Source organism: Malurus melanocephalus, unplaced genomic scaffold (genome assembly GCF_030028575.1).
Source record: "Malurus melanocephalus ecotype Western Australia unplaced genomic scaffold, MMel_1.1 scaffold_474, whole genome shotgun sequence".
In the NCBI taxonomy this organism is placed as follows: Eukaryota; Metazoa; Chordata; class Aves; order Passeriformes; family Maluridae; genus Malurus; species Malurus melanocephalus.
The window spans coordinates 27,426-96,675 of NW_026623706.1; the positions used below are offsets into that span (position 1 = coordinate 27,426).

The window sequence follows — 69,250 nt, forward strand, 5'->3', positions numbered from 1 at the left end:
CTGCGCCGTCACCTGCCGGCTCTGCCCCGCTGCTGCCGCCAGCTTATTCATTTCACGGGCACCGCTGCAGATAAAAGCCATTATTTACAGTCAGTTACATATTTCCGTTGGCAAACCTCCTCCCTCAAGAGCGGGTTTGAAAACATCCCGCTCAGCAAACCGAAGCCAAGACCACTCTCGCACAGGGGAACGATCCYCCTCTGCCCACCCCGTGCCCCGTGGGGCTGTGCTGGTGTCACCCCRGGATTGTTGTGGTTTGGGGGGCAGGGACAGCCTGGATGGCCCGTGAATGTCTTTTTCCCTAAAGGTTTTTTTCAGTAGGCACACAGGGAGTGCTGCGGGGTGGGATGATCTCTCCTTCCCTGAGCAATGTGTGTTGTTCCCACATTCTCTTCCATGCAGAGAGACGCATTAACACCCCCTGAACACTCAGCACAGCCCAGGTCTGACCCTTAGAGCCATCCCCCATGGGGCAGARGTGRTTTTGGMCAMACTGCCCAGGACTCTGCAGGGACAGGAACCTGCTGRRCTGCTTGGGGGACCTTGGGTGGRCAGCAGGGATGAGGGTGAAGGGCARCAGRCACAAGGGGGATAATCCCTCTCCGGGGAAAATCTAATTTTGATTTTCCCACCTTTTCARTTTATCTCATGCCCCAAAGCAGGAGGGTCTGACTCCCTCCGAAACCCCTGAGTCTGAAGTTTCTTTGGAGACGGGAGTTTTTTGAGTTGTTTTCTCAATTCAATGGACCAGTCCAGCTCTGGAGTTCATGTTTTCAACAGCCAGCCAAGGCTGTGCCCTTGCAGCCACCCTGCACAGGGCCAGGCACCTGCTCCGCTCCCAATTTGTTTTTTCCAGGCACGGAGTTAGGGATTTCASTGAAAAACAGGAACTTTGCCGGACAGCAGCTGCTCCGAGGCGGTGAATCAGCTCGTCCCGCTGACGCCCAGCGGAGCCATGCCAGCGCCGCACTCCCACGTCCAGTGCCCGCTTGTTTGGGGTCCCAACGTGTCCCCAGCAGTGTCCAGGGACGTGGCCAGTGGCTGTGACCACCCAGGTGGCAGCAGCGAGGGGTCTGTGGCTGCTGCCCCAGCCCCGCCACCTGCACAGAGGTCAGCGGCCACGGCCAGGCGCGGACAGCTAATGCCTTTTGTCCCAGCCTGACTTTTCCCCTCCCAGCAGGATTAGGATGGGATGACCGGGCAAGGAGGCCCCTAATCCCATTAGGGATCYTGGCGCAGCCCCGTCGGGCAGCCCTGGGAACCGGGGAAGGAGCGGGTGAGGAAGGAGCCTGCAACACCCTGTGCTGCCACCATCCCGCTCGGCCCCATCTCCAAAGGTTTTCCCAAATCCACTTTGCTCAGAGCGCTGAGCACAATGCCCGGGAATGCACGGGCAGAATGAGGTACACAGATGCCCACAACCCGCTGGCAGGGTTCAGCCCCCCACAGCCACCCACCCAAGAACATTTAGAACAGGTGGCCCCAAGCCCTTTTGGACCATTTGGCCCATTTGGCTCATATATTTCCCCACGGGGCTGCAGCTGAGCGGGCAGCAAACCTTCTCCCGCCTGGAGAGAGAGTTGTTTTTGTCCCCGACAGTTGCGAGGAGCCGTGTTTGTCTTTCTGTCCCTTCCTGTTTACTCGCCGCCATCAGGACACGCTTTGATGTGTTTGTGCTGCTGGACGTCCGTGGGAGCATCGTCCGGAGGGCGACTGCAGCTCCAGGGGCAGGGCCGTGGCTCTGTCCAGGCTTTGGCAGGGCCGTGGCTCYGTCCAGGMGTTGGCAGAGCCCCCRTRCCACGGGGCAAGGTGCCCGAGCAGGAGGGAGCAGGACACCACCACCCTCGGCAACTTCTGCGCTCCAAAGTCCAGGTGACAGCGCCAGCCCAGCCCGGCCGTGCCAGGAGCAGACATTGGCACAGAATTGGCATCCAAAGGGGCAGAATCCTGCCAGGAGTGGGGAGATGGTGGTGGCACACGGGTCCCACCACACAGCGTCACCTTGTTGGGGCAGAGGGTCGGTCCCGTCCATCCCGCGGGTCCAGGTGTGTGCGGCGCTTTCTCTGTCGCAGTCCCCGCTTCCTCCCTGCCTGGGAGTGTCCCCGCCCCGTGCGGGAGCTGCTGCATTTGAAAGGTCACCGGGCTTTGAAGTCGGCGGCTCGGGGCGGCAGAGGAGGGATCGCACCTTGCTGGCATCTCCTGGCGGGCCGGTTCCCAGCTCGCCACCCGCGCCGGCCCGTGCCGGGGGTGGAACGGGGCACGGCCCGGCCCGTGTCACCGATGTCACCGTCCCTGTGCCCGCACCGTGTCACCGATGTGCCCACACCGTGTCACCAGCCCTGTGCCCACACCGTGCCGCGGCAGCAGCCACACCATCCCCTAGATGGGCGAGCAGCCGGGGCACCCCGATAGTCCCCGTCCCGCTGAGAGACGCAGCAGCTGTCACCAAACCTCTCCCCGTGAAGGCTAGATGAAGGATTGTGGCATCACAGGGATTTGTTGGTAATTTATTTTTCCAACCTAAATTTAAAGAAAAAGTAGTTGATCTAAGAAAGCGGTAAATTAACAATTGTGAACTTCAGCAACGCTTTTCACACCATCTCTCACAGCATCTTGTAGAGGATCAGGAAYTGAACTCCACAATCCTGATGGGTCCCTTCCAACTCAGCATATTCCATGATTCTGTGAACACCCACAGTGATTTTCTGGTAAAGAAATAACTCACGTACAGCAGCCCAAACTTTTTTTAACCGGCTGTGGCCCTACCAAAGCCCCCGGGCACAGCTATTGCCGTGGGACCGCGGTGACCCAGGGGGTGCACCGGGCACGACGGAGCTTTCCCGGAGCTCCTGGGTGCACCAAGAAGGGTTTGCAGGGTCCTGGATCCCTGCCGGGCACGGAGCCCGCCGTGATGGGACAGCCGGTGATAGCACAGGCGGCTCCGGTGCCCCGCAGCCGCTCCTCTCCGAGCGGAAACGGCATCTTTGAGCCCATTTCTCCTGGTTCCCGTCTTCGTGTGCCTGGCTTTGATTCGCGGCCGAGCCCTGTGATAATGTGGCTGCCTGGGAAGGAAGGGAGTAGAAGGAACTGGCTATTATGTTTGGCCCCTCTCCAGGAGGTGTTTTTACTGGGAGGCACCAAGGTCAGAGCTGGGTGGGAAGCGTTCCCCGAGAGCAGCCCTCACACATGTGCCCGGGGTGTGGGGACAAAGGAGCCCCCCAAGCACCCCGGCATGGGGCTGCCATCCCGGTGAAACAGCCCAGCACACCCTGAATTAGTGCAGAAGATGCGTGSTCCTCTCCGTGCGTGTTTCGGGGGGAAGGGGCTGCTTTGCAGCCGCTCTGGAAAGTGAAACATGTCCCAATCTTCCCGTTTCCATGCGGAAGGAAAGAGGGGGCGGAGGGTGGGAGCGCCCGTGAGAGGAGCACCAGCAAAGGCTGGGGTGCAGAAAGCTCTTTTTTTACTCTCTTTTTGTAATCGCTGAAGAATTTCAGCTGGCTTCATCCCGGCACAGGAGTCCCAAATCCCAGAGCTGTGAGAACACAGCTGGCACTGAGCTGCCCCTGAAACTCTCTGCTGGTATCAGTGGCATCCCGGGACCCTGCAACCCAAAATCCCCCCGGGGCCAGCACGGCGAGAAGGGGCACGCCCAGATCTCCGGGAGCGATGTCTCCCAGAAAACCTGCCCGAAACCTGTGCGCAGCGAGTGTCCACACGGTTTTTCTTGAGCGTGTGCCCTGGGAGAGGCAAATCCCAGCAGCGCAGAGCCGGGTGAAACTGCGGGGATGCCAGCGTGACTTGGATGAGCTCGGCGGTCCAGAAATCCAGTATCAGGTTCATGCCCGGGCTTGTTCCCGGAGAATCACTCTTGGGTTTCCACCGCTGTGAGCGATGGGTTTTGATTATTTAATGGAGATATCAGAGGAGGTTTGAYCCTGACCCCTCCACACACTCCGGTGAGCGATTTATTTGCCGAGATGATGGAAAAGGAGGAATGGAGAAAAAGCAAAGAATGGATGGCTTTGAGAGAAGATGCACATGAAACATAAACGTGTCCCACATGTCCCCARGGCTGGGGTCTGCACTCCGGGGAGTTGGGATCACCCCCTGCATCTCCTCCGCTGGTGCAGAGCTGCTCCCAACCCTAAGCTGAGTGTCTGTGGCACCCTGAGGAATCACCCTGGTGACAGAGGGCACAGGGAACACGCAGGGTCTGCAGCACCAGGGTGCAGAGAAAGGCATGAACAGGAAGGGAAGAACAGGGACACGCACCATAGGGCAGGAGGAACTGCATCTGCGGGCTTGGGGACAAGCACATTGTCACTCGCAGCTCCATAAAMCCCCCCAGGCTCTGTTTACACAACACAGAATGTTTCAGTTGTTTTATGGAGGTGGATAGGAACAGCACAGGGACCAGCGACGCCTGCCCAGCACCTGCTCTCCGCTCGGAGCCCATAAAGACATTTTATTTTAAACGTGACACAGATTTTATAGCGCAATTTCGCAGCAGCACCTTTCACCCAGGTACAAACCGTGCGGGCAAATCTGCTCCTCCGGGACATCTTCCCGCCTGTCACTAATCCCTGGGTGAGAGTTCCTGAGCTGACTTTGCACACTGAGAAATGATGGCCAGGAGCAACCCTGCAATTAAAACCAGTTTCAGCAGCCCGTGAGGAGGGAAACTCCGCGRGTGCCAAGCCTGATGCAGCAGCCGTGCCAGGGCGGGGGCACACATGGCACCAGCCTCTGCCCAGGGCAGCAAGGACTGTCCTCTGTCCCATCCCGACCCCGGACACCCTGATGGGACCAAATCCCACTGCACTGACAGGAGGAAAGTTGTCCTCCATGGGCACGTGCTGCCAGAGGCGCTGCCATGATGGGATGGCACCATCGGTGTGATTTATCCTGTGGATGCCCAGGCACAATCTTCCACTCAGCTATTTAAGAAAAATTAGATTAAAAAAAAAAAATCAGGATTTAAAGCATTCTTGCAAATCCAGCCTCTTTTCTCTGGTGCCCTGAAGAATCATAGTTTAATCCCATATGGAGCAGTTTGGCATCATTTTACCTCACAGACTCCATGACCAGTGCATTTTTATCTGCTCAGACTTTCCAGGATGCTCTACCTGCTTTGATTCACGCTTAATTACTAAAAATTAGTTTTTTTCAGAGCGTAAGGGAGGGTGGGGGTGCATGTACCAGCATGAGGAGGGCTAACCCTCCACGCTGCTCCAAAATCCAGGCAGCAGAGAGAGCAATGCCAAGCCAAGCACGGTGGGGAAAGCAGGAGAGATCCAGTTTGATGTCTGCCTTATCAGTTTTTTTTTTTTTATTGTGCTGAAGGTAGAAGAGCAAAATATTGATTGTGATGATAAAGAGATGAAAGTGTCAAGAAGGAATAGGCACACAAGTTACTCAGGCGATTGGAAGCCAAGTTGGTTGTATTTAACAGGCATTTGCCATTAAAAAAAAAAAAAACGCCTGTTTTTATTTAAATAGCCTCGGGCAAATTTCTCACTAAACCAACTTTCCCACGCCAGCCCAGTGCTCTAACTCTGGTTTTTGGCAAATTTTTTCCTGAGCTGTCAAGGCAAAATATATATAAGAATGCTGGTCTCACTTAGGTTTTTTTCCAGCCCCTGGAGACATGAAAATAATTTACAGATGTGCATTACCTGTTTATATTTGTATTAAGTTTTGCTTAACGGACATAATTTTCTTAGCTCGCAGTAACAAAAAAATATTCCCAGAGTTTCACTCATTTAATTTTAACTTATTAAAACTTTTAAACATGTGTGGAGGTTTCATGTTTTTAAATCACTAATCACATGGACGGTTGCCAAGGTTTCTATTAAAGCCTTTTACAAACACTATTTTTAAAAGGACCTAAAATCCCATTATTTTTAACCCCTGAAGACCACTCAAAACCAAAAGTTTCTTTGGATTTATGTCCTATTCACCTCTTATTGCAAAAAGATTTATGCTGAGGGCTGAGTTCTGCTTTCCTCCCTTCTTTACTTTTGCTGGTAGGAGTCTCTGGAGGAGGYGTCTGGGAGAAGGAAACTCGAGGAGTCTTTCCCAGATCTTGCAGCAGATCCCCYTGTACCAGGGGAAGGATGGAACCAGATTAAAACAGCAGGACGTGGCTGGAGGAGCCATCCTCTTGTCTGGACTTTTGTGGGAAACCACAGAGGACCCTTTCACCTCCCTCGCAGCAAAGCCCTTTCCCCGAGCAGAGCCCCMGAGCGGCCCAGCCCCGGGGTGATGGCAATAAATGGATGTATTTGACCTTCTGCGCTCGGGGGATGAGGCGGCGCGGCTGCGCGGCCGCACGCCCGGCTCTGTCTGTGTTTATCCACAGCAGACCCTTCAGCCACGGAGGAAAGGCAGGGCCAGGGCTCGCTCCTGGCTTTTCTTGTGCCCTCTCAGCCCAGCAGCTCCCGAGCAGCCTGGCACACACGGTTACCCGGTGTCTCCACCAGCCGGTCTACCATGCCACGCTGCACATCCTTTAGTGTCACCACCTCTGTCACAGCTGGCACAGGCGTGGCACCCCGACAGCCCCATGTCCCCGTGATGGTCCAGAGGGGCACGGGGGTCTCTCATCTCTGCCAAGGCTCAGGGTTCAAGCCCCAAAGCGCAGCTGAGCTGAACGCACGGCGCTTTTTGCACCGGGGGAACAAGCCCGGGCAAAGCCGCGGTCGGTATTTCCAGGCAGAGCTGAGATGCTCCCTGYTCCATGGGMTCTKSCGGRGAKRGGGAAAGGGGAAAGAGCACAAGGTSTYCATCTCCAAGGATGCCCAGGGGAGAAACCTCAGGCTGTTCTCGCACCTCCAGATGAGGCTGAGGATGGTGACAGGGTCTTGGTGGCACTGCCAGGGTCACATCCCACTGCCCTGCTGTTGTCACCTTACTCGTGTCTTCAGGGAGGATGGAACGCACATTCTGGAATTGTTCAAAGCTGCCAGCGGCACCCGGACCCTGAGTTGCTCCACACAGAGTCCTGGCTCCCCAGCCCCAGTCAGGGCACTGCTTTAGAGCCCAGAGCAGGGAAGGCAGGAGGAGCAGGGAAGGAGGGAGCCGCGGGAGCGAGGTACCGCTGCAGGGCTCACGCCTTTGATCTGGTGAGCAGACTCTGCCCTTCGGTTTRTTTAATTGTTTCACACTTGCTCTGGAAATAGTTTACAACAGGAAGCAGTGGGATAACAGCAGGGCTGGCATGGCATGGGATGAGCCCCGGGGGCTGATGGAGAGGTACCCTGTGATGAGAGACACAGATGACCACAGTGTCACCTCCTTCCCATTAACCCATTGCCGACTCTCCTTGCTCCTGCTCTTTCCCAAGCTTTCAGGCAGAGCCTGGCAGCCATCCCTCTGTGTCCCCATGTTTGGGAGCTGTAAAAGAGACATCAGGTAACCTCCAGTAGCTCAGGAGAGACCCACGAGTCTGAAGTGATTTGGATACCAATGTCCGTGGGGCAGCTGCTTTCCTAAATTCTCCATGCTCAGTTTTTGTTCCCCACATTTGCAGGCACTGAGGCCTCTCTGAGCAGGGCTGCCCCCCAAAACCCCATGAGGAAACACCGTTTTTAAGCACCTTCACACAGGCTGTTTCCATCAGCAGCGGGTAAAGCCCTGAGCACCCCCAGGCAGCCACAGCTCACAGGAGACACCCACAAACACCAGGCTGAGGGTTTCAACCTGTCCTGGGCTCCGGGCCTGCAGGGATTTCAGGTGGGGCATTCCCATGCTCTGGGATAAATTGGTTTTGCAGGCTTGACTGTGGCACAGTGACAGCTGGGACAGGRGCAGGRATGTGGGGACAGAGGGATGAGGGCACAGGGACCCCAACAGGACACCTGCACACACGTGGGATTTGTGGGGCTGCCTCTGGGTTTGGCTTCCCCGCTTTTCAAACACAAAAATTGTTTGTTTATTTGTGGATGCGGCGCACGGGGCTGGCCGGGCTCTGCCTGGGAGTTCATGAGTTCAGAGCACAAAACAAACAACATCCGACCCAGCTCTGTGCGAGCTGCCTGCACCCACGGGGAGCTGCACCCACGGGAAATGGCCCAGCGTACCTGGGCACACCTGAACCCCGCTGTGGGTCAGAAGGGGAATCCCACTCTGCACTTCCCAGACTCCCAGGGGATGGTCAGTCCCCGGTAAAACCATCCGTGTGTGCCATGGACACAGCGTGGTGTCTTCTGTGGTCACTTAGTGGGTGCTGTGACCCCAAGGGCTGGGGGGGCTTTACTGGGGAAGCACTGGGACCATGAGAGAGCTGCACTGGGGTGATGCAGGGTGTGCATGAGGGGTCTGCTCTAAGGCTGGGGTGGCGGCTGGACTGGGGCTGTCCGGAACTGCCCGGGGGAAATGTGGGGCTGCTGGTGGGAGGCTGCACGGAGGGGTCCGGGGCTTGGCAGGGGCTGCGTGTGAGAGCTGCCCAGGGCATGGGGGGCTGCACAGCGGGGGTGTGGGGGCTGCACCGGGGCGTCCGGTGGCTGCACGGAGGAAGCGCTGCCCCCGGGCTGCCCGTGGGGTCTGTGCGGACCCTACAGCCCCACTCGCGTCCCACTCAGAGACCCTCTGTGGCGGGCAGGGGGTTCCCAGCGGCGGCCCCCCGGGCTGGGCAGGGAGGAGCGTCTCGCCCGTCCCGTCCCATCCCCTCCCGTCCCGTGGCTCCCGGCCCGCCCCGCACCGTCCCGTCCCGCCCCCCGCCGCCCGGCCCGGCCCGCCGGGGCTGAGCAGCCGCGGGAGGCGCCGCGTTCGGAGTCGCTGCTCTCGGGCGCGCTGTGTTTGGGGCTCCCGGCGGGGCGGCGCGGACCCGCACAGGCACCGGCACCGGCACCGGCTCGGCTCGGCCGAGACCCCGCGGATCTATGCGGCTGTGAGCGGCGGGAGCAGAGCGGGATGGAGCGGCTCCTGGCGCCCGGCCTCCTGGTGCTCYTGCTGCCCGCCCTGACGCGAGGTGAGGGCCGCCGCCACGGGCCCCGCACCGGCCGCCCCGCAGGAAGTTTGCCGGGAGCGGGGCCGGGCGCGGCGGGCACCGGAGCCCAGCGGGGCTCGGCGGGCACCGGAGCCCGGGCCCGTCGGGGGGTCCGGGCCGGGAGGTTCCCGTGGGAACCGGGATTCGGCTCCTGCGGCAGCACCGGAGCGCGGCGCCCTCGGGGGGTCCTGGTGGGAACCGGCGCTCGGTGCCGCGGGATGCGCGGGGACTGGCTCGGCTCCTGCGGGAGCACCGGAGCTCGCCGCTGCCAGGAGAACCGGGAACGGAACCGTGTAGGGAGAGCGGGGCTGAGCCCGCGGGGCTGGCCGGAGCTCGGGGGAGCCGGGGTCGGAACGGGGCGGGGGAACGCGGCTGAGCCCCGCGGCGGGACCGGGGCTCGGTGCCCCAAAGGAGGCGCTCGGAGCCGCCGGGAACCGGCGCTCGGTGCCGGGGACTGCCGCGGGGAGCGGCGCTCGCTGCCGTCGGGGGCAGCGGAGCTCGGTGCTGGGGGCACCCGGGGAGCCGGGGCTCGACCCGAGGGCGGCCGCGCTCCTGTTGCTGTTCTGCGAGAGCTTTTGACCGTTTTGCAAATTTTTCTCGGTTTCCTGTTTCTTGAAAGTCGGGGCCTCCGGGCCCCCCCCGCGGGGCGGATCCGGGAGCTTCGCCGCAAAGCGCTGCTCGACCGTCGGGGGCAGCGGGTCGGGGCCGGGGAAAAGAGCCCCAAAAGCGACCGGGGGTGTGGGACCGAGTGGGGTCAGCCCGTCCCGGCGGGTCGGGACCTTTTAATACCCCTCTGTCCCGAGGGCGAGTTAGCAGCCTCCTCCGGAGAGCCCGGGGTGGGTTTCTGATACCGAAGGCAGCGGGGCTGGGAGCCCTCGCAGGCAAAGTTTGCAGAAAGTTGTGCCTGACCGGAGCGGTCCCCAGCGCCCCGCTGGAGCGATCCCCGGCACCCCTCTCCGTCTGCCGCGGAACACTGAGCCCCTGCGGGCTGTCCCGAGGGTGCGTGGGCTTGGCACCGATCCAGGGCAGGATTTGGGTTGTGGCGGTGGCGGTGCGAGGCTGCAGTCGCTCAATGTGAAACTGCCCCGGCTGCACACGCGTGTCGCAGAAGCAGTTACCGTGAAGAGCGAGCGGGCAGAGAAGGGGAAGAGCGAGCCGGGGTGGAAATCGGAAGCGGTTCTGGTACTTTGAGCGAGTTGCTGTGGTAACTCTGCACAATTCGGCTCTGAGGGCCAGACAATGAAACCTTTACTCATAGCAAGTTATGACGGGCGACTCATTTCGTTACCSAGCTTATGGTAACTAATGGGCCCCGGGGTGGATGGTTTTTCCCAAATGGCATTTGTCAATCAAGAGCTTGATCTGGGGTTTCTCTCTGTCAGTCCTCCTGCTGCAGGAGCAGGCACAGCCTACCCTCAAACCCAGCCTGGGTTTATTTTTAGGCGAGCCTCTCAGCGCAGGGGCCGCGCAGTCCCTGCCCCCTCTGTCACCCTGTGGGTGGGGGCTGCCGGCTGCTACGCCCCCACCTCACCAGGCTGTGCAGGCACAGGGGGTCTGGGGGTCTCAGCGAGCCTGTCCCCAGCCCGGGTGACACTCTGAGCTGTGGCTAACACTGTCCCTCTGTTTGCAGGTTTACGGTGCTCRCAGCTTGCCGAATCCTGCCTCAACGGGGGCAAGTGTGAAACTTTTCCCAACGGGACGGAGGTGTGCCAGTAAGTATGGAGCAGCCAGAGGATTTTCATCTCCCCCGACCAAAGTTATTGACATGCATGTTGACTTTGCTTTGAAGGCTCTGGATTTAATAGGGCAAGATGCGTTTTCTTTCCTTGAGTGGCAAGAATAACCTGCTTGTGTAGGAGTCACCACGAGTTTGGCAGGATCGGGCTTTGTTCCTGGCTGGGTGGAAAAACATGGGCAAAGGGCCATGTTTTGCTGGTGTTAGCCTATGCAGACTGCCCTGCTGATGGAGCAGGAGGTAGGGCCAGCCCACAGCGCTCCCTGGACCGTCGGGCAGGGAGGGAAGCTGTCTGTCTGTCTGTCTTCCAGCTACTCCCTCCTGGCCCTCAAGCACTGTCTTTCAGTCCCTTGCACGCTGGCAGTTCATGGGGTGACTGGTACATCTCCAGTAAACACTCAAGAGAGGTTCCATGGTATGGYTCTGGCTGCTGGAGCTGCTCTGGTGGTGTCTGTGGGCCGATGAGGCATCRCCAGGGGAGCAGGGCACCTCCTCCTGCAGCCCTGCCGGCTCTGGTGCCAAGCTTTGGTCTAGGCTGGCGTTCCTGGTGGGATCTGGCACCCAGGCTGGGGCTTTCTCCAAGCTGATTGTGGGGAAACGGATGTGTAAAGCGTTGGGACTCTTTGAAGGACCAACCGACCCACCGCAGCGATGGCCGATTCACTCCAGGCTCCCAGGGAACAATAACCAAGAGAAATGAATAAGACTCCAGCTCCCTTTTTAAAACTATTCCATAAAAGAAATGTGAATGGGCAAGGCTCTGTTTTCCGGCCAGATTTCCCCTCTGCCTGTTGAACATGGCCTGAGCTGAGAGCAGGCGGGGAGACGTTCCCACCCACCCCAAATTTCCAAATAGGAAGTCCTCGGCGGAGGAACCTGAAGGCATTTCCAATCCCAACCTGTTGAATGGCAGTTTCCCTTGACAATGTGCGTTGCTTTTTTGCAAATCCGCCTGGGTGCCGTTACTCTGCCCAGTAGCCGGGCACCTCCCGCCCCCTTCTCCGAGCTGAGCCCCCCAACCCTTTGGTGCAAATAAATCAGCAAATCAATCAGGCACATGAGCAATTTAATGGACAAAGGCTGGGTCCCTTTGTGAGGCACTAATGAATGCACGCCACTTTTTTTTGCACAGAAGCCCTTACCAACGCTTGACGCTCTAAATCTTGTTTTCTTTCATTCAAAGAGCGACAGCTGGGATTCGGTCGAAATTCGGCAGCTATTGTTAAGGGAGGCAGATTAATGCTGTGTGACTAATCATGTATGGCTTCCCAGAATGCCCAACCCTCCACCCCCTCCCCAACCTTACACCCCTCCTTTTCCTTGTGGTCATTCTTTCCTTTTTTTTCTTAAGTCTCTGCAACTCCTGATTTACATTTCATGTGCAGATGGTGATGGAATCTAATTAGATCTGATGTGTGCGAGCTCTATTTGGAGAAGCCTCCAAAGCAGGCTTGGGGTGGGATTTTTTTTTTTTTTTTAAGAGGAAAAGTTAACTTTGAAGAACTTCTTGGTTGCTGGCTGTGAATAACCCCCTCTCTCTTGGCTGCAGATGCTTCGTGAGTGTGTTTGAGTTATTTTTGCAGGAGCACAAGGTGTGTGCTCTGGGTGTGTGAGAGTTCTTGTCCCGTGCAGGGCGATGGGGGCAGATATTGGAGCTACAGCCAGACTGAAGGAGGTGCAACTTCCTGAGTTATCTGATAGCAACTCGCAAAATCCTGGTTTTTCGCTTTGTTTGAATATCTCTCGACGAGGAGTTTTGCTTCCAAGCTTCTTAAACAAAGCAGAGCCAAGAGCACAAGATACCAGACGCAGAAAAGCTTGGCACTGCCCTTTGGCGCCTGCGTGAAATGCACCATTTTGGCTGCTGGCCACATCTCTGCTCGGCCTGGCACTTAACAAAGTTTGGCCATAAAGCCCCTTTGTGCTGCCCCCACAAATCCAATTAGAAAGTGGAGTGAAATAAATWGCGTACGAGGGGGACGCTGCTCCGGAGGACGAGTGTCCCGGCGCTTGTGGCGGGAGAGAGCTCGTTGGGTTACGTGGAGCCGACTCTGATAACTCCAACCCCGGCTTATCAGCCCTGTTACGGAAAGGGAACCATCAGTGCGAGACCAGGAGCTTTCTCTGCCTTTTCTTATTTCACAGGGATGGTTTGTAGAGTTCCCGGTGCTTTATATTGCTTGTCCCTTTGCCAGGCAGTGCGGGGCACGCAGGGCTTTGATTGAATGGAGGGGACCAAGCRTTGGATTGGAGGGCTGGTGACAGAAGCGCCCTAATTAAGCTCCTTTGGAGCTGCTTTCCATCTTGGCGGGGTTATCCGGGACTTTCAGCACAGGAAGAGCAGCAGCAGAGTTTTGTGTGTYTTGCACAGACCCCAGCTGAAGGCACTGGGTGTTTCTGTCCCAAAGTTGGAGTTTTAAAAGGTCCAGCCCTGGCGTGAGGTTCCGTGGTGCTGGGGAGCTGTGGCACTCCTCAAAAGGCACTCGCCTCGGACTGAGGCATTTTCCCAGACTCAATGAGAAGGTTTTTCCAAGAGGTCCTTTTGACTTCCAGTGATAGCTCCTAATTAGACTGTTGGATAACTCTMGTTTTGACTGGCATCCCTGCAAATGAGTCGGGCTGATTTTAGCTCCCTGTGCCAYGTGACATTTATTCCCAGGACCTCCTTGCTCTGCTAGTTAAAAGCAGATGGCACTGGAAGGTTTTCCAGCCCTGCTCCACCAGCCTTTCACCATTAAAGCCAGAGGAGCTGTGCCTGGGTTCTCCTCTTGCTCAGAGAGGCAAAAGAGACGGCGGAGGGAAAGAATAAGTTAAATTAATCACTGGGCTTGTGCTGGAAAAGGGGAAAAGTCAGTTTGCTAAAGTACTTCCTCTGTTTATGAATCAGCACAGCGTTGTCGTTCAGCCAGGGCDATGGCTCCTGAGCCAGTGCCCGTTGCCACCACCAGCTTCCACGGGCAGCGGGCCAGAAACATGGGAAGAAACCTTCTGAAGGGGGACCGTGGTGGGAAAAGGTGATTATTTTAGCTCAGAAYTCTTTCAGGAGACAACCAGGAAGGCAGAGGAGTGATGTGAGCCCCGCGAGTTTCTGTGCCCTTCAAGTTATTCAACTGCTCAGTCATTGTTATCTCATTGTAAAAGGGCGGAAGTTTCCTTCTGGTTTGGTTTTTCTCATGTGCTTTAACCCAACGTTATTTCCATGAAATAATAACAAAGAAAAAATGCAGTCTCGGTGCTGGACAGGAAGAGGGTGGAGTGTTGAACAATCAACCAGAGGAAGCTCTTAAAGAAGTAGACGAGCAGTGATTCAGCCATGTTGAGAACTCTTGATGGCTTTTTCGAGTCTGATCTCATTCTCGGAAAGAACAAGGTGGAAATGGGTAAGAGGGGAGGTTTAAAAATACAAAAGCGTCACCTGTTGCGGATTCCAGTGGAAGAGAAACTGCAGCCCAGCTGGTGAGGTCACTGGGACAGCAGTGGGGGTTTTAGCTCTTGTCTGATAGGATCTGTTGGTRTCTCTATTCTCTGCAAAGAGTTTTGTTCGTTATCAGTTGTCTCAGGTGGTCTCAYTCCCTCCTGCTRCATGGCCTTGGGATTTTTTTGCTCRGGCTGAGGTTTTTTGGTTGGTTTTTCTCATGGCTTGGGTACCCGTGGTGGCTGGTGGGTTGTCCTGTGTGACCAACATGTGACATATTTGAGAGGAGATTTCTCAGTGGGTCCCTCAGCAGCACCCAGAGCACAGAGAAGGGCAGGAGAGATGGGGTGAGAGAGGGGATCAGGAGCTCACAGCGGACACCTGGGATTAGTGGGGCTGTTCCCCCCCAAGGTACTCGAGGCTGTGTGATCACAGAATGGTTTTGGGTTGGAAAGAACCTTTAAAGGTCATCTGCAATGATCRGGGCCATCTTCAATTTTCATGATCTCATGGTGTGAATCAGACCTTGGGGCTGACCCAGACCCTCCCTGGGGCTGGAGATCACTCCCTTCGTGATATTTGGTGCATTTTATTCCACCAAAATCTCTTCCATCTCAACACCTGACTTTCTGTCCTCCTCCCAGCTGGCACCTCCATTTGTTCCAGCCCTTACCCCACACCTGACCTCACCTCCCAGGCTGTTACCTTTWCTTGTAGCACGAGGGTGACACGTATAAGTCACTGCAGGACCAGGCTATTCGCCAATTAAGGGCTCRGACAACATCATCAGGAGGCAGTTAGCAAGTTTTAAAATAACATTGTTTGGAAATTAACCTGCTTTTTCCAGGCCTGGAGGTGTGGTGGCCCTCGTTTTGCTCGTGTCGCTCGGTGTCCCGAGTGGTAGCGGCGTGTGTACATGAGTGGAATGTGAAATTTATAGAGCATCAGTGTGTTTAACGAGGGAGTAGCCTCGGGGTGCACTTAGGGAGAGCTGGTGAGCTCTGGATCTGGATGGAGACTTCTCTGTGGTTAACGTGCTGCCGGGTGAAGGTTTTGCACCACTGTGGAGTGGAAGAGCCTCTGGAGTGTAATTTAAACCCCCCTGGTTTAAAGCAGGCCTGTGRTGGGGTCTTGGTTGAGTCCTGCCTTCTTCCCAGTGGCCAAAAAGGTGTTCAGGGCTCCTTGCTCCACTCAGAGATGTGTCCAGCCATCCTTGAGGACGTTCCAGGCTCCTGCTGCTCCAAGGGGCACTTGGGCTGTTTGCTCACCATTCCCCAAGCTGGGCTGTTCCTGCAGTTCTTTGCTGCGTGTTCAGGGTTAGAAGGACCAGCAATCTGGGGAAGTGATGGTTTGGGGTGATTCCAATTCCTTCCCAAATGGTGTTTCCATGTCGCTGCATGCCCGTGGCACATGTGCTCAGCTCCCAGGAYGGTGCTGCATCACCCACCCCAGCAGCTGTGCCCAAACCCCGTGGGTCCCTGATGCTGCCCTGGATTTGCTGCAGCCAGAGCTCTGGAACAAGCACAGAAACACTGCTCTGGTGTCAAGGGGGAATTCACATTTTTGGTTCCTGGGTGTGTGAGTGTGGAGGCACTGAGAGGTATGAGGGTCAGTCGGGTCCCACTGACTGGATTTGGTAACTCAGCTCTTGTTGTGATGTTGGGAAGCCTTTGCAGCTCTGTGCTGGTCCCAGTGACACCATGAGAYCATGGCAGCTCCCATGTGCCTGCCCAGAGAGCCCCAGGACAGCTGGAAATGCCCACCCTGGACCTCCACAGTGTTCAGCATTTGGGTCTCGCTGGTAGAGCAGCTCCATGCTGCTTCCAGCTGAGCATCTGGCCAGCTGTGGTGGGGATTGTTCACCCCTGAACAGCCACATCTGCCCTCCTCTGGTGCACATCTGGGGTGAAAGGTCCTCTCCTGTCACCTCCTGGAGCTGGCAGGTGCCCCACGGGCAGGAGTTTGTGGTACAGGACAGTGTTGGGGTTAATTGGGTGATGGTGGAACTGTGGAATGRTTTGAGTTGGAAAAGACCTTTGAGATSATCTCATTCCAACCCCTGCCATGGACAGGGACACTTCCCACTGTCCCAGGTTCCTCCAAGCTCTGTCCARSCTGGYCTTGGACAYTTCCAGGGGCAGCCACAGCTTCTCTGGGCAGCCTGATGATGCTAGGGGTTCCCATTGGTAAATGCAGTGCTTGGTGTGAGAGATGCAGGAATAAAATCTGTGTGAGGCATTGGTGATGGGTCACTCTGCTCTTAAAAAGAATATTTTCAGTTAGAAGGARCCTGCAATGATCATGGAGTCCAACTGATGGGGCAGCACTCATGCCCACCACCTCACTGCAGCAAAATTCATGCTGTGCTYAAAATCATTCTGTTGRGAATCACAGAAYCTCCTGAGCTGGAAAGGCYCCACAAAGATCCTTGAGTCCAGCTCCCARCCCTGCACAGARCAATCCCAAAAGCCCAGCATGTGCCATGGGAGCAGGGTGCTGGTGAGAAGCGAGCTCGGGGTGTGCCTCCCTCGCACAGCAGTAATTAATGTCTGCTTTAAGCTCTCACCCATCACGTCCTCCCCTTCCCCCCACGGCAGCCTGGAGTTAATATTGGAAAAGCCAGTTAAACAGTTAATGTTTAGGCCATGGTTATTAGRCTCTTGCACATTTCCAGCAAAGGGAGCCGGGTTGCATTTTAATGGGAAACTTTCATGCTCAGTCAAGTCGCAAAAATTTATTTGCGCCGAAGTCATTTTCTTTTAACAAGTTTTCACCCTAATTCCCTTCCCCAAAACCTGAATTTAATGGTATTTATATGGGAAATGGATTTATTAAGTTTTAATGATGCTATAACGTTGCCCTTATTTAATAGAAGGGGCACCCTGCAGGCAAGCGGCCCGGTGGTGGTGGGCTGGGAGGGCTGGGGGGGCTGGGGGGCACCCAGGGGTGGGGGAACCTGCTGCTTTGGGCTCAATTTGAAGCCCCATGGCTGAGAGAAGCAGTGCTTGGACCCTCTGGGCTGTGTGTGCTGTCAGGACTGAGCTTGGCATCCTGATTCCTCCTCATCCTCCGGCTCCTGGTGTGATGTGACACTGCCTGGAGCCTTTGGCACTGTGGCTTTTGGCTTTGTCAGCTGCTCTGTCCCCTGTCAGTGGGGTGACAGGGACCACACGCTCCCTGCTGGCATYCCTGCCTGTGGATGGAGCATTTGTGAGCGTCCAGTGGTTTATTTTTAAGGGATTTTCTGCTGTCARTGGGCAGCAGTGGAGGAGAGCGTGTCCCCAGCGCTCCAGCCCGACTTGAGCATCCCCTGCGGGGATCAGGAGGAGGCACTTGAGGATGGAAAACCATGGGATGGCTCCTCTGGAGCAGGTGGAGGAATGTGTCCGTCGGTGGGATGGGCAGCCCCGGCGGGGCTTTGGGGCGGGATGGGAGAGTGACCCCACAGGGGAGCTGCCCGGGACGAGGAGGGGCTGTCCCGGCCCCCAGCCCCTATTAAAATGTTAGACACAGACCTCCAAGTCAAAAGGCAGGGCGACAGACGGCCCTTTCACAGGGCCTGCTGCTCCCCACAAAAGGGGGGTTTCCAGGGGAGGGGGGCAGGAATGCGGGCTGCGGCCGGAGGGCAGAGCCGCCACCATTGTCCCCGCTCCCTCGGCGAGGGCGTCATGTTGACACAGGGATTTCTGCCGGCAAAAGGTGTCGGAGGCAGAGGTTTCCCTCCCTCTCTCGCCGTTTCCTTGGTTAAATTCGGCGGCAGCAGAAATCCCGGGATGCTGACACCCGTCTGCTCTGGGGTGTTTTACATCCCTCTGCAGAGTTTTGTTGTTAATAGCTATTTTTGGGAGCTTTTCTTGCGAAGGGGAACCAGCAGCTCCATGGCTGCGAGCCTGAGGGGAGCTGGATCCATCCCAGTCTGGCCATTGCCACCTTTGCCCACTCCCAATCCCTCCCAAAACATCCCCCCTCAGGAATTGCTCTGGTTTTCGGTTGGCTTTGTGCCACAGGGGCACCCGTGTGCTCTGCAAAACCCCCCCTCTCCTCCTTGTTTATAAATATCAGGGCTAAATTTAGCTTGTTTAAACTTTTGGTGGCTGCTCAGATCCTAATCGTAGGTTTTATGTTCGGGATTAGACGAGTGGGATGGCGGGGTCACGAGTGGGAGTTTTCCATATTTGGCTCTGGGGCAGCGCAGTGTTTAGCCAAAACTTGGTTTGAGGAGGGAAAGGGGAAAAAAGAAAGAGCCCATCACTGAGTGAGATGGTGACTCTGAGGATGTGTGTGTGTGTGCCAGAGCTCAGAGAGCACAGCAGAGGGAATTCAACCTGCACAGGCAGCAAGTGCTGGGTCCAGAGTTGGGGAAAACAGGCGTTTACCCCAAAAGGGCCGGGGAGTGAAGGGTGACATCAGGCACCAGCTTGTGGAGGTGGAAATTCCTTATCTCCCCCAACTTCTTCTTCTGCTGGTTTAAAGAATAAAACATTACTAAAGGGGAAAAGTTTCCAGATGAGGACTCAGAGCAGGGAGCAGTKGCAGRGAGTGCTCTCAGATGCCACAGGTGTCATTCCAGTGACTTTGGGGTGTCATTCCAGTGATGGGTGCTTTGGAGGGACCTGGAGCTGGAAAATCACCTGTGCCCCGTGGGTGGGTGGTGGGACCATGTGCCAGCCTCAGCCCAGGCTGTGATCCCTGAGGATCCCCTGCTGGAAGCACATCCTTCGTGGCCACCCCATAAACAGGGTCCTGCAAGAGCAGGAGCGATCCCACAAACAATGGGGCCGTGCAGCTCCGCACYGGCAGAGGATATAAAAAACATCGGCTGGGGAAAACAAATATTTCATAGCAGCCATTGTTGAGGGTGGGAATGAGGCGAGTTTTGTCTTGGGCTCTTCCTTCGACATCTTTCATGTTTGTTGTGAATGAAGCTCCATTGAAAGGCAGCTCCTTCCCAGGTAGCCAGCCCCCACCCGTGAATAGCCCGGCCACTCTGCTTAGTAATGGGATTATATTGTTTTTCATTACAATGGGAACTTTGATTCCCAAACTGTCCTGACTAATGTCTGCTTAAGAAACAAAGCCATTTTTTTTTTTCCTTCATAGGAGGAACAGGGCTCTAGCAAGTTTTCCCCCACTCCTGTCCACAAGTATACCCAGCTTTGGGAATTCCTTTAGTTTCTCTCCAGATGAAAGTCTGGATCTTAAAATCGCAATTAGATGACTTGGGCTAGGTCAAAAACGAAATGGAATGAGAGAAAGAAAAAAAAAAAACACATCAAAGACTTGGGATTGCAGTTTGCTTTTTTAATTAAACAAGAATGGAGATCTGCTCTTGCTTTATTAACCTGATGTCACTTGGAGTAACCTGCTGCTTTGCCAACCTCCTCCCTGTGTGAAACTCTGCTTTTTTCCCAGGCTGGTGTCCCAGAGTGTTTAATAAAGCAGGACCTGGATGAAACTTCTTAAAAAAACCACCAGTTAGGTGTTTGTGCTGGGTTTTGGTACYGGGAGCTCCGTCGTGGCTGCTGGAGGTTTTTGTGGGGCCGTGCAGGCACCGGGGCAGATTTAGGGTGCATCACCCAGCTGGGGTGCCCCACATGGGTGAGGGCAGCTCTGCCTTCGTGCCTTGGCTCTCGTGGGAGCTGTGGCAAAGCCTTTGGTTTCTGATCAGCCACACGGGCCAGAAACACCRAGCGAAGCTGCAGGTGAGGGGTGGTGACCCCAGGTGTGGCCCCTGCCAGAGGGGGCTCAGGCAGCCCCCAGCCCCTGCTGCCAGGGCAGAGGGAGCATCCACAGCTCTGTGTGCTCTGGGGAGGTCAGGGCAGCATCCAAAAGCATTCCTTGTCCCCCTGCACCCATCTTCTGCAGGCTCCAGGTGCTGCCAGGCGAGGAGGTAGAGGCAGAGGGTAGGGTGCTGGGCTCTGATTTCCCAGCAGGATCATTTTCCAGAGCTCCCTGCTTTCCCCTGGCTCCAGAGCGTKCTCTTGTGTCAGCAGGATGTTTCCAGGGCAGGAACCCACCCTGCAGACGGTCATATGTGCCTGTTGCTCCATGCACCATGGGAGAGATTCCTTGGAAGTCAGGGGAATAAGGTGGAGTGAGAAGCAGGTCCCTTTTCTCAGGGACATGGAGACATTTCCCCAAACACTGGCTTGTTCTCTGCTCAGATGGGAGCCTGGGGAGACCTGTGGGCTGGCAGAGAGCAAACGTGTCTTACGGGGAAGGGTGTGACTTTAGGAGAAAGCCGGGGTGTTGGTCCGGGCTGTGCCAGGCAGGGAGCCACTGGCACGACTGGAAAGGCGACTTGGGCATGGCTGCCTGATGGAAAGATGGAAAGCGAGCTCTCTGCTGCCTGCTGGGGCGAGGGGAAGCTGTGGGGCCGGAGGTTGTGGTTCCCGTTGTCAGCCCGAGGGTGACAGTTACCCCAAGAGGAGTGGGGACAGTGGTGTCCCCGCTCTGCACCTGGGAGCAGCCTGGTGTGGCTGTGGGCTGTTTGCAGCTAAGGGAGCCTCTCCTGAGGGTTGTTTCTCCTTCCCTCAGCTGTTGCCAGCAAACATCTGAAATCTGAGTGTCCTGCTCACGTTTGGCCACTTGCTTTGCTCTGCAGGATCCCAACCACCAGCYGTGGGTCACATTTGGTGCTGCACAGGGCTCTGGGGGTGTGATGGTCCCTCGGGAGGACTCTCTGCAGCACTCAGGGTCATGGTTGTGRTCCTGAACCTTGTCTGTGCTGGGGTGGCTCTGCCTGGGAGCGTGGGGCTCATCTSAGGTGGCTTTTCAGAGCCCCAGGTACCACAGGACAGAGAGCAGGAGCAGAGAGCAGCATCCCCCAGCCCAGGCTGCTCCCCTATACCCATCACCAGGGGCTGTCCTGGCCCCATTAGCCCCAATTCCCCCAAAATGGTGCTCGAGTATCGACCTGAGGCTGCCCTGCTCAGCTTTCCCACGCTGCTCATACCTTGGGGAAAACAACCGCGGCCGTTTGTGCTTCCAGCAGTTGAGGGTGAGGAAGAGGTTAGGTGATAGCAGAGCAGATAAGAGGCAGCCTGGATGTGGGGCTGGGGGCCAGGATGGGGCTCCCACCAACCCTCTGTCCCCTCCTGCAGTGTGGAGCTGCCCCTGAACCTCCCCCACCACGGGGGACAGTCCTTGCATGTGCTCCAGTTCACACCTGGTGATTTATTGGGGATTTTTTTTGTACATTTTAAACCCAAAGTGGGTTTTACCTGCAGCCCTGCCATGGTCTCAGGATCCCTTGGGAGGACAGGCTGGAGAGCACAGGGTGCTGTGAGCTGTGGGGTGATGCAGGGCACATGCAGGGCATCCCCTGTGCACCTCTGAGCCCCCCGGGCTGTGCTGGAGCAGGGCTGTGCACCCCAAATTTGCACAAAACCCCCGTGCAGCCATGCGGGAGCCGTGCCGGGCTGCGGGAGCGCCTGGGTGTCATCTGTGCCGGCCGTGGCAGATGGCAGCTTAGAGCAGAAAGGAAAACATTAGTCTTGGGTCAGAGGTCGCAGAAACATCTGCCTCGGGATGCTTTCAGTGCCCGCATTGCTGCGGAGGGACAAAACCTGTTGCTGGTGGGTTGGAGGCAAAGCCTCGCGCGCCGCCAACAAAGGGTGGCAGTGCCAGAGCAAAGATACAAAAAATATACAAAAAATATACAAAAAATAAGCAAAAGATAGAAAAAAGCAAAAACAGCAAAGATACAAAAAAATAAGCAAAGACTTGTGTGTGCAAAAGCTAAAGGAAAAAAAGAGAAATCAATCTCTATTTCCCATTAGCAGCGTTGTTCAGGCACTTCCCAGGAAGCAGGGCTTCAGCACGTGTGGTGGCTGCTCCGGGGAGTGTCCAGGGCAGAAAGCACAGGCTGGGGGGACAGGATGGCACCCCGACTCTGCCAGCACTGCTGGGGGGGCTGGGATGAGCACCCCGACTCTGCCAGCACTGCTGGGGGGTCAGGAATGGGCACCCCGACTCTGCCAGCACTGCTGGGGTGTCAGGGATGGGCACCCCGACTCTGTCAGCACTGCTGAGGGGTCAGGGATGGGCACCCCGACTCTGCCAGTACTGCTGGGGAGTCAAGGATGGGCACCCCGACTCTGCCAGCACTGCTGGGGGGGCTGGGATGGGCACCCCGACTCTGCCAGCACTGCTGGGGGGTCAGGGATGGGCACCCCGACTCTGCCAGCACTGCTGGGGTGTCAGGAGGTGCTGGAAGCTGCGGCAGCATGGCAAGCAGAGGTGCAGGGCAGAGCTGAGGCAGCAGCACTCGTTTGCTCTGATTCTCCTGCAGCTCAGTGACACTTTTGATTGTCTGATGTGCTGAGCTGTCCTGGAGCTCTGCTGGAAGAGCTGCAGTGTTTGGCCACTGCTGAAACTCCTCAAGGATGTGCAGCAGACACAACAAATGCACGTGCCCGTGCTGAGCAGATCCAGATTTGGCCCAGGCTCGGTGYTGGGAGCAGAGTGGGAATTTGGGGCCGCCGTTCCTGTTCCCAGGCTGTCCCCAGGGACTCKCTGTCTGACCTTGGACGAGGCCTTCTCCATCACCCTTCACCCTGGCCATGAATTACACAGATTTATGGGCCRGCAGTGCCTTGTGAATCGTGTCCCCTCTCAGCACAGTTTGCACACGGATGCTCATTCCGAGGGGGAAGGCACATCCCAGCCTGTGCTGTGGGAATGCAGCTCCCAGCCTGTGCCTGACCCCCGAAACAAAACAAAACAAACCACGGGGATGGGTGTAAATCAARGAGCACCCATGGATGGGGACCAACCACTGATCCCTTGGTGGAACACACCCCAGAAGCAAAGAGTTGTGGGGTTGGAATGGTTGTGGGAATGGAATGGGAGAGGGAGGATTGTGTGTTGGAGCAGGGATTGGCCGTCACTGGGATCAGGATCAGGATGGGGATGCCCTCACCCTCCATCTCCAGCTAAAACAGAGCACATGATGCCTCCTCAACACATCGAGTCAATGAAGCAGCGAGGGACACACACACGGTATTTTTAGCCATTCCTGCCTGGTTTGGGAGTGGGGGGCACATCACACCCAGAGCTGGGAGTGTGGCCACACCAGCCTCTCCAGGGTTTTCACAGAGGTTCCTCCTGGGCAGTTTGACCACATTTGCCCTCTATGGGGCTTTCACAGAGGCTCCTCAGCACCTTGGGCAGTTTGGCCACATTTCCCCTCTCTGGGGCTTTCACAGAGGCTCCCCAGGACCCCAGGCACTTTGGCCACATTTCCCCTCTTCAGGGTTTTCACAGAGGCTCCCCAGMACCCCGGGCAGTTTGGCCACATTTCCCCACCTCAAAGCCGCTTTCTAATGGCCCTCCTGAGCTGTTTTGATCCTGCAGCACCCGCCCTGCCCTCTGCCAGCACGTCTATCTGTAATTAAAGCCGGGCTTTAATGTCTCCTATGCTAATTCCCGGGTTGGTTTGGGTAGCCCTGGCTTGGGAAATGCCCAAGGGAAAAACCACAGGGTGATCTTCGCCTGGCTGAGCCCGCGGGGATGTCGCATCCTCCACGTCTGCTTGCCTGGAATCCCTGACACCACCGAGTGTTTTTTTACAGAAAATAAAGCTCAGCTGCCTGGGCTGAGCTTTAGGAGAGGTTTTTAGTACCTGGAGAAATAGGTGGATGCATGGTGAGGTTGTAGCGTGGCTGGGAGTTGAATTTAGCTCAGCTGAATCCAGCCTTTCCAGACCTGGAAAAAGAGAAAAATAATGACAACTTGGATTGCTCTGACTCTTCACCTGGTTTTTGATCTCTCGCTTTGCATGCGAGACTTGTCTCCAGGCTTTCCTCTGCAGCCAGGACTGTCTAAAGCTGCTGAGGTTCGTGGTGCTTTGAAATGCAGCCTCAGTCTCTGTCTGAGTGAGCTCCAGAACCTGTGAGGGGAGGGAATGGTGAAATTCATCCCGGGAATGAGCTCTTCACTGCTTGTCTCAGACTTGCAGTCGCACACTGGGCAGGAATTGCCTCTTTCTGTGCAGAAACATCTCCAGATGCTGCAGGAGCCATGCAGGAGCTGCCAGGTGTGAGGGAGGAGGATGTCATGGCCATGTGCCCATCTCAGCCCTTCCAAGAACCCTTCCCTGCCACCTCCTCACTTCTGGAGCTGATTGTGGACATTAATCAGCTCTTAACACAAATAGAAATGAATTTAAAAATAGTYTGCCAGCTCTGTGGAACTTGAAGGGTTTCCTGAAGCCTGGAAAGCACCTGAGCAGCACCAGTGAGGCAGCCCCAACCTGGGCATTGCCAGTGACCCCAACCCACTCTGTGCCTTCAGGCAGGGGCTTCCCTGTTCCTCAGGGTTCTTCCAATCACTAATTAACCTCCTGGCTAATAACCATGCCCAGATTCGGGCTGGGCTTTGCTTTGGTTTCCCATCCGTGTGCTCAAACCCCCACTTGCCTGCGCTGGAATTGGAAACGGTCCGAAAAYTAATTGGATGGGAGGGTGTTGGGCAGGACCCCCAACTCCAGAGAGCCCTACTGGCCTCCTGCCTTGGCCTGGGATGCCAAGCATCCCCTCCTGGTCCCAGAGCATCGCCTTTCCAGGCTGCCCACAGTGGCACCACCGCTCTCAGCAATTCCCGCGCTGCCACCGCAGCTCTTTGTCCAGCGTCGAATTTTTTTTTTTCCAAATTCCTCTTCTTTTTTTTTTTTTTTGTTTTCCTTTCCTCTTTTCCCTCCCATCGGAGCCTCCCGTGACGCTGCCCCGTCCTCCAGAGCGCGGGGGGGGATTGTTTTAAGAAAAAAAGCGTGTGCGGTGCGGTGCGGCGAGGCGGGGGATGTTCCTCCAGATGACTGCACAGCTCCCCGCGCCTCTGCCCGTGCCCGGCCCCGCACAAAGAGCCCTTCTCAGGCGGCCCCAACCTCCGCATTCCCCCGCTCTCGGGGCCGGGGCGCAGCCACCCAGAAGCGCCGTCTCCCCGGGGCTCGGAGCCGCCGGCGAGCCGGGCACCGTCCGCGGGCGCCGGCAGCTGCTCTGCCTCATTAGGATGCACACCTGCTCCCCGCCGCCCTTTGTGTGCCGAGCAGATGCCCTGATTTATTATTATACACATTTTCTTTTTCATTTGGCCTGGATAATGCCGTCTCATTAACTCAAAATGTCTCCGAATCCTGACAAATTCTCACACAATCCCCAACAATGAAATCAGAATTGGGTTAAAAAAAAAAAAGAAAAAAAAAAAAGGAAAAAAAAAAAAAGTAGGGGAAGAGGAGGAGAGGGGGAGCGGGGTTGAAACGTGGTCTTGGCGCGGCAAAGCGCGGTGGCTCCGGGCTGCGGCGGATGAGGGTGGGGTTTGCTGGCTGTGCTTCACTGGAGGAGCCCCACGCTCTTGTTTTGGGGGTTGCAGGTGAATCCTGAGCTCTGCAGCATTCCCTGGGAGCCCCCCTGCTCACCCCCTTGTCACAGGAGCTCTATGGCTGTGCACGAGGCTCGGGAATGCCACCACATCTGATGGCAACAGGTGTGAGCTCATGGTGGCCCGAGCCCATCGTGGGGACCACAGTGCCACAGCTTGGGTTCCCTTACCCCGAGCTCCTGGCCACGCAGAATCCCAGATTTATTTCTGCTCTCAAGGCCTGGTAGAAGCCCGTGAGCTGAGCGTGGTGTGCCCTGTGGTGGCATTGCCATCATGGTGTGGGACAGCAGTGTGCCACCACCGCCTTGCTCCTCCCGTGCCCTGCTCATCGTGGCTGCTCATCTCAGCTCAGCTCAGCTCAGCACAGCCAGGACAGAACAGAAAATCCCCTTTGGGAAGAGCTGTGATGTGAGCAGAGCTGGCTGGGGACAAAACCTGTGGTGGCATCGAGTGTTGCAGACACGATACAAGGATTTGTGCCTCCTTCCTGGGATTTTTCAGTGTCAAGTGCACAGCTTTGCTCCGTCCTCCTCTCCCAGGGACCCTTTCCCCCCTCTGCAGGGTCCTGCCAGCCCCACATCCTGCCCAGCCCCRTTGGATGGCTGGTGGGATTTGCCCTCGGGGCATGTCCTTGTTGCCAGCCCCAGCCCTGCTCCAGCCCAGGTGGCCAGTGGTGACAGATGGTGAAGCCGGTGGTGACATCGGGGGTTCTTTTCTCAGGGCCCCCAYGCAGAGGGGATGCAGCAGCCGGGGCCACTCACCCTCCTCGTGCAGGGGGTGGCTTTGGGGAACCTCTCAGCCGACTGCGAGGAGCAGGAACATGTCCCACCTGTTGCCAGCCAATGCTGAGCCTCTGCTTAATTGTGTTTGAGTGATTTAGGATGGAGGGAGGATAAAAATAGCCCTGGTGAAGCAGAGACCCAGGCGTGGGCAGGGACAGGCAGGGAGTAGGGTTGTCCCATGCTGCTTGGCCACCCATATAAATTTGGTGTGGGTGTAGGGATGCTCCTCTTGCCTTCATCCCTTGTGCCTCGATTTCCCCTCCAGCGAGGAGGGCAGGCAGMAGGATCTCCCTGCRATGAGGYGCAGGGTGTCAGCGCTGCCTCTGCRGTTGTGCAAGTCAGCACAGGCCCCTCCATGGGGGAYGCCTTTGTTCCCTGCACCTTTCATCTCCCTCTTCCCAGCCCGGATCAGCCGGTGCAGAGCCTCCCCAAACTCCACCAAACCTGCCGTGCTGGGATGCGGGCTCGGGGCTCTCGGTGCCCTTTTTGGGGCCATCCCACTGATGGTGTGTCTCACCCCTGCCAGGTGTAGCGGTTCCTACGTGGGCGAGCGGTGCCAGCTGCCCAACCCGTGCCTGAGCTCGCCCTGCAAGAACGCCGGCACGTGCACGGCGCTGGTGCGCGGCAGCACCGTGGATTACAGCTGCTCCTGCCGCCTGGGCTTCACCGACGAGCTCTGCCTGACGCCCCTGGATAAYGTGTGCCTCAGCAACCCCTGCCGAAACGGCGGCACCTGCGAGCTGCTGACGCTCAGCGAGTACAAGTGCCGCTGCCCGCCCGGCTGGTCAGGTGAGGGCTGGCACATGGGGGCATGGCTGAGGCAGAAGGGACAGCCTGTGATAAGGGTTTGCCCTGGAAAAGCTTCGTTGGTGGAGAGTGAATCACCCGCTGCTGGAGATTTTGGGTTCGGAGAGGTGGTCTGCAAACCCGAGGTGGGGTTTGGGTGGGTAATTCCTTACAGCCAGTCCCAGATCCGGGTCTGCAGCATGGTGTAGGTTTGCATCCTCACCCTCCTTTCCCACCCTCCCCAGGCAAGACCTGCCAGCAGGCCGACCCCTGTGCCTCCAACCCCTGTGCCAACGGGGGCCAGTGCGTGCCCTTCGAAGCGCACTACGTGTGCCGCTGCACCGCCGGCTTCCACGGCGCCAACTGCAAGCAGGACGTCAACGAGTGCAACATCTCCCCGCCCGTCTGCAAGAACGGGGGCAGCTGCACCAACGAGGTGGGCACCTACCAGTGCTCCTGCAAGCCAGCTTACACYGGGCAGAACTGTGAGCATCTCTATGTGCCCTGCAACCCCTCGCCCTGCCAGAACGGGGGCACCTGCCGCCAGATYGGAGACACCACCTACGACTGCACCTGCCTGCCAGGTAGGGAGGAGAAGGGGTTGGGAATGCTCTCATAGCAGAGCCCAAATTTCCTGCAGGTTGTGGCTCTGGGAGGGGCAAAACCGTCTGGCTGTGGGCTCGTTGTTCCACGCGCTTTTGGGAAGAGGTCAGGCAGCGATGCCCGAGGAGGAGAGTTCATCTGGGGGCTTTATGTACTCSGTGCTTCACCAAAATAGCTCTTCCAAAGCAACTGTTTGAGCAGAGGCCCCTGTGCGGATGCTCATATTCCAGAATAAGAGTGCCTTTTTCCGCTTTAGCCTAATCCACTTCCAGAATGGAATAATTAGCCCGGAATAGCTATTTTGGAAAGTTTCCGAGTGCGAATGGAGCTGGGGAAGGAAGACCCTCTCTGTGCTCGTTGCTGCTCCCTCTGGCAAGCACTGGAGCAACCCAGAATTCCCAGCCTCTGGCATGGAGGGGCTGTCCTGGGCRCTCAGCACCCTGGAAGGGATCTTGGCACCCTGGAGAGGAGCTTGGCACCCTRCAAAGCCTAGAGAAGAACAGCAGCAGTGAAAGGGCTCCCTGACCCCAGCAAGCCCTTTCACTTCTGTCCRTGGACTGCAGCAGGGATGCAGAGCAGTCAGGGCAGGGAGCGGAAGGGACTGAGCAGCCCCACGCTCCCCCCATGCCTGGCTCAGCTGCAGAAATGAAACTGCAATTTCAGCCCAGACCACGCTCAGACCGGGCTGTGTTTGCTGGGATGAGTGGTGTTTCTCACCGAGCCAGCCACGCTGGCCAGCTGTGGCAGATGTGGAGGGGACACACCTGTCCTTGCCCTGGGAAGGAAGCTGTGGGCATTCCTGTGCTGCCTGGGGAGTCTCTTGTGGGATTGGTTTGATCCTCTGGTCACTCTTAGCCCAGCAGTGGCCAGAACAGGACCAGGGGTGGGCAGATTCTCTGCTCTGTGCCCTGGGCAGGGCTCAGCATTGCCACGGGGAGATCCAGCCTCGCTCCCTGCAGCTCCTGCCCCATCTCCATGGGTGCCTGGCATCAGGGTGGGGTGGGGATGGCGTCTCCCAGATGGCACAGACACCCACCCACATCCTGCTGGCAGCCCAGCCCAGCTGCAGGGCACGATCAGATCAGATCAGATCAGATCAGATCTCAATGGGGGATCTTGCCTTGATCCCTGGTGCAGATTTGGAGGTTCCATCCCCTTCCCAAAGCTATTGTCTGCCGTAACTCAGCAATCTCATTAACCACCCAGAACAGCCCTGCAGGATCGCTGCTTCACCTCCACCCCTGCTCTCCCAGGCTGCAGCAAAGCTCCTGTCCTTAGGGACAGCGAGGTGTGGGGCTGACCGGGCGAGCAGTGCCAGGAAGGAAACCTTTCCTTCCAGGATGAGCTCCCGGGGGCKATGCTGCGTTGGAGCAGCTCGGAGCCCTGTCCTGCCGGGGTGGGATGGGCAGGTGGAGGTGGCAGCAGGAGCCCTGCCCTGTCCTTCTGCTGACAAGGCGCTTTCCGAGCAGTCGGGCACGGCGGGGTGAGGCATAGCCCAGAGCAGGATYGGCGCTGTCACGCCCGGCTGCGGCTCTGTGGGTCGCTTCCAGGAGATTTGCATCCTGCAGGAGCGGGTTTTCCTCCCGTGGGATGCTCCAGGTGTTCTTCAGCACYTCCTCAATCCCACACCACGCAGCACCAGCCATGGGCAGAGGCAGGAGGGATATGGGGCTGTTCCTCACGATAACGGGGTGATTGATAGGCTGGTATGTGGCACAGCAAACGTGGAACAATGTCCCCTTTTCATTCCCACAGAGGCCTGGCCGTGCCGGGTTTCTTCAAGTTAAACTAATCTGGGCTGTTTTATCGTGCCATCGCTGCAGAATGTAACCCTGAGTTTAAAGTAATTGCCGTACTAATTACTCCTTTGGATGGTTCAAAATKAGTTAGTCCTGCTATCTAGGACGTTGGGAGTTATTGCTGCTCAGGCTCAGCCCCAGCTGCTTAAAACTGAGGTGCAAATCAATGTTATCAGCTCTGGTCTCAGCAATCATAAAAAGCTATGCCTGCCCCCTTTGTGATGGGGCTGGGGAGAGGAAAATATGGAGAGAGAGAGGGGGGAAAGCTCCCAGCTGGGCCAGGGTCTGATCCCACAGAGGATGAGTCTGGGCACCCATTGCTTACCTGTGGRAGTGACATTTCGAGCTGCCTGTGCAGTGAGCAGTGTGGTCTGGAGCTGCAGAATGCCCTGGGGAGGTTGGTGAAGCTGCAGATGGACACTGGCACTGTGGGCTGGCACTGCCATCCCAAACCCCAAGCAGCTGGGTCAGGAGCTTTGGGGGTAGAACAGTAAATGCAGCTTTTAACACAGATCTCAGTCAGAGGTGGTTTGGCAGATGTCCTGAGAAGGGCCTGGCTGATTTTTCCCTGCTGGAGAGGCCGGGGGTGGCAGGGTTTCCACGCTATCAGCTGGAGGGGATGCCAAACCCAAGCAGGAGGTGGGCTGAGATGAGCCCAGTGCCATGTGGGGTGATGGTTAGCCCTGGCAGGGACCTGGATCCCCCTCTGGGGAAAGCACTGCTGCTGAGGTTCTTTACAAGAGAAATTGAAAGCTGGTGATTCAGCAGTGAGAGCCACAAACCTTCGTGGGAGCAGCTTTGCTTCGTTTTGCTTGCGTGGAGTGAGATCCACCACTGCTYAGGGCGAGTGTSTCCAGAGCTGGGGGCTCTRGCACCAGGGACACCCTGCCCTGKSMMSAGGRMMMYSCYKYSSCAYSMRGRRSACMCTGCCCTGKSMMSAGGRMMMYSCTGCCYKCYRSMSMSSASMMKGGYMSCWRSMRGYCMKCAGMRRTGGGATARGRATGGAGATGAAACCAGGCAGGGATCACCTGGCACATGATAATGGCCAACCTGCTGGTGGCAGGGGGTGGCRAGGGACAAGGAGGGTGGCACAGGCAGTGGGTGAGTTGGCATCACAGCAGATGTCTCCTCTGTGCAGGGTTCACGGGTCAGAACTGTGAGGAGAACATCAACGACTGTCCAGGCAACAACTGCAAGAATGGGGGCACCTGYGTGGACGGCGTCAACACCTACAACTGCCAGTGCCCACCCGAGTGGACAGGTAAWGGCAGGAAGGAGGGTGGCACAGGGAGGACAGGTCCTGTCCGGGGAGATGTTTGGCACAGCGTGGGCAGAGCTGTCCTGTGTCACATTGGGGTGGGTCAGTGCCAGCCKCTCACAGGTGCCTGTCCCCTGGCAGGTCAGTACTGCACTGAGGACGTGGACGAGTGCCAGCTGATGCCCAACGCCTGCCAGAACGGTGGCACCTGCCACAACAACCAYGGCGGCTACAACTGTGTCTGTGTCAACGGCTGGACGGGCGAGGACTGCAGCGAGAACATCGACGACTGYGCCATGGCCGCCTGCTTCCACGGGGCCACCTGCCACGACCGGGTGGCCTCCTTCTACTGCGAGTGCCCCCACGGCCGCACAGGTGAGGCCCCGTCCTGCTCTGTCCCCTGGCTCCTGGCTGCAATGGCTCGTGTGCCCATCACCCTTAACACGTGCCGACCTCTTGCTGCCCAGGTTTGCTGTGCCACCTGGACGATGCCTGCATCAGCAACCCCTGCAACGAGGGCTCCAACTGCGACACCAACCCTGTCAATGGCAAAGCCATCTGCACGTGTCCTTCGGGGTACATGGGGCCAGCCTGCAACCAGGACGTGGACGAGTGCTCGCTGGGTGAGCACCGGGGCTGGGCTCCTGTGGGTGGCAGTGGCACGGCTGGGGAAGGCTCTGGCACAGTGCTGAGAGCTGTGCTTGTGTGTTGCAGGGGCCAACCCGTGTGAGCACGCAGGGAAGTGCATCAACACCCAAGGGTCCTTCCAGTGCCAGTGTCTGCAGGGCTACTCGGGCCCTCGCTGCGAGATYGATGTCAATGAGTGCCTCTCCAACCCCTGCCAGAACGATGCCACCTGCCTGGACCAGATTGGGGAGTTCCAGTGCATCTGCATGCCCGGTGCGTGGGCAGYCCTGTGGGTCCAGCCTTAGTGCTGGGGGTGGGCAGCTGAGGGGGCTTTAGCTCAGTTCTGGGTTGGATGAACATCTCCCATGTTACTGGGGACAGCACTGAAAAGAAAGAGCTTGGTAAAGATTGTGTGGTCCCTGTAGTGCTGGAGGATGAGAGGTGAGATTTGGGCACCATCAGCCCTGCTCTGGATTCCTCCTCTTGCCAGCCTCACTGGCCTGGATCCTGTTGATCCAAGGTGGACAACCATGGAGGAGCAGCTCATGCATCAGATCCCACCACGTGTAGAGTATCTCCTGAGCTGCCTTTTAAAGACAGGGGGGACCAGGTGTGCCCAGGTGTAACACACCTGTCMTGGGGCTGTGCCAGCCCTGTGCCATCCCTGCTGACACTGCTGGGTCCCTTGGCAGGTTATGAGGGGGTTTACTGCGAGATCAACACGGACGAGTGYGCCAGCAGCCCCTGCCTGCACAACGGCAACTGCCTGGACAAGATCAACGAGTTCCACTGCGAGTGCCCCACTGGTACGTGCCCATCCCTCCCGCTGCCAGCGTCCATCCCACTGCCACTGTGCTGGAAACAAAGCCAGGATGCGTCCCGGCTCGAGCCAAGAACAGGCTCCTTAAATTTCATAGCCCTCTGAAACGGGGAGAGCCTAACGAGCACCTCTTGATGCTTTGGAGGGGGCTTTTCCAATCCTGAGCCCCGTGCAGGCGATGCCGTTCATGCCCCGGCCCATGGGAGAGGGGAAGGAGGATTAAACCCCACGGCTTTGCACTTGAAAAGGCCCCTCTTTGGGAAGGAGGGCTGGGGGCTGGGGGGGCCGCACCAGCGGCTTTGAATGCGGTGTCAAAGTCACGGGGTGGAGCAGAGAATGGGGAGACGGTTAATCTGTGAAAGGAGGTTTTGAAGTTCAGAGACTTTGCTCCTCTAGAGATGTAAATAAGATGCTCTCAATGGTGGGTCGCAGCCCCGCATTCAGGGCCCCCAGCAGCCGTCCCCATGGAAACCCGGCGCCCCGGCCGGGATGYGGGGGGCCCGGCGGGACCTGCCCGGCGGCTCCGGCCGTGCGCAGGCACCTGAGTGACTTGTCCCTCCGTGCCAGGCTTCAACGGGCACCTGTGCCAGTTCGACATCGACGAGTGTGCCAGCACCCCCTGCAAGAACGGGGCCAAGTGCGTGGATGGCCCCAACACCTACAGCTGCGAGTGCACCGAAGGTGAGGGGATCCCGCGTCCTGGGGGGGCCGCGATGTGCCATAAAACCACACTGACAAATCATTGAGTGCCCACCTCCCCGAGCACCTGCAGCAGGTATCCCCGAACCACCATCAATCAGTCCCTGCTGATGTGACTCCCGCGGGGCAGGATGTCCCTTTTCCCCGACGTTGGCAAGGGAAAGCYGAGCTCTGGAGCCTGCTGGCCCCGGAGCCAGGTGTATCAATGCCGGCCCTCCTTAGGTGTGGCCCCGCAGCAGCCGTCCCACCGTGCTCCCGCCCGCCGGGGCGGCAGCGAGGGGGAAGGCAGGAAGGAAGGAATAAAGCTGCCTCTATGGGGACGCAAGGTGCAGGGCCGCGGGGGCTCGCCGACCGAAACCCAAGGAGCAGTTGCACAAAATGATGACTTGAGCCCTGGTGGCAAACAGTGGCTCTTTTGTGGAGCAGCTCCCGCCAGAAATCTTCCAGCTGAATGGCCTCTAATTAGTGTCTTGCTAATGCCAAGCCCCGATGAAAAGCTGCTATGTGGGCTTGGCGGGGTCTAGTCAAAGCTGTACTTTGTCCTCGGCTCTCCACCCCCAAACCCGKCGGGGAGGGAGCCGGCCAGGAGAATAGGAGCTGCCGGGGGGGCTGTTATTCGGGGGTGCTTGCGGCCGGCCCCCCCCCGTGCGCTCCGGGACGAGCCGCGGGTGAGCGCGGGGCCCCGCTCTGCAGCCCCGCTCTGCAGCCCRGGCGGCTTTAATGCAGGTCATTGTGCACCCCGGGACAAAGCCCCCGGGCTGGGGGCTGAGCAGTACCACCGCCAGCATGTCGGGGTGCTCCCTGCCTGCTCCCCACTCCTGGGGGTCCCGGGGCTCACGGTGGGGCCGGTGAAGCCACCCCGGTGCAGTGCCTCGCACATGGACAGGGGGAGAAGGAGTGTCCCCCATCGCCACCCCGTGTCCCCCGTGCTGACCCYGTGTCCCTCGTGCTGGTGGCAGGTTTCACGGGTGCTCACTGCGAGATCGACATCGATGAGTGTGACCCCGACCCGTGCCACTACGGGACCTGCAAGGACAGCATCGCCTCCTTCACCTGCCTSTGCCAGCCCGGCTACACGGGCCACCGCTGCGACATCAACATCAACGAGTGCCAGAGCCAGCCCTGCAAAAACGGGGGGACCTGCCAGGACAGGAACAACGCCTACAACTGCATCTGCCTCAAAGGGACCACGGGTGAGCGGGAGGGAGCCCTCGGGGCTCCACACGGGCCGGTGCAGCATGCTGCTCCCATCCTCACCCCGGGCCAGGCTGGCTCTGGGACACCGCCAGCAGCCTCCCTGGTGCCGGGGCCGGCCTGGGGCATCCAGGGTGAGGGCGAGTTCTCCCGGTTTGGTGCCCGGTTCTGGCAGGAGCCGCGCCCCAGCYGGGAGCCGGGAGCTGCCCATGGCRGAGGCGCTTTGTTGTGGGGTGGTGATGGCAGTCGGTGCCAGCAGGCTTCGTTTTGCTGCTTTGGCAAGGATGGGGACCTCCTAACGACCCCCCTCTGACCCCTTAACAACTCCCTTCTCCTCCCCAGGACCCAACTGTGAGATCAACCTGGACGACTGYGCCAGCAACCCCTGCGACTACGGCAAATGCATCGACAAGATCAACGGCTATGAGTGCACCTGCGAGCCGGGGTACACAGGTGAGAGCAGGGCCCCACACCCCGGGGACCTGCAGCCCGTGGTGCCTCACAAAACCAGGACGAGGGTGCAAAAAGGAGGCTTTACACCCTCCGGCGCTCCTGCTTGTTCAGGAGGGTGACCCTGGCTCAGTCCGAAATCAAAGGGGTGTCTGGTGCCGCGAATCCGACTCCTGCTGCGCCCACTCCCATGGGTATCGGGTTGCTGCCTTGTCCGACTGGTTTTGTTTGATGGCTGCTGGAAACGGTGGAGGGCTTTGATGGGAGCAGCCCCCACCGCTCCCCGCTCGCACGGCCCCTTGTCCTCGGGCCCGCCGGGAGCCGAAATAAAGCCTGGCTTTGTCGGCCACGGCAGGTAGGGTTACAGGCTGAAATCTCCTCCTTTTGGTGCTCCCTCCTGAGCTGCAGCAGCCCTGGGCACGGTCTGTTCCCAGTCGCGTTTAGTGAAGGCAGGCAGGCGATGCAGGGTGTGAAGGCACAGCTCATGTGCCCCAAGATCTGAGCCTCCAGCAGGCGTTTCCTGGGTGTCTGGAGGGGGAATTGCCCTGTGGGTGCACTCCCCAGGCTGTGCTGTGCATTTTTGTGGGGTAAATGTTCCCTGCTCCCCCTTTCCCAGGGCGCATGTGCAACATCAACATCGATGAGTGTGCCAGCAACCCCTGCCACAACGGGGGCACGTGCAAGGATGGCATCAATGGCTTCACCTGCCTCTGCCCCGAGGGCTTCCACGACCCCAARTGCCTGTCTGAAGTGAATGAGTGCAACAGCAACCCCTGCATCCATGGGAAATGCCACGATGGAYTGAATGGGTAGGCTGGAGGGTGCAGGAGCTGTGGGGAGAAAAGGGTCCCCAATGAAGTGTGGGGTTAGAGGAGAAGGAGCATCTGTCCGCTGAGTTAGTGCTTATCCATGCTCTGGGCCACTGCTGTGAGATCTCCCTGGATAAAGGATGRCTGGTGTAGCCTGGAGGGCCAGGTCAGAGCAGATCTTTATGCCCCGATTTTTCCCCAAAGCTACAAGTGTGATTGTGACCCTGGCTGGAGTGGGACAAACTGTGACATTAACAACAACGAGTGTGAATCCAACCCCTGCATGAACGGTGGCACCTGCAAGGACATGACCAGTGGCTACATCTGCACCTGCAGGGAGGGCTTCAGTGGTRAGTGGGGGGTCAGATTGGGTATTCTGAGGAATTTCTTCCTGGAAGTGGTGGTCAGGCACTGGAACAGGCTGTCCAGGGAAGTGGTGGAGTCACCACGACTGGAAGTGTTCGAAAGGGGTGTGAATGTGGCACTTGGGGACATGGAACATGGTGATGTGGGGTGAATGGTTGGGTTTGATGATTTTAGAGGGCTTTKCCAGCATTAACAATTCTGTGATTCCACGATTCTGAGGGTGCAGCCAGGGATGCTGCTGTGTCCCCCCACACTGAGGGTGGGGTGGGAGCTGTGGGTGGGTGTCCCCACATGCTGGGTGGGCTGGAGGCTTTGCTRTGGGGACAGTGGAGCCCCAGGTGTGGCTGGGAGCACTGGCAGAGCAGCCAGCCTGGAGACCTTCAGCAGAGTTGAGGTGCTCCTGGCTGCAGCTGAGCATGGAAAGCTTTCCCAGAGCGATGGGTGGGTGAGCTGTCATTGTCACCACATCCCCACTGTGCCCTCAGCCCCCTGCCACCAGCACACCTCCATCACAGCTGCTTTTATCTCTTTTCCTTGACACAGGCCCCAACTGCCAAACCAACATCAACGAATGTGCTTCCAACCCGTGTTTGAACCAGGGCACGTGCATCGATGATGTTGCTGGCTACACCTGCAACTGCCTCCTGCCCTACACAGGTGAGGGGAGCCCCCCGTGCCCCACCACAGCCTGTGACACCAAACTGCTCCTCCTGCACGTTCAGTCAGCTGGCACTGATGGTTTCCCTGCTGAGGGGCTGCCCGTGGCTGCAGCTCCACCTCTCGCAGCTGGAGGAAATTCGCAGGAGCTTTGGGAAGCTGCAAGCCGCAGCTTCCTCCCTCCTCCTCCTCCTCTTCCTCCTCCTCCTCCTGGAGGGCACAGGGGCCACCCCACTCACACCCCACCGCTCGGGGTGGTCAGCTGTGGYCCCAGCCATGATGCTCGTGCTGGACAAAGCAAGCTGAGGCCGAGGGGCCGGGGGATTCTGCTGAGCCAATTCCTGTTTGCTGGCCCTGCGCTTCCGCTCGCGCAGCCCAGCACAATTGCAGGAAGCCGTGAGCCGTTTCCTGCCCTCGCCAGTGGCCATAGAAACCCCTGGGGGGGACGGGGACCGGGCAGGCRGGGAGGGGAAGGCTCTGGAAAATAGCAAAGGCCAGTTCAGGAGATATTGGCTGACAGGGAAGATAAGGGTTYGGAGGGAACGTGTCCCTTGGCTGGACGTAAACAGGAAAAGCAGCGGAGAGGGAAGGGGCGAGGGAGTGCGAGGGGGAAAAGACACCCCGAGCAGCACTTCCCTGCCAGAGGAAGTGTGCAGTGCTTTATTGCAGCCCAGATAGCCAGAGCTCAAAAGTTTGTGGGGGCCYGGGGTCATGGGTGACCAGGAATGGAGGGGACAATCCCAGCTGGGCTGCCCTGGGGTGCTGGGGAAGCCCAGAGCCATCCCCAGCCTGGCAGCAGCACAGCGTGGGGAACAGGAGTGGCGGGGTCTTGGGCCATCTGTCATTTTGGAGGGTGTCAGCGGGTGCTTGTGCCTGTGCAGGAGCCACCTGTGAGGACGTGCTGGCCCCCTGCGCTGGCAGCCCCTGCAAGAACGGCGGCGAGTGCCAGGAGTCRGAGGACTACAAGAGCTTCTCCTGCAGTTGCCCACCTGGCTGGCAAGGTATGGGCATGGCCCCACAGGGAAGGAAAGGCACAGGCCTCTGGGAGGGTCCTGACCTGCCCCAGGCTCCCCTAGGTGGGTGGGATGTGACCATTGCCTGCATCTTGGCTCCTGCCCGGGTGCRAGCGGTGCCCGAGATGTCATTGTCACCCCTAAGGCTTTCAGCAGCATCCCCAGCCCACACAGTCCCTGTCCTGCTCTGTCCCCAGGTCAGACCTGTGAGATCGACATCAACGAGTGTGTGAAGAGCCCCTGCCGGAACGGGGCCACGTGCCAGAACACCAACGGCAGCTACCGCTGCGCCTGCCGGACCGGCTTCTCCGGCCGCAACTGCGACACCGACATCGACGACTGCAAGCCCAGTAAGAGCAGGGGCWGCCCCCCAAACTGCACCCAGCCCAGCCCTGAGCCCCTTCCTGGGGCTGGCATTCTCCTCCCCATGAGTGGACCAGGCTGACACGGTGGTATGGGCTGTGCTGTGAGCCCTGCTTGGCTTTGGGGACACCTCACGCGTGTCCCTGTTGAGCTGTGTCAGTCCTGGGCCAGCTGGGAGTGGCAGGATGGGAGTAACGTGTCCCATGGGTTCTACTTGTGCCCAGACTCCTGATGGAGCTGGTCTGGCCTCTGCCCAGTCCATGGGCTTGATCCCATTCCTTCACAGGGAACATTTGTGGGGATAGTGCTGTGGGGCAGCTCCCAGGCTGGGCTGGTACCCCAAAGCTGGACCCCATCACATCTTCACCTGCCCGTCCCTCCTCTCCAGATCCGTGCCACAACGGTGGCTCCTGCTCCGATGGCATTGGCACSTTCTTCTGCGAGTGCCTGGCCGGTTTCCGTGGCCCCAAGTGCGAGGAGGACATCAACGAGTGCGCCAGCAACCCCTGCAAGAACGGGGCCAACTGCACCGACTGTGTCAACAGCTACACCTGCACCTGCCCCTCCGGCTTCAGCGGCATCCACTGCGAGAACAACACCCCCGACTGCACCGAGAGGTACTGTGCTGCCAATGGGACTGGGAATGATGTGCCGGGATTTTTCTGGGTCTGCTGGAGCTCAGYGAGCACAGTTTTGGGGCTGTCAGATCGGTGTCTTGAGGACAAGGAGGATTTTGTTCCATCCTGACTATAGTAGGGAGTTTGCCCCCCTAACTGGTGGGTGCCAGAGATTCCTCTCCCAAAATTKGGCTCTGTACCCTCAGTCACTGAAGCGATGCTGTCCCTGCTCTCTGCTGATTAACACAGTCTTGTGACTCACAAAAAGTTAACGACTTCAGCCCAAGGAGGCACAGGAGTGGTAAATCCGGGCTCTCTGTGTATCATCCTCCTCCTGAACAGCACAGCACAAACATCAAAGCAGGCAGATTTTGGGCTTTGCACTTGGGAAAGTGCAGGGCTTACCTGTGTTCCTGCAGCTGTTGGTAAATGTGGAAACCATAAAACCCAGCCTTGGTAAATGTGGAAATCTGCCTGGAGCGCAGGCTGGTGAGATGCAGCATGGCTCAGTTGGGGTGGCTCACAGGGGTGTGATGTCTGCATCCCCCAGCTCCTGCTTCAACGGTGGCACCTGCGTGGATGGCATCAACACCTTCACCTGCGTGTGCCTGCCTGGCTTCACAGGCAGCTACTGCGAGCACAACATCAACGAGTGTGACTCCAAGCCGTGCCTGAACGGGGGCACCTGCCAGGACAGCTACGGGACCTACAAGTGCACCTGTCCCCAGGGGTACACCGGGCTCAACTGCCAGGTAGGGCAGCGTGGGTCCCTCTCTGGGTGTTCCTGGGGGGATCTGGGGGTCGCTGCAGTATCCACTCCTGCAGAAGTGGTGGGTCCTGACCCTCACCGCTTGCTCTGCTCCCCCAGAACCTGGTGCGCTGGTGTGACTCCTCTCCCTGCAAGAATGGAGGCAAGTGCTGGCAGACCAGCAAYCTGTACCACTGCGAGTGCAACAGCGGCTGGACGGGGCTCTACTGCGACGTCCCCAGCGTGTCCTGYGAGGTGGCTGCCAAGCAGCAAGGTGAGGCCCTGCCACGTGTCTGGGGTGCCCAGGTGTCCCCTGTGCTGGGCACTGAGCTGGGACATGCTCAGCTCTCCTGGTGGGGATCTCTGGCACAGAGAGATCTCAAGGATTGCTCCAGCATGCAGTCCCAAGGCTGTGATTCCCGATGGGATGTGTGGTGACCAGAGAGTTGCCGTGTGGTGTTGTGGGTGTCACCAAGGTCCCTGTATCTCACTGTGCTCTCCCTGACAGGTATCGACGTGGCACATCTCTGCAGGAACTCGGGGCTCTGTGTGGACACTGGCAACACTCATTTCTGCCGCTGCCAGGCCGGCTACACYGGCAGCTACTGCGAGGAGCAGGTGGACGAGTGCTCCCCCAACCCCTGCCAGAAYGGAGCCACCTGCACAGACTACCTGGGAGGCTACTCCTGCGAGGTGGGTGCCTGGGGGCAGGAATTCCCAGAGAAAAAGCCACAATTCTTGCCTTTCTGCTGCCCAAAATGTTGCCTTTGGGTGCAATGCCCCTTTGCCAAGTTGGAGCCTGGGGTGGTGGCTGTGCTTCTGCAGCCATGTGAGAATGGAGGGAACCTCTCTGACTGCTCCCGTTTCCTCCTCACAGTGCGTGGCTGGTTATCATGGAGTTAACTGCTCAGAGGAGATCAATGAGTGCTTGTCCCACCCGTGCCAGAACGGAGGAACCTGCATCGATCTCATCAATACCTACAAATGCTCCTGCCCCAGAGGAACTCAAGGTAAATTAATTCCCCAGGCTGGGGCATTAGAGGGCTGAGTGCAGAAATCCTCGGATTCTGCTCATTAGCTGCTCGGGCTGGCAGCAGCAAACGCAGCGGGCGAGGTCTGTGTTTGCTCGCGGGCTTAGCTGTCAAGGCCACACGGCCTCGGCCACGTGGTGCCACGTCCCTCCTGGCCCAGAGGTGGCTCAGGCTGCCACTGAGGTGGCCAGGCTCAGCCCCTTGGCAGGGAAGGCTCACAGGAGGGAGYGGCAGCCCCCCGATACTGTTTGATGAGCTGTGTGTGGGTTGTTCCCCCATCTCTCTAGGGGTGCACTGTGAGATCAATGTGGATGACTGCAGCCCTTTCTTTGATCCTGTCACCCTGGGGCCCAAGTGCTTTAACAATGGCAAGTGCAAGGATCGGGTAGGTGGCTACAGCTGCATCTGCCCCCCTGGCTTTGTAGGGGAGCGCTGCGAGGGAGATGTCAACGAGTGCCTGTCCAACCCCTGCGACGCCCGCGGCACCCAGAACTGCGTGCAGCGGGTCAACGACTACAAATGCGAGTGCCGCCCCGGCTACGCGGGTGAGCACCGCATCCCCCCGCTGCCAGGGTCCAACCTGCAGCCCCCAGCCCCTCCAGGCAGCCCTGCCCGCCTTCCTCACACGCTCCTCTCCCTCGCAGGCCGCCGCTGTGACACCGTGGTGGACGGSTGCAAAGGCAAACCCTGCAGGAACGGGGGAACCTGCGCCGTCGCCAGCAACACCGGCCGCGGCTTCATCTGCAAGTGCCCCCCGGTAGGTGCCTGCTCCTCCTGATCTGAGCGGGGCATGAGGGGTGGTCAAGAGGCCAGTTTAGCCCCTGAGGCTTCCCAAGCTGGGCTATGGATGAGAGGATGCTTTGCTGCTAGTGCATCCATAAAAACGCACCCTCCACTCTTACAAGGACACTGGGATGGAGTTAGGGCAAAGATGGCTCAGGCCTGAAGGTAGAACCCATAAATAATGTTATTTGCACCCCAAAGCGTGGGGCAGGCTGCTGTGGAGAAGACAGTAAGTCCCCCTTCACTTGGAGGGGACGCTCTAACTGGGTTTGCATTCGAGATTATTCTGCCCATCAGCAGTTTTAGGGGTGAGTTTTAGTCTCCCAGAACATATGTGCTTTAATGCTGTTACATTCAAAGTTATTCTTGCCCATCAGCAGTTTTAGGGGTGAGTTTTAGTCTCCAGGAACACACGTGTGTTAACGCTGTTTGTAGGATGATGCCACCCATTCTGACTCCCTCCTCGCTGTCCCCTCCGCAGGGATTCGTGGGTGCCACSTGCGAGAACGACTCCCGCACCTGCGGGAACCTGCACTGCCTGAACGGGGGCACCTGCATCTCCATCCACAAGAGCTCCAAGTGCATGTGTGCACCGGCCTTCACGGGCCCCGAGTGCCAGTACCCRGCCAGCAGCCCCTGCACCTCCAACCCCTGCTACAACGGCGGCACCTGCGAGTTCTTCAGCGACGCCTCCCCCTACTACCGCTGCAACTGCCCCGCCAACTTCAACGGCCTCAACTGCCACATCCTCGACTTTGATTTCCAGGGAGGCATCGGGCAGGACATCATCCCGCCCAAAATCGAGGAGAAGTGCGAGATCGCGGTGTGCGCGGGCTACGCCGGCAACAAGATCTGCGACGGGAAGTGCAACAACCACGCCTGCGGCTGGGATGGGGGYGACTGCTCCCTCAATTTCAACGACCCCTGGAAGAACTGCTCCCAGTCTCTGCAGTGCTGGAAGTATTTCAATGATGGCAAGTGTGACTCTCAGTGCAATAATGCTGGCTGCCTCTACGATGGGTTTGACTGCCAGAAGTACGAGGGGCAGTGCAAGTAAGTGACTTCTTTAAAACCTTCTTGTTTTAAAGCCTGTGATGTCCGTGGTGACCCTCTGGTCCTTCTCATTGCAAATGGTCAAACTCCTAGACTCAGGCCTGCTGTTCGCTCCCAATATTCTGTTCTGCTGCCTGTGGGGCTGCAACTCAAGCAGCCAAACTTCCCTGTGGTCCTTCTGAGTTTACATCCACTTGGAAGCTCTCTGGGTTTGACTCATTGCAGATGGCTTCCTTGTCCTTCCTTGTGTCACTCCACAGAAGTGAATTCTCAGCTCACAGCAGTAACAGACTGAGTTTCAAAGCAGGGAGACCCCAGATGGAGGAGCAGCCAGGAAACATGATGATGTTAACATCCAAACATTTCCCAAACATTGTCTTTGGCAACAGCGGGAACTTAGTCCCAGATTCCTGGACCAGMTCTGGTCTTAGTAACTATTCTGTGTCCCCATGCATTCTCTGAGTTACAGTAACCTGTCCCTTTTTCTTTTATAATTTAACAGCTGCTCTCTCTCACCCCTCACAGAGGTGAATGCTTCATGTGCTGTATGAAACAGCTGTTTGCTGTGTAAACTGGTTCAGTGTCTGTCAGGGTGAAGACTATTTATACAAAATAGGGATCCCTGAGGACCACCACTGTTTTTGTCAGCAGACAGGTGTTATTTGCAGTTCTTGGTCTGATTCTTTTTTCTGYTTTTCTCCCTTCTCCCAGCCCTCTGTACGACCAGTACTGCAAAGATCACTTCTCAGATGGCCACTGTGACCAGGGCTGCAACAATTTTGAGTGCGAGTGGGATGGTCTGGACTGTGCAAACAACATGCCTGAGAAGCTGGCCGATGGCACGCTGGTGGTGGTGGTCCTCATCACCCCCGAGAACCTGAAGAACAATTCCTTCAACTTCCTGCGGGAGCTGAGCCGTGTGCTGCACACCAACGTGGTCTTCAAGAAGAACCCCAAGGGAGAGTACATGATTTTCCCATACTATGGCAATGAGGAGGAGCTGAAAAAACATTACATCAAGAGGTCCACAGAGGACTGGTCAGACATGTCCAGTGCTGTCATCAACAAGGTGAAGAGCAGCCTMTACTCCAGGGCTGGCAGGAGGCAGAAGAGGGAGCTCGATCAGATGGACATCAGAGGGTAAGAGGGTTCCATTTTCTCCGAGCAGCACTTGTTTTCTGTGTTGATAATAGTAACACGCAATTATCCCTATTCCTAGGAAGGGAAGGATGTAGGCCAGATAATTGTATTTAGATGTTGCTTTCTGTGTGAACAGAAACCGGATTTTGCTCTCATGTGGGAAAATGGAGTGATCATTCAGGAATCCTGATACAATGCTGCRCCGACTCTCACGATTGAAGGAGTCCTGGGCATTGTTGGGAGCCGGGGCTGGGCTGGGTGGGACCTGGAAGCAGAGGTTGGCCTGACCGACTGTCTGACTTCAGGAAGTCATTAAGTTAAGCCTCATTTTCTCCCTGGGAAATGCTTTCTAGAGCTTTGTTGTAAAACTCAATTACTGCAATCTCTGTTTGGAGATCTTTGGTGTAAACATACACATCTAACCTGCGCCCTCTCTGTGGACTCAATCAAAAAACCACGGAAAGCAAAGGAGTTAGAGCAGTGAAACTGATGTGAGAAGATCTGAGGGCTCCCAAACAGCATTTTTTAAGATACTGTAGTGTCTGGGTAATTTTAAAACATCATGAAGCAGAGACTCCTTTCCATTGCTGTGGATAAAGAGCTGAATTTTACAGCACTGATGCAAATCCAATAGACCACGAGTGTGAGGTGCAGTGTGTGGGCCACAGGGAAGCAAGGAGATGTTTCTAATTCCCACTGAYGGGGGTTAAAGAGGGAAGGGAGATGGGGCTCACCCATGTCCTCAGTGTGGTCATGGCTCCCTGTTCCTTATYGACTCTTCCCTCTCACAGATCCATCGTCTACTTGGAAATTGATAACCGCCAGTGCATCCAGTCATCCTCCCAGTGCTTCCAGAGTGCCACCGATGTGGCAGCGTTCCTGGGAGCCTTGGCATCCCTTGGCAACCTCAACATCCCCTACAAAATAGAGGCTGTTAAAAGTAAGTGTAGCTGGTGAGCTGGGGAGGAGGCACAGCCAAAACTTTCCAGCCTTCCCCAAGTTCAGTCATCTGTCAATTGGCTACCAATTTGAGCACAATGTGCTTTTAATAACCTCACAATTCTTTTTTTCTTTCCCTTTAAGTCTTTCCTTAAAAAAATTGCAAACCCACTTTATTGTTTTTGCTTATTCCAGGTTTTATTTCAAAATCATTATCACTCTAAAAGTTTTAAAAAAAAAAAAAAAGAAAAGAAAAAGAAAACCCAAGCAGCTCCAATCAATCAGTGACATGCAAAGAGTTGAAGTTTGTATCTTGAAAATCCCCCCTAAATCCTTTTGTCTTAACAGCTCAATGCGAGCGCAATGATTTGAAGTTTGCTAATCCTTTTCCTTAAAGGAGAAAAAAGTGAAGCTGTCTCCTGGTGCAGGCTGCCTTGTGCAGCCGAGAATTTGCCGATAGTTTGCAATTCTGATTAATAGCGTATAAAATGACCTTATTTTGGAAGGGGGGGGGGAGGCTGATTTAGATCAGACTTAGGTACCTCTATTAACTAATTTTCCTTCATTTCCACTCTGTCCCTGGTTTGCTATGCAGCTTAATGTCTCAGCATCTCTTTGTGCCCCACTGTTTTGTAGGTGAAACGGCCGAGCCCACGAAGAACTCGCAGCTGTATCCTATGTACGTGGTGGTGGCCGCGCTGGTCTTGCTCGCCTTCATTGGACTGGGAGTGCTGGTGTCTCGCAAACGGCGCAGGGAGCATGGGCAGCTCTGGTTCCCAGAAGGCTTCAAAGTGACAGAGTCGAGCAAGAAGAAGCGACGGGAACCCCTTGGGGAGGATTCTGTTGGACTGAAGTGAGTAATTTGCTTGCTAACCTGATAAACACAGGGCTGCTCAGAGGAGCCCGTTGGAGTTTTGTTCTCTAGTGCGTTGTGTTGGTGTGGCAGGGAGGAGAAAAATCATGGGTCTTGGAGCGTGGGGGAAAAAAACAGTGTTTCATCTGGTTCATGCTTTGTGATCTGTTTGTACTTGGTAAAAAATGAAATGCAGCCTGGAGGGAACTCTGGAAAATTGGTTGATTCTTCCTTCAGTTTGTGCATGTACACAGTCCAGCACAGACAGGAGATAACTTTTTGTGTGGTTTTATTTTCAAAGACCCCTCAAAAATGCTTCGGACGGCACGCTGATGGACGACAATCAGAATGAATGGGGTGATGAGGAGACCTTGGACACCAAGAAGTTCAGGGTAAGCCCTCTGCCACATTCCCTCCCTGTACTGCAGGCAGTTTGTCACAGAAGGAGCAGAGGRACCCTGATTGCTGTCCCCAGCTCTTTTGCAAACCTACCCGTGACAAACACACACCATGGAGACTCACAGAGCTTCCCAGGCTGGAGCTCAGCCCAGGGGGTTTTTCTGGGAGCTCATTCCCTGCTGTTTACCTCAGTTTGAGGAGCAGGCGATGCTGCCCGACACGGATGACCAGACGGACCACAGGCAGTGGACCCAGCAGCACCTGGACGCCGCTGACCTGCGCATTTCCTCCATGGCCCCTACCCCTCCACAGGGGGAAATCGATGCTGACTGCATGGATGTCAACGTCAGAGGGCCGGGTAAGGACCCCTTGCACTGGCTGTGAGCTCRTGTCAAACCCTCYCTCAGCCCCACACASCCCMTTGCTGGTACAGAGTCCCTGCTGCCTGTTCTGCACCACAGGGTTGCTGTTTTGTGTAATTTACAGACAGACTCTGTCACATTTTGCTTTCCATGAGAGCCCTTTTGTTCAGTCACTGAGATGCAAATTACAGAAGTACCTATTAAATCACCCAGGTTATCTCTCAGCTGCTGCTGTATTCCTCTCCTCCCACCCAACAGTACATTTCAGAGTCCTCTTTTCAGGCTTTTAGCGATAGTTAACAGGTTTTTAAATTCTTACAGACACTTGGTCTTCCCCACGCCTGTGAAATTGTCCTCTGAAGTAATGAAGGTATTTACCATGCTCGATTTGCTTTGAGCAGCTTTTTTTATAAACTGCTCCTTCCATGGTGCAAACGAGCAGATGAAACAGGGAAAGCAGTGAGCAGTGAGATACCACTGAGGAATTTCAGATCCATATCAGAGGAAGGATATTCGTGTTTGATGTTCACAACCAGTCAGGAACTCAGTCTTGTTGCACCCAGGAGAATAAGCATCTATCGCAGACAGAGCATCTGGCTGAGCCTGCTGCATTACAGAGGGTAAAAATCCCTTTTTTTCCCCCTGTCCCCCTGTGCTTTCAGATGGCTTCACCCCGCTGATGATCGCCTCGTGCAGCGGAGGAGGGCTGGAAACCGGCAACAGCGAGGAGGAGGACGATGCTCCCGCYGTCATCTCCGACTTCATCTACCAGGGTGCCAGCCTGCACAACCAGACTGACCGCACGGGCGAGACCGCCCTGCACCTGGCAGCCAGGTACTCCCGTTCAGACGCTGCCAAACGCCTGCTGGAGGCCAGTGCTGATGCCAACATCCAGGACAACATGGGCCGCACGCCCCTCCACGCCGCCGTCTCTGCYGATGCCCAAGGAGTTTTCCAGGTAATCTATTCTTTGGTCCCCAGTTTTGGGGTTTTTTGGCAGGGGAAATAGTGGTGCTAGGTGAGGATTTTGTCACAGCGGGATCACAGTTTTAAAAAATGAAGGCCTTGTTTTGGGGCACAGCAAAGCAGCACCCATGGGTTGGGAGCAGAACTGGAGAGGTGAATCTTTGGATAGAGGTGAATCTTTGGATAGGGTGTGGCAGGTCCTGAGATACCTGGAGTGCCTCGCTGTCTGTCCCTCTCTAACGTTTGTGTTTCCTCTGCTTTGGCTCCTCTTGTGGCAGATCCTGATTAGGAACAGGGCCACAGACCTGGATGCCCGAATGCACGACGGGACCACCCCTCTGATCCTGGCTGCCCGCTTGGCTGTGGAGGGGATGCTGGACGACCTCATCAACTGCCACGCTGACGTCAATGCCGTGGATGATTTAGGTACTGAGGCACCTCAAACATCAGTTCCCTCAGACGTGGAGCAAAAGGGCTGCTTGATGCTGATCTCAGCATTCCCTGATCGTTTTGTGGTTTTCCTCTGCAGGCAAGTCAGCCCTGCACTGGGCAGCTGCTGTGAATAATGTTGAAGCTGCAATGGTCCTCCTGAAGAATGGGGCCAATAAGGACATGCAGAATAATAAGGTAAGATCTCCTAGGCTGATGTATGCGAGGGAAGAACCATTGTGGGAGTCTATTAAAAAGTAATTTCTGCCTAAAATACAAATGTCTGGCACTGAGAGTCTGATTTGATTGTTCTGCTGTGAATGAAGCTGTTGGATTTGGCTCAAAGGAGGGAGCACTGTGGGATTTGGTTGTAGGGGTGTAGGGGATGTGCAGTGCCTGGTGGGCAGTTTGTCTTTGTGGCCACCTCCAGCATGTTCTGGGTCACTTGTAGGGTTCCTGGTTTGGTATCAGTACAAGAACACAGCTCAGGGTGGGAAAAAGCAGGAGCAGAAGCTCACCAGAGGAGGGATGATGGTAGAACCATCTCTGCCACTCAACTTCATGAAGTTGGGCATGGAGCTCAGGGCAGGAGAATCTATGAACTCAACCCTAACCAAACATTACTGGCTTTCCAGGAGGAGACCCCGCTGTTCCTGGCAGCCAGAGAAGGGAGCTACGAAACCGCCAAGGTCCTGCTGGAGCATTTTGCCAACCGGGACATCACGGACCACATGGACCGCCTGCCGCGGGACATCGCCCAGGAGCGCATGCACCACGACATCGTGCGGCTGCTGGACGAGTACAACCTGGTGCGGAGCCCACCCCTGCACAACGGCCCTCTGGGGGCACCCACCCTGTCCCCCCCGCTCTGCTCCCCCAACAGCTACATCGGCAACCTCAAACCCGCCGTGCAGGGCAAGAAGGCCAGGAAGCCGAGCACCAAGGGGCTGAGCTGCAACGGCAAGGACGCCAAAGACCTCAAAGCCCGGAGGAAAAAGTCCCAAGATGGGAAAGGGTGTCTGCTGGACAACTCCAGCGTGCTGTCCCCGGTGGACTCGCTGGAGTCGCCGCACGGGTACCTGTCGGACGTGGCCTCCCCGCCGCTGATGACCTCTCCGTTCCAGCAGTCCCCTTCCATGCCTCTGAACCACCTGCCGGGCATGCCCGACGCCCACCTGAGCATCAACCACCTCAACATGGCCGGCAAGCAGGAGCTGCCCATGGGCAACTCCAGCAGGATGGGCTTCGAGTCGGTGCCGCCGCGCCTGTCGCACCTGCCCGTGTCCAGCCCCAGCACGGCGATGAGCAGCGCTCCCATCAGCTTCTCGGTGGGCGGCGCGGCCGGGCTCAACGGGCAGTGCGACTGGCTCAGCCGGCTGCAGAACGGCATGGTGCAGAGCCAGTACAACCCTCTGCGAGCCAGCCTGCAGCCCGCGGCTCACCAACAGCCCCAGAACCTGCAGCACGGCATGATGACCTCCCTGCACAACGGGCTGCCCACCACCAGCCTGTCGCAGATGATGAGCTACCAGGCCATGCCCAGCACCCGGCTGGCGTCCCAGCCGCACCTGATGCAGAGCCAGCAGCTGCAGCAGATGCAGCARCARCAGCAGCAGCAGCAGATGCAGCAGCAGCAGCAGCCCAACCTGCAGCCTCAGCAGCAGCAGCCACAGCAGCCCCAGCAGCCACCACCACCGCAGCAGCACCACAACCCCGGCTCCAACGGGAGCGGCCACATGGGCCAGAATTTCCTCGGTACGGAGCTGAGCCAGCCCGAGCTGCAGCCGGTGAGCGGCGGCACCATGGCCGTGCACACCATCCTGCCGCAGGATTCGCAGATGCTGCCCACCTCCCTGCCCTCCTCCCTCGCCCAGCCCATGACCACCACGCAGTTCCTSACCCCACCTTCCCAGCACAGTTATTCCTCCCCCTTGGACAACACCCCCAGCCACCAGCTCCAGGTGCCCGACCACCCTTTCCTCACGCCGTCGCCGGAGTCRCCGGACCAGTGGTCCAGCTCCTCTCCTCACTCCAACGTGTCCGACTGGTCCGAGGGCATCTCCAGCCCTCCCACGAGTATGCAGTCACAGATGGGACACATCCCCGAGCCTTTCAAGTGAAAAAAAAAAGGCGTTTCAGAGACGCTCAGTTGGGAGCCAGAAGCTCGAGGGAGATTTTTTTTAAAAGGACGTTGGATGCTTTTATTAAAGGATCCTTTTAAAATGTTTTTATAAAAAAGGAAAAAAAAAAAAGAAAAGAAAAAGACAGATTAATTCCTTTTTTTTTTTTTAGTATTTATTTATGTACTTTTTATTTTACATGAGAACACTGCCTTTTTATTTATATGTTCTATTGTTAAGAACTCAATGTGGGACACCAGTTGTGTTTCGAGAAATCAACAAATTAGGTTTTTATAGGACGTTCTCTTTTGTTTGGGGGGATTCATTGTGTTTGATTTGAGAGGAAATGTTTATGTAAAGCTGTAAGCAACCATTTGTGATTCTGAAATGCCATTAATTTATTTTTTTTCTCTTTCAACTCAGAAAGAGAGGTGAGAAAGAAGAGGGGAAGGAAAAATTGACTAAAAATACCACTCCTTAATTTTTTTCCCCTTAAGTATGGACAAAATTTTAAAATGTACTTTAAAATGTTTCCTTTTCTATTATATGAGAGGACATTTTATGGTACCAGTCATGAATCTTTGTTTAAATTTCAGTATTATATAGTTGTACATTTGCCTTGATAATAGAAATTTTTGTTCTCTCTTGTTTATATATATATATAAATATATATATATTTAAATGATTTTTATGATCTAAAAAAAAAGCAAAAAGAAAATCGGGATTATAGATCTGTAAGAACAGTTTCTAAGCTAAAAAAAAACAAACTACAAAATATAAATACAGTCCCCCATCAAAAAGAAGTGTATTTGCCAAATTTCCAAGAGAGCAAGCCCATAACTATGGAGTATATACACAAAAGAGACTTAATTTTACTTTGAATATCTTTACTGCTTTCTTTTTTTTGTTGTTGTTGTTTGTTTTCGTGTTTGCCTTTGAGTAACTGTTTAAGAAAGAAATGCCAATATAAACTTTGTAAACCACATCCTTATTTTAAGGATGGCCTGCCTATTTTTTAAAAGAAGGTGTGTCTGGTGGTGCAGACACCCTGAGTGAGATTAMAAAGCATTTTATCACACTGCCACCCCACCAGCTCCTCTGGCAGAACCCTCACTGGTGCCCAGTGGGATGTGCTGCTGGTTTTGATGGGAGACTGGACTGGCCAAACTGGAGGGCAAAGGGACAGCACAGCTGTGCTGTGAAACGTTGACATTTTGTTCTGTGACGTTAGCCTGGAGTGATGCATCTTTTTTTAYATTGATGTGTGCACTCTTTCTGTGTATCATGTAAAATATAGTATAAGCCTGTGGCAGATTTAATGTTTGTAAATACGTTTTTTTTTTTGTTTGTTTCTTTTTTTTTCCAAGAAAAGGTGGATTTTGTTTCAAAAATCTAAATGAGCAAGTCTTAAATATATCATAAATATATCACCTTATAGAGGTGTTGGAATATCACTCACTCGGGTGCAAAAGCAAGCAGACACCCTCAAACTAGATAATGAGTATGGGACAGGCAGATAGGGAACAGTTAATCAAGAAAACCTAAGGAAAGGGTTCCTTTTCCTCATTCCTTTCTATTAGAACACCAAATAAAATGGATATTTCTCAAGGCACAGCGCCTTGCTGAGCACTCATCTTAGTTAACATTTCAGACCATTGTTATTGTGACACGCCTAATATGAGTGATAAAAACATCACGTGGTGTTGAATTCTTCCTATGTTTTATAAACTAGAGTGTAGTTTAAGAAAAGATATCTTCTGTAATAAAGTTATCTACATGCAAAGTTGTAGTTTGCAAAAATGATGTATTTTTTTGGTTAACTGATTTGCAATAAATGATGCTTCTGGGCATCTAGATTTTACTAAAAACTGGGATTTGGTGTTTTTGTTATGGGTCAGTTGAATTCCGGGGTTTGACACCTGCTGTCTTTCAGGGCTGCTTCTGGAGCTTCCCCAACATATTTTTCTCTGTGGATAAACTCAGAGAACAGCTTTGGACGATGAAAATTTCTCCATAATTTCTGCTGAATTCTCACTGGCTTGAAACACCTGAGCAAGGCAGGAGGGGTCTGCTGAGCCCTTTACCTGTGCTGTGGGTGCTCTGATATCCTCAGGCCTTCCTCAAGATCTAAAATTGGAAAAATTGTTTTAAAAAAATCCCTCATGCATCTTCAAAGTTCTGCAAAACTTTGCTTTCTGGTCATTTTTTTGGGGGGAGCTTTTTCTGGCTGATGAGACAGCAAAGGGTGAAAAATATCCAGATGTTTTTAATTTCATAGTGTCCATGGGAAGAATGGGGGGGTTGGAAATTCCCTGCATTTCCCACTTCACACCGAGCCCATGGTTGGGCTTTGGGATGTGGTGGCTGGCACAGAATGGCACTGGGAAGCCACCAGGTGACCACCAGCAGCAGAGGGACAGCTTTATTTGTGTCACTCCAGGCACAAACATCACCCAGAAATGTTTGCTGTCCTTGCTGTACTCAAGATTTTCAAGGTAAATTAATTTAATTCTTTCTCTACCCCACAGGGACCCTGCAGTGCAAATGCAGCTGCAAAGTCCCCAAATAACTGGATATAAATAGCAAAGCCGTTGACCTCCTCCCAAATCACATAAGCCTGGAATGCTGGTATTTTCCATTCCATGGGTGGGGAGGGAAAGGGCACTGGGTATCCCAAAGAAACCCAAAAACTTGTTGTACAACTAAAGCTGTGACAGTGGTGCTCCTTGTGCCACCAACAGCAGTGAAATGCACGTTCAGAGGTCAGGGAGGTGACATTCCAGGATGTACCCCTCCAAACTCCATGGAAAGGGGTGTTTTAACTGAGGATAAACCCCTCTTCACCCTGCAAAATGTGTCACCAGTGAGGATCTCAGCCCCACAAGGGACATCCTGGAGAAGGGCTCCCCAAGATGTGTGCTCCAGTAGAGGAGTAAGGATGCAAAAATTTAGGTTTTAAGTCTTTAGCCCCTAATGGTTCTTATATTTATGGAGGCATCTGGTGACCAAAAAACTCCTGGCTGTCCCTCACTCCTGTTTTCCACCTGAGCTGATGTGGTGTCACAGACCCAGCGGGGATTGAGACAAAGAGAAAAGGTTTCAACAAGAGAAATTACCTCAGTTTCCAACTCTCACACCTCAGGCTCTCCCACCAACTCTCTGTCCAGAAGAATTTCTCTTCCCACAGCACCCAACCCATGTTGTCTGACCACAAGCTCATCTTCACCTCATGTGGGTACAGATATTGTGAGCTGAATTTCAAGCTCTCCCATCACCACAACATTCTGAGGAGTGACTGGATCACGGCAAGCATGGCTGTTTCAGCATTCCAGGTGAAAAAGCTGAAAAATTTTTAGCTGAAAAAGCTAAAATCACATTGCACACCGAGGGAAGAGTTCACGAGTGTTTGCATAAAACAAGATTAGCACCAGCTATTGCCATGGCAGGTATGTTGGTGCTCTGAGGAATCCCTGCACCTGAACTATTTGTTTACATGCTGGAGGGCTTTTTTTTTTTTTTTTTTTTTTTTTTTTTTTTTTTTTTTTTTTTTTTTTTTTTTTTTTTTTTTTTTCCTGCTCAATTAGATGGGACATTTAGAAACTGCTACTCTGTATTGCTTCTCCCTCCAGGCTGTTGGTGTTTGCTCAGAAAGTTGCTCCCAGCTGCTCCAGCCCTGGTTGAGGAATTGTTGCTGCAGCTGAAATCACCCCTCTGAAGAATGCACAGATGGAGCCAAAATTTATCTCGGGTTTGGGCTTGYTCACATCACACAGGGTTAATGTGGCTGGGGTAGTCTGAATAATCACAGCAACTGAATGAGTAAATAAATAAAAGTCAGCTTGTCCAGTTGGCCAACACGATGCAGAATACTGGTAAGGGATACAGAATCCCTCCTTGAGCATTTTCTCTGTTTCCAAACTCAAAGAATGAGCCTTTTCATAGCAAGCTCCTGGGGCAAGGCTGTGTTTATGGTTGSGTGCAACCTGAAGACTGAATAAATTACCAGAAAAAGGTCAGTGTCGTTTGTGTTGTATCCCAGGTGAGCTGAGGAACAGAGGAGCTGTGGCTGCTCCTGGATCCCTGGAAGCATCCAAGGCCAGGGTGGATGGGGCTTACAGCTCCTTGGGACGGTGGAAGATATCCCTGCCCATGGCAGGGGTGGAATTGGATGATTTTTAAGGTCTTTTTCAACCCAAACCAAGCTGTGATTCTACGAAGCAGGAGAGAAGGACACGCACTGTCCTCCCTGGCAAAGGTTTTCATTAATAATTGGTCATTCAAACCCAGAAGTACTGCTGARTACAGCAAATCATTTGGAAAGCTTCAGGGTGAAAAAGGTTTGAATGCTTTAATGTGACAATTCTTTACAATCACATATTTATCAGCAGAACAACGAAGGTGAGATCCCTTGGTCAGCATTTGCATTGTGTACCTGTCTATAAGAGGGTTAAATATGTAACATAAATATCTAACTACAGACACAGAATGTGAGCTATTGASGGTATTTAGGACACAAAAAACCCGATCAGGCTAATTAAAATCCCGTTTCCTCAGATTACACCTGTTGGGGGAAATACCAAGGGAGAACCGGGGGCTTTAACCGCAACTCATGCCTGCGCAGGGAAATTGTATTTGACAGGCTGGTTTATAAGAATGTTCCTACAAAAGAGGGAGATGAAAGGCACTTAAAAATCACAGCGCTGCCTCTGGTTCCCACACCAGCATCAAAGTGCTGCTTCCCCTGCTTGGACGGGGCTTTGAGGATATTCTCCTGCTTTAATGATCAAGCGTGCAGGAACAGCTCTTGCACTGATAACGACCCTTGATTAAGATGTTTGTTTAGGTCGCTGTATTTTCCTCTCCAAGGYTTGTTGTTGGGTTCAGTGTGACGGTGTCAGCATGGGGGACACGCCGGTGAAGGACAGGCATTCTCCTGGGGCTGGAACAGGGGGATCACCCCTTAAAAAACGTTGGGTTTGTGTAAAATAGAGACACAACTTAGAGAGTCAAGAAGTTGATGAAGGGTYTGGAGCACAAGGAGAGGCTGAGGGAGCTGGGRAAGGGCTCAGCCTGGAGGAAATGAGGCTCTGGAAGAACCTTCTGGCCCTGCAAAACTCCCTGACAGGAGGGTGGACACAGATGAGGTTCRGGCTGRGCTCTGAACRAGGGACAGGATGRSAGAAAACGGCCTCAAGCTGTAYCARGGGAGATGTAAATTGGATATCTGGGAAAAATTCATCACAGAAAGGGTGGTTAAGCCTTGRAACAGTGCTGGCATCACCATCRCTGGAAGTGCTCAAAAGGCACGTGGATGTGGCACTTGGGGATGAGGTTTAGYGGAGAACACAGAATTCTTTCGAGKTTTAGTGGAGAACACAGTACTCGGTAAACTTAGAGGGCTTTTTCAGCGTTAAGGATCCTGGGATTTGTTTCTGAGTCTGATGCTTTTGGACACGTGCACCCCAGCCTTCCCCAATTAATTTGCCTAATTACTAATTACTAATTAAGCCCCCATGGACGTATAAAACAGGACCTCGCTCTGCAGCGAGCCACGGCTTCTCTCTGTGAGTGAATCTCATTTCTTTTTTGTCTATAAACACGGATTTCTCAGTTCCAGCAGTCCAGGAGCTCCCGGCAGAGGCTCGACCGCGACCGGGACCGGGACTGGGACCGGAGCAGCGGAGCTCGGACCCGCCCTGGCGGCCGCCCGCGCCACTGCACCCGCMCCGGGCACCTCCACGGGACCCACACCGGGCCGCGCTCCGTCAAACCCCATCCTTGCAGCGAGATCACGGCGGCACCGGGACCAATGTCCCCCGAACCGGATTCGAACCCGTGACATCCAGCCGCCCCAGCCGGGATTCGAACCCGCGGCTCCTCCCGTCCCGTCCCATCCCATCCCGCCCCCGTTCCTCTCCACGGGGCCACCAAGCGGCAACACAGCCGGGTGCGCGCGCCGCCGTGACGTCATCGCGCGCCGCGCCGTGACACGTCGGCGTCGGCGGCGGCGGAACCCCGAGCCGGATGTGCCAAGATGGCGGCGGCGGCCGGTGCTGGGGCCGTGAGGGGCGGCGGCGCCCGCGCCCGCTGCTGAGGGGCCTGGGCCGGCGGGGGCTGACAGGTACTGCGGGGGCGCGCCCGGAGGGAGGGCGGTGTGTTCTGGGTGGGCTGCGTGAGGAGCGCCGGGCCTGAAGTGCGGGGCCCGCTGTCTCCGGTGCCCACCCCGCCGTGTCTGGGAGTGGGCCTCGGGGCTGGCGCAGCGCWGGGAGACGGCGGGTCCCGCAGCCCCGGGATCGACCCCTGGCCCCGGTTGGGTTGGTGGTGGTGCCGCAAGGAGGGGCGAAGGCGCTGCCGCAGTCGCGGGGCTGCGCTGCCCAGGGGTTTTCCCGCAGGATTTGGGTTGCTCGGGGTGGTTTCGCGTGGGGCGGTGGGACAGCGAAAACCTTGCGGGGGTGCGAAGGTTATTCCGTGGGGTGCGAGAGGGAGAAAGTACCGTCTGATGTTGGCTATCGCGTATTCCCTTTGACAACACASAGCGCTGGTCCCAGGTCAGGGTTGTTTTTCCGAGCTGTCAGGTGCCACAGGTCTGTGCAACTGGTGCTGACTCAGGAGTGCAGCTGTSTGAAAGCGTCGGGACCTGCTGGGGTGAAGAACTGGTAGTCAGGCTTCTTTCAAAATAGATGGGAATGCTTTGTGCTGTTTCTGTGCTTTTGGTTCCCAAAGAGYTGTTTTYATGCAGTCACAGACTGGTTTGGTGKGGAAGGGACCYTCAGGATCATYTCATCCCATCCCCTGCCATGCRCAGGGACACCTTCCAYTATCCCARYWTTTCCAAACCWCATCCACCCTGGCCTTGGACACTTCCAGGGATCYAGGGGCAGCCACAGCTTCTCTGGGCACTCTGTGCCAGAGCCTCATCACCCTCACAGAGAAGGATTTCTTCCTGATACCTCATTAAACCTGCCCYCTGTCAGTTTAAAGCTATTCCTCCTTGCTCTGTTGTTACATTTTCACTTAATAACATTTGTAACTCTGCTGTTTTGGAAAAGCCCGGTAGGAATCTGTCAAGAGCATGAAAGATGCAGAATGTGTTCAATCTGTCACCCACATGTGTGCAGATGTGCAGCTGTCTACATGAGATAAAACTGAAAAAGTAGTTGCTGATTTTAAAGCWGCAAATCTCATTTTCCAGCTGTTCCTGTATTTGAGATTGCAGTGGGGTGAGGTTTTTTTTGTCCCTTTTTTCTCATTAGAAATCTGTGTATGTGAACATGTTATTTAGTGTTTGGTTCATGCATGTGTGAGAATGAGAGTTGAGATTAGTCTTCTATAACCTGCCTTGTAGGCTTACTTATTCTGTTTAAGTGTAATTTATTTAGATAGGAATAAATTAATTCCCCCCAGATAAATTATTTTTTTATAGATGAAGCTATAGAGCTTATTCGGTGAAATTATTTTTATGGCCTTGTCTAGAGGGTTTTTWTTTTTTTTTCCTCTTTGGCGATGTTTTTTTGGTACACCTGGAAAACACCTTCTGCAGTTRTTACTCCTGGGTGACTAATGTTTAGCAGGCTGCTCTGCTTTATCAATTAATAAACCAGCTGRAAGTTAAGAATTTCCAAACTAGATAAAGCAGAGATGGATTGCTCTTAACTTACGTAGTTATTTCTAGATTCCTTAAAATCAGCATTTCTGTTAATCCTGGATGAGGCACAAGGGAGGGTCAGTAGCACTGAGTTATCTTTTGTTTAAATTACCTGACATGGGCACGTTCGTTTCATTTGGACTCAATTCCTCAAATCTTGCTTGCTTTTACTACTGTGTGCAGTCTGTTAATATTAACTTTGCTTCTGAGGAAGCTGATCCCCTGTATTGAACCTCTGTCATGCACCATCAAAGATCCTGTTAAAGGAATGGCAAGTTCTGCCTTAAAGTAGGACTTTACACTTATTTTAATTAGCTAATTACTGGTACCGGCTGTTACAAAAATATGGCAAAGCACTGAGATTGTTTTTTAATGATACACTGCAAGGASTAAAGTCCACATTAGAAATTTGGAAGCGGGTATTTAAGTTGGCTTTTGCGCTCAGCTGTGTTTCAGAAACAACTTTTCTATGAAAACCAGAACCATTTAGTAGATACCAATATTTTGTTYGGGGAAGTTTGTGTTTTCCAGGACGTAACTGCCTTGGCAGATGGTTTAATTAGCTTGTTTTTCTCCCCAATCCAAAGTCTGTTGCATAAACCCACGAGTTTATTTAGAGGGGAGAGAGGAGTTTCTAAAATCTGGTTAATACAGCAGAGAACATGATGAAAAAGAAATGGGGATGCCCAGAACAGCCAGAGGCTCCTCAAGCGTGTGCAGATTGGGATGGGTGTTTAGGCAGGGTTTCCTGGAAACGTGGTTGGCAGCAAGGTTGGTCAGCATCGCCAGCTGGAAAACCTTYACCCCAGCACTGTACTAAGAGAAAAGATTGCAAAGTCCTAAAACCTTTTTGTAAGCATTCCTTGATGGAATTCAGCAACTGTGTGTTAAAGAGAACAGTGAAGGCCCACACAGGTAATGCATGAAACTGATGGAGCTTTAACGCTTCTGTTGAAGCGTGGTTTATGTTGTCTTTCCCATCCTAATAAAACACAAATTTAAGATACCTTAACTGAAGATATGGCTGCAGAATATATGGATATAGGGGAGAAATTGAGAGTCTCTGTTGACTCTGAAAGGGGGACCTGCATTATACATTAGGCTGTTGGAGAGATTTTTCTTTAGGTGCTGATGTTCAGTAAAGTCTGTGTGCTGTGGTACTGTCAGTGTGCTTTTTATTGGAATATTTTAGTTAGAAATCTTTATGAAATACATGTAGTTACGCAGTGTTGACTCAATATGTGTTTTTGATAAGGAGAAACCAGAAGTGGTTTGCATTTGAACTTCTCTGTAACTATTACAGTTTTGTCTTGATTACAAACATCTGACTTTTCTGGCTTCCCATTTTATTACTCTTACTGACAAGATGCTGAATCTTAAAAGAACTCCAAATAAGAATTACACAGCTTTTTTCTTTTATAAACAGAAGTGCATCTGGTATGGAACAATTGCTGTGGGTGCTTCACTCTGCTTATTATAAACAATATTTGTTGTGTACCATGAGAAAATGAGACTATCGCATGCTGCTAAGGCTTCACTGAGCTCCACTGGACAAGTATTGATGAATTCCTCTGGTTTTGTCAGCCTCCACCCTCCCCAGATTGTTAAGAGGTGATAAAATTGAAAAAGACACACAGATTAATTTACTGAACTTCCTGTGTACCAGATTTCTGRCTGGTATTGTTTGGAGTTGGAGTTRGATTACTTCTGAGCGTGTCCTTTCCACCCTGAARTGCAGCTGTAACCCTGATACTTTGCCACAGTTCCTCTGGTGCTGAAGTGAGAATGTTCATTGATAGGTGGGCTAGCTGATTGTTTTTTTTATCCATAAGTGCAGGTTTACTGTGCAACGTTCATCTAGAAGAGACATTATTTGTGATGAGGATCCAATTGCCTTTCTCAAAATAAACAGCATTACAGTRCCATGCAATGTTTTCTTGGTTAACCCAAAAGTGGATTAGATAAGGGTGATAACATCTGTTGAATTCCTTCTTGGGATGGTTTTCATCTTACCCGAAAAGGCCTATTCATAGAGAGCACCAGTGCAGCAGGGCTGAAGATCATCTCTAACAGAATTAGAGCTAGATAATGACTTCTCAACTCTTCATAATTAAATTGAGCAGGCYATGGTGCTGCAGGCTCTGTTCCAGGCTGGTTGCTGTCCTGTCTGTGACGCATATTTCTGTGCAATGTTAACAGTGGGATACCACTGGAGGGTTTGACACTAGTACAGGTCTGAACTGTGTTTAACTGGAGTCTTACTTGGCTATATTTGTTAGTAGAATTGCTAAATAATGTGCATTTATGCCATGAAGCCTTACACTTCATTAATGCTGGACTTGTATTTAGAAAATCAGTGTTTTGTATCAGTTTCTTATGTGTTCTGGAGAAAAGGGAGGTTTTTCACTACAAATTCTTTGAGTGATTTTGTTTCTAAAACAAAAGTTACTGCATGTGTTGTGAGAAAAGGAACTGACTTGTCACCTGTGTTGTCTCAACAGGGCAAAAGAAGAAATCTCTCCACTGCATTGACAGCCGGTTTGTCACCGTGTGACCCTGCCCTAAGGCCACCATGCAGCAGCCACCCCAGCCTGTCCCAGCGGGAGCAGCTCCTCCTCCTCCCGCCGGCATGGCTCGCAACATGTACTGGAGGAACAGCCCTCTCAGCAAGCGAGCAAACGCCGCAGCTGCCCCGGTGCAGCCCGTGACAGACCCGTTTGCCTTTGGCAAACAAACCCCACAGGGCTCCCCTTTAGATAATCCATCCAAGGGCAACGCACTGGCRTTCCCACAGCCAGCCCTTACGCATCCGCCGCCCTCCCGTGCCGGGGACAATCCTCATGGACCACACACAGCTCCTGTGTCTCAAGCAGGGATAAGCACCAGTACGTTTTCTAATGTTCCAGTTCCTTCTCCGTCCCCRGGGTATGTTATAAATAGTGCTGCAGAAGGACATCCCAACGTGGATCATGGACTCCGTGGGCCTGCAGTGCCGTTGCATTACAACCCAGGAACAGCAGTGGAAAATTCTTTCAGTGTGCATCCTGGAATGGTGTCTGCAGCAAACAAACCTGGAGCTAGGCAGGATGTTGGCAGAGATCCAAATGATGCACCTTCAGGACCCAATACGGCAGCACTCTTCCCACCACCTCCTCAGCAGCCTGGGTCCCAGTGGAGGCCTGTCCCAGGGAATCTGCAGTCTCCAGTTAGGAATTTTGTGCCCTATCCTGAGCCGTCTCCTCAGACTGATGTTCATAACATTTCTCAGTCTTCTCACCCTCCTCCACACACAAATGTACCTGGACACCAAGGTATTCCACAAAATATCGTGCAAGCGCCTTTATCCGCTGGTTGTGAAAGGAATGGGAAAAACGGCCCTGCAAACAGCAGTCATCACATGAACAGCATCCAGCCTGGAAATGTCTTTAGGCAGAACACAGAAATGACAAACCCTTGGTTAAGCCAACCTTACCAGGAACAGTTTTACCCACAACCRCCTTTGCAAGACTCCGGTTTTGTCCTTCCCACAGCTCAGGAAAACAACCCCAAAAACCAGTCTCCAGCTGTGTCTGAAACATCAAATAGATCTATTCCCACAGAACGAGATCCAGGAACTCTCTCCATGTTTTTCAAAGGGGATGAGGCAGAAAATGAAGAAATACTTTCATCTGAGAAAGCAGAGTTTGATGCCTGTCAGCCAAATTCGGCCTCCCTGTATCACCAGCCTGTGCATCCTCAGCAGGTGGCAACCAGTGTTCTCTCTCAGGCACAGCTTGGTACAGGTTCAGCTGGTGAGATGGTACAGAAAGGAATGGATGTCCAGTACTTCCCTAAAATGGTCAGTCATCAGGAGGCACAGGCTGCTAAGCACTCTCTGTTTGCTGGTGATGACAAGGCACAGATAGGTGACACAGCTGCTGGGTCCCAGTATGAAAATGTGGAGAACCTGGAGTGCATTCAGAATCAGGAAGTGCTGCCAAGTGAACCACAGAACATCAACGCTTCATCYCCTGCTGCTGGTCCTGATCCGTACAGGTACGGATCCTTCCCAGGTCAGATGCTTCCAAAGAATGCTGTTGTGAGCCATGCTGAAGGAGGACCAAACTTGGAGGCACCTGATTCCTTACCTCATCCTGTCCGACCAGACAGTGTCTCTTCCAACTACAGCAACATCAGCCACAGGAGCACTTCCAGCTCAGCGCGGCCCCCKGAGCAAGTCGGTACATTTATCCAGCAGGAAAGTGGGAAGCCTGATGAGGAATCCTCTGCCAGCTTCTTCAAACAGATTGACTCTTCTCCTCTGGGAGGTGATTCAGGTGAGCTAAACCTGAGCAAGAACTACCATGGCAATTTATCGCAGCCTCCCACTCCAAGTCCTCCTAAGCCTACTGGAGTGTTTCARACAAGTGCAAATAGTTCTTTTGAACCTGTGAGATCCCATGGAGTTGGTATCAAACCTGCAGAGATTGACCAAGCAAAGATGGTGGTTGAATTAAGAGAGAACCACTCAAACCAAAAGAATATCAAGAAGAACACAGCTGTGCCTGCTGCATCCCCTGGCAATCTTGAACAGCCACCAGATAATCTGGAGACAATTTACATGCCTCAGGTACACCCAGTGTCTCTTGCAGGYGCTGGGGAAGCTGGAAATACTCTGCACTCTGGACCTGTTGTGGAAAATATACAATCAGTATCTGAGAGACGGTCCTCAACCAGAGCTCAGGGAGCAGTKAAGAAGTGTGATAGCCCAGCAACAACTTTATGGGCTCACAATGAGTTACCAAATTTTGGGGGAAATGTTCTTCTAGCTCCTGCTGCTCCTGCAGTGTATGTACCTGCCAAACAGTCTGTGGAAGTCATTCAGCCACCAGAAGAAGGCCTGTCCCATCAGCAGCCATGTAAACCAGGCACTATTGCTGTGCAGCAYTCCCAAGATGGAAATATAACTTTTGAAAATCTTGAGAATCCTCCCAAAATGGGAGAAGAGGAGGCACTTCAGTCTCAGGCAAGTTCTGGTTATGCAAGTTTATTGTCTTCTCCACCTACAGAGTCTTTGCAAAATCAGCCTATCCTGATTGCTCAGCCTAATCAAAGCTATAACTTGGCTCAGCCAATTAATTTTTCTATTTCTCTATCTAATCAGCTAAGCAACAATGAAAACAATCAGCCAATGAAGGACTCTGGAGCTGGGGACAAGCCTGCAATGGGTCCCCAAACTCCACATGCCGGTGGGGAAAACATGCCRTTACCTGTGATGCAAGTTGGATCTCTCTTAGTTAATGCACTTCCAAATACTAATCTGTTTAAACATAATTTATTGCAAAGTCCTGTTAATTCCTCTGATTCTGCTTCTAATCAGCCTGCAAACTTGCTTATGAAAACTCCTCTTAATTTGGCTCCAGAAGGACAAAAGAATGTTAATATGGAAGGCCTTGTTCCTGAATTTGYTAGCAAGCCAGGGTCTAACTCATCRGTTTCTCCTGGGACAAGTGGAARTGCAAGTGGACTAGTCCCCCCTGTTAATTCCATAGCACAGGCTAATAATTCTGCAAATCAATCAAATAGCAAAGAAGCTGCTGGAGTGCTCGACTTCACAGTGTCACGGACGTTGGAGAAAAGCAGCACAAGTAATTCTGTCCAGGTGCACAATCAGTCACCCGCTGGTGGTCCAGTCCAACAGGCAGCTGGTGGTGCTGGTCAGGTGCGTCCCGAGGTGCCTGACAAACAACATTTCTATCAACAGGTGACAAAAGATGTRCAGCACCAGGCTGTATCAGACAGAGCTGCACAGGGAGCGCTGCCACCCCAGCCACAAATGCAAGCAGCTCAAGCACAGCCTCCAACATCTGGGCAGTCCTCAGTTCCTCCAGATTCCCAGACTTCCACAGGGGCTAAARCCATGCAGCAGGGGGAGAACCAGGGGCTGGGTAACCGTCCCCAGCCTGGGGGTCCCCAAGARGCAGGTTCAGCCCAGCCAAGGTACGACCAGACAAGTCCTGGGAAGCAGCCGGCGTCAGAACAACCTCCAGGTGCTCCAGCTGCCCCAGCCCCTCCTGCCAGCACTGCTCAGCCAGTCCCACCCAACGGGCAGCAAGACCTGCAGCGTCCACCCCTGCCTCAGACCCCTCAGGAAGCCTTTGGTCCACCCCAGAACCCTTACTACTACTACAGACATCCTTATGATGCTTACCAGGCTCCATATCCACCACCTTATCCTCCTGCAGACCCCAGGACTGCAGCTCACCTTTATTACATGGTAAGTTTTTATTTTCCCCTTTYTTCTCCCRAATTTTCATTTTTGAGTTAAGAATTTAAACATTTGTGTCACGGTCAACATTCAGCAGAACATTCACGTTAAGTATTTAAATGTAGGGAAAATCCAGACAGTAGTTGCTGATACCATTTCCAGTTGGCATAGTTGGCAGCTCATTGCAATTTGTTTGGTTCTTTGGGAAAAGTTGGTAGTTATAACTGTTTTGGCTGTCCAGGTGCTCAAATTTGGTTCCTTCTGCTGCTTGAATTATTAATAGTTTAGCAGAGTGGTTGAAGTTCATTTTAGTCCAGATATAATAGGTTTTTCCTAAAGTTTAGGATATTAATAACCTGGGAATAACTTTTGCCACAAAAAGTATTGAAAGCTAAACTGTAGTTTATTAATCTGTATCTCTTCTAGTATCACAATTGTGGTGTAAATGGTGATTTTTTTTTTTTTTTTTTTTTTTTTTTTTTTTTTTTTTTGTTAATTTTGGAGGTGTGAAGGCTCTTCCCTTTCTTTTGCAGGATGACAGCTATGGGCAGTACGACCCCCGGTACCGACACTACGACAGCAGCAGTGCTGCCTACGTGGAGCCTGGGARCTATCGTTATCCTGAGCCTGAACGGCCCAGTTCCAGGGCCAGTCACTGCTCTGACAGACCTTCCTCTAGGTAGGCACTTCCTAAATCGAGCCAAGGCCTGGAATACCCCAAAGCAGGGAGGATGTAGTGATGCCTGTTGAAGTTTTACAGCATAAACCACAGGGAGGAATTCAAAACCTCTTTGTGTGCTGCCATAGGRATGGATGGTATCAAATGCCACGTCTGAAAAGGATACAATTCCCCAGCCTTTTCTCCTGCTGGAGCCTTGTTACTCCTTTCATTCAGTTCTCTGGGGCTTGATGGTATTTCTGCCAGGCAGGAAGTCACTGCTGTGGCCTCAGTGCTGATGTTTGCTGTGAAAGAGCAGTGCAGGCCATTATTAATCAATACTCATTTATTTTCTGCCTTGCACTTTAGCAGRGGCCCTTCATTCTGTTAATGAATGGCACTTTTGCACATTGCTTGGGATTTGCCTTGCAAGCACCATGGATACACMGTGGTTCAGGTGCTCTGAGAGAGTGGTGAGTCAGGTGGAAACATCCTGATGCTGTGTCAGGTCCATTTGTCTGGCAATTCCCTAGGCTGTGGATAAACTTTCCTCACAAAGCTCCCAAACTGTGGTCTGAGTGGCATGTCCAACCCACTCATTTCACTACAGGTTTTGATTAAAGAAACTTAAAAGCCTTGTTCTGTCTGATTATATGAAATTAAAAAATTGAGAGAGGGGAGTAATGTGTTCAGATGCTAATTGAAAATGTTAAATAAAAGCAGGATTAAATCTCTAATATTTCTCAAGAAAGATGCAGCAAATTACCTTCCAGAGATTACTGYTTTCTGATGATTATTGTGTATTTTTATGAACTTCAAACTAATGAGAACTAATAACTAATGTTATCTGCTGAGGGGTTTGGAGGTTTCTAACAGAGAAAGCCCAGTTATCTGGGTTATATCTGGAAATTATTTAAACCCTTTGTAGTATTTGTCTATTATTTGTCTATTATTGTCTATCCCTCATGGAGCAGTGATCAAATTACAAATATAACATTTTGCTTACCACCTCCAGATGGTTATAGATGTATTTAGGTCTTGAGAAGCACAAAACAATGGCTGTAGCTCCGTGTGATAACTCCTACCATTTTCTGCAGTGAATTTAAGTGTGCTGTGAGCTCTTGAAATGAGATAATAACCTAYAGTAGCACTTCCTGGTGTGTACTCCTTTGAGGTACTATTTTTAGCAGAGGTTGAAGTTTCTGTACRTGGTGTTGGGCAGATCAAAGCCTGTTAGAAGTGGCTCTTTCAGGGTTGATGTGACTGCCAGTGCAGACAGGGACTGTGGTGTGGTGCTGCAGGGCAGCAGAGGTGTGTGTGTGTGTGTGTGAAACTGCCCTGAACGTGCCAGTGGTGGTGATGCTGCTTTGTAAACTCTGCTTGGGCAAGGCAGTGAGATGTTTCTGGAGGAGGCTGGGGGGACTGGTTGGGTGGCTTCACCTGGGCTGATAAGATCAGATCTGCTCCTCTGCAGAGTGAGTGCTGTGTTAGCAGCCTTCCCACACTCCTTGACTTGCTGGGCCACTTGGGAGTTTGCACTTTCAGTTGTAGGACCAGTTGTAGAGAAGGGTGGAAGTTCCCATCACTCCACACTGGCATKAAATATCATCACCTGCTCTGTGTGTGTGCACACATGTGTTTGTGAGTGTAATGCATCTCTGTAGATACAAACATATATATGTGTACATGTATATATAGATTTATGTGCATACATGTAGACACTGCATTTTTTATCTAGCATTCATCCTCTGGCTTTCTTCAGAAATTTAGGATAGGATAAGGTAGCATATCCTAGGATAACCTAAAAATGTTCTGTAGTAAAGGCTCATGATTYCTCAATTAGTGGCCACATTTTTCTTTTTCTGTCAGAGGAATTCAAATGATCTCTTTCTGTTCACTGACTCTTATTTTGCTGTGTTGGTTTTCRCCACATTCTTGTGCTTGTTTGGACAATCAGCTCTGTAAATGAGTATTTTCTTCATCATAAACTGTATAAAAAAAACTTAAATTTGGAGGAGCCATTATTTCTTAATGAATTGTTAAATTATCGACTTCTCTGTTGAGACAGTTCAAAAGATGCTAATTATAGCAGTAGTTTTTGCGATTAATTGTCTGTAAGTAATTAAACTTCTCACCAAAGCAGTTTACAAAGCCTCTAAATTATTGTATGCTARAGGCTGTCAGCTTTTGATGGCACACAACAATTCAGTACTATATTGGGTTTTAAAGTCTTAATTTTATGATTCCTTGATTTCGTGGAAATGCATTATTTTAACTATGAAACTCTACCTAATTAGCTATGGCATAGAGTTTTTCCTATCTCCTGCTGACTTTAGAAGAAATTAAGGAGGACGAACAACTTTTTATACCTCATGTGCTTTCTTTCAGGCAAGGGTATCCAGAAGATTATTATGGAAAAAGTGGGTGGAGTGATTATTATTCAGGCTATTACCCAAACTCCTATGATTATGGAGGTAAGGTCTCAACAAGAACTATGGGGATTTTTTTGCATGGAAAATTGCAGATTTAAACAATAATTTATGGGGAAGAGGAATTTTAAGATCAGAGAATCCACATTAATACAACTGGTGTCCTTTCAACAACCAGCAAGAATAAAATTACACTTGCTGAAAATTGATCTTTTTGTCCACTTCAGTTCTTAATACCTTGCCATCCTTCCTTTATGTTTTTTATTCAGTAGAGGTAGTAAATAGAAAATAAAGTAATTTTTTTCCTCCCTTCAGTTTGCCTTTCCTTTGTGAAAATACTCCACTGTAAGTGTACAGAACAGTTTTGTTCCATGTGTTGCAAGGGTGACATTTCACTGGGGTGTGTCCTTGGTGTGTGACCTGAAGGCAAACTTGTAAAGTGAATTTTAGGTGGGTGTGAACAGAAGATGACTCATGACTGGATTTTGGTTTTGTCCATCATTATCTRAGGGCTCACTGAGACATGCTGGCGTTGGGAGTCTGCAGTAATTGCTTGTGTAGTGCCTGCAAGGGTTTTAAGTAACATCTGTCCACATCCTGAGATGTTTTGCATGGCACTCTGCAAACTGATCACAAAGATTTTGTGAATGTCATARCAAACACTGGGATTGAGTTTTAAAGATGTTAGAAAAGATCTGTCTGATGGTAAATACTGTCCCTTCAACAGTTAACTACCTGTAACAATCATGTTTCTCTGAAAGACGTGAAAGTGGCTTTTTAAGGTTATTTTTTTAAAGTAAAATGAGTGGACATATTTTTGTAGCTTTAAGTAAATTACTTTGGTTTTGCTCTGTGCTTCAGGACCAAACCAGCTTGTAATTAAAGAGAAAAGAATAGAAAAAGGYAAAGATTACCAAATCTGAACTATTTATTTTTCTTTTCCAAAGATCCAAGTCGCTGGGAACGATACCCRTATGATCCCAGGTACAGAGACCCGAGAAGTTATGACCAGAGGTACTGGTATGATGCTGAACACAACCCTTACCAGAAGAGAGAAGCATATCCTTACGGCAGCAGGTTTGTCCAGTCAATCCATGTTCTCCCAATGCTCCTTCCAGAGCTGGAGCAGCAGATTCTCTGTAAYAGACTATTAAAATGCAGTGTTACACATATTTCACAGTGTTGTAAGTCCTTTGTGTAGCTTTAACAGAGGTCGTTGAGGAAAACCAGCAGAGCTGTCATTTTGCTCTGAGAGACTGATTGAAGGGAGCAACACTTGTTTTCAAACCAGATGAACATTTAAAATAGGGTTTTTAGAACAAAGTCTGAGTATGATGTTGGCCTTGATCTTGAATATTCTGGATGAACTCTTTGTAGGAATGTCAGTTTGTTTGCTATAACAACCTCAGTGTAGGCAGTAATTTAAGTGCCCTTCTGAAGTGAAGTCCAGTTTACCTGCCATTCACCTCTGTCAGGGCCGTGGGTGGCTGTGCTCATTCATCTTTCTCTGTCCAGCAGGAATGACCGATACGAGGATAACTGGAGATACGATCCCCGTTTCACTGGGAGCTTTGATGACGACTCGGAGCCCCAGCGGGATCCCTACGGGGATGAGTTTGACCGGCGCAGTGTCCACAGCGAGCACTCCGGCCACAGCCTGCGCAGCTCCCGCAGCRTCCACAGCCACCAGAGCAGCTTCAGCTCCCGCTCCCAGCAAGTGAGTTCCAGCTGCACACACCAACTTGGCACTYTCTCTGCTGGGGGGTGGGTGAAACGTTAAAAAATAAATTATTTCAGTGGTTAGCGTGCGGAATGTGTGTTTTGAAAACTTCCGTAAGTTAAAGCTGTTTTGTAATATAGTTTTGAACTTAATATTTGTCACAGTTGTCAAGAGAACTTTAACCAAAATCAGCACTCAGCTGTGCAAGTTGCCACACACACAGAAATGGAAAATTTCCTCTRCTGAATCCATTTGCTGTTTGTGAGACCTTTGCCTTCCCTGTGCTTGGCTGTAGTGGACAATGTGCCTGGCTTTGTGTCATTTCATTTTTCTCATCACAAGCATGATGTRTTGCTGTGTTACTGAAATTGGGATGTGTTAGAGGACTAACTCCATATTTGTATGATCTTATTTTTACTTTAAAAGTAAAAACCAAAGCTAACTGATTACTCATCCACTTACACCACAAGTACAGATACSTGAAAACCTCTGAGAATATTTGGCTGATTTTTGAGATACAGTTTTTGATAGTGTATTGGGTCATTTTACCTTTAGTTGCTTCATGTTTCTTGAAAGTTTGGGTGCTTTTCCAGTCTGAATTCCAATTCGTTTCATAACATTTGAAGTAGCATTGGAAATCATTGAAGCATTAATCTTCAGGCACCTGAAGTCTTTCGGCATTTGTTGGGTTTATTCAGTTGAAATTTCCTGTCTGTTACAGCAGAGGTGAACATTGATTCTGACCCACAGTTATTGGTAACAGAASTTGTGCTATAATCTTATTTCTCACACAGCACATAGAAATTCTGTTGTGGGAGAACTGAGCATGCTTGGATGTGAACAGATCAAATGATGGTTAAAACACTGGGGAGGAAGACAAAGATAATTATCTGCTGTACCCTGCTGCTGCAGCAGAGACTGCAGGTCTCGCAGGGTGATTTTCTCCAAGGCAGTGCTGCARTAAGCCTGGGTCACAAGGAGCATTGAGAATGGAAGCTGTCAGGAGGGAATGCTCACTGTCTGCAGTCCTGCTTGCAGTGCTGCTTGCTTTGTGTAACTCCAAGCTCCCAGCTAACCCTCACTAATCTGATCTGTTTAGAGCCAGCTCTATAGGAGCAATCACGATCTAACGGGTAATGCCTATGAAACTCCTGCGCAGGCAGTGTCACTCCATGCAGATTATCCCTATGGAGGGTATGATCCCAGCTTTGATGGACAGCAGCCTTTTGCAGACTATGGCTACCCTGCTGAAACGGGCTGGTCAGCTGTGGAACAAGGTATGGGCATGCTGGGGAGGGAGGAGGGAAGGCATTGTGCTGTAGATACAAACTACTTTCTCTGGAAGAGCTTTTCCAAAGTGTGTTGAT

At 53.4% G+C, this 69,250-nt stretch overlaps 2 protein-coding genes across 7 annotated transcripts in view; both read left to right on the forward strand.

Annotated features, from left to right (window-relative positions):
• The first annotated feature begins 8,755 nt into the window (after window positions 1-8,755).
• NOTCH1 (notch receptor 1) lies at window positions 8,756-51,047 on the forward strand. 2 transcript variants are annotated; one of them, XM_057380873.1, is made up of 34 exons: window positions 8,756-8,971; window positions 10,620-10,701; window positions 26,827-27,089; window positions 27,332-27,670; window positions 30,627-30,749; window positions 30,888-31,121; window positions 31,214-31,369; window positions 31,461-31,646; window positions 32,066-32,179; window positions 32,761-32,874; window positions 33,852-34,085; window positions 34,429-34,539; window positions 35,153-35,345; window positions 35,550-35,695; window positions 36,255-36,368; window positions 37,250-37,369; window positions 37,579-37,731; window positions 38,133-38,361; window positions 38,912-39,113; window positions 39,230-39,383; window positions 39,618-39,802; window positions 39,987-40,119; window positions 40,428-40,685; window positions 40,785-40,897; window positions 41,405-41,976; window positions 42,688-43,116; window positions 43,908-44,056; window positions 44,692-44,908; window positions 45,210-45,300; window positions 45,500-45,665; window positions 46,332-46,627; window positions 46,914-47,061; window positions 47,165-47,262; window positions 47,700-51,047. In XM_057380873.1, exons 1-34 carry the CDS (start codon window positions 8,914-8,916, stop codon window positions 49,182-49,184), a joined length of 7,665 nt encoding a protein of 2,554 aa, XP_057236856.1. In that variant the 5' UTR covers window positions 8,756-8,913; the 3' UTR covers window positions 49,185-51,047. The 2 variants fall into 2 exon arrangements, with proteins under 2 accessions (XP_057236856.1, XP_057236857.1); XM_057380874.1 differs by having other exon boundaries at window positions 40,566-40,685.
• A 4,139-nt stretch (window positions 51,048-55,186) lies between these two features.
• Window positions 55,187-69,250, forward strand: part of SEC16A (SEC16 homolog A, endoplasmic reticulum export factor) — a 25,795-nt gene continuing 11,731 nt past the window's right edge. For 2 of the 5 annotated variants that reach the window (XM_057380877.1, XM_057380879.1), the window contains exons 1-7: window positions 55,188-55,305; window positions 59,331-63,085; window positions 63,610-63,755; window positions 66,123-66,208; window positions 67,111-67,240; window positions 67,679-67,880; window positions 68,983-69,160. In XM_057380877.1, the coding sequence (XP_057236860.1) occupies window positions 59,402-63,085; window positions 63,610-63,755; window positions 66,123-66,208; window positions 67,111-67,240; window positions 67,679-67,880; window positions 68,983-69,160 (4,426 nt within the window). In that variant the 5' untranslated portion in view covers window positions 55,188-55,305; window positions 59,331-59,401. Of the gene's footprint in view, window positions 55,306-59,330; window positions 63,086-63,609; window positions 63,756-66,122; window positions 66,209-67,110; window positions 67,241-67,678; window positions 67,881-68,982; window positions 69,161-69,250 lie in introns of all 5 variants that reach the window. The other 3 variants (XM_057380882.1, XM_057380878.1, XM_057380880.1) reach the window with 3 other exon arrangements.